General features: G+C 43.1%; 1 long non-coding RNA gene across 2 annotated transcripts; it reads right to left on the bottom strand.

The window, feature by feature from the left end:
• Positions 1–13,113: 13,113 nt before the first annotated feature.
• On the bottom strand, positions 13,114–55,714 carry LOC132386403 (uncharacterized). 2 transcript variants are annotated; one of them, XR_009509521.1, is made up of 6 exons: positions 55,620–55,714; positions 47,862–47,897; positions 33,668–33,737; positions 27,633–27,984; positions 14,660–14,724; positions 13,114–13,250 (listed from the first exon to the last, which is right to left on the bottom strand). It is a non-coding gene; the product is annotated as an uncharacterized LOC132386403 (long non-coding RNA). The 2 variants fall into 2 exon arrangements; XR_009509522.1 differs by lacking the exons at positions 47,862–47,897; positions 55,620–55,714 and adding an exon at positions 41,622–41,783.
• Positions 55,715–72,089: the final 16,375 nt, after the last annotated feature.

Genomic DNA, 72,089 nt, shown 5'->3' with positions numbered 1-72,089 from the left:
GTTCGGTTGCCACGCTGAGGTGTGTGTCGGTATGATGGATAAAACTTTGTCGGCGCCGTTGTGAATTTAGATGTCGGTATGACAGTAAGGGTTTTGTCTGTGTCAGGGTTAGGTGTGGGTATTTGCTTCGGGGTGAGGGGTGTTACAGTGACGTGTAAGTCTTTGTCACGGTGCGGAGCTGGACGGGTCAGGTTGAGGAGCCTGTAGGTGTCAGTGGAGTTTCAGTGTCACAGTGACGGGCGTGTCGGTGTTACTGTGAGGTGTGTTTCGGAGTCTCCTTGTGACAGGTTCTCTGGGGTCATACGGGTGGGAAATCTCACATATCTTACATTCAAAGGTTGAGTTTAACTCTTGGACTGGTATTCGACACTGGCGTTGGTTCCTGTTGATCTCTTGATTTTCTGCCCAAAGGAGTTTGTAGTTTCGTTCAGGAGAGATCTGAGATGGTGAAGGATGTTTGGCGTTTATAGTGTGTCAGTGTCACGGTGAGGGTGTAACAGTGAGGTGTGTGCTGTTGGCACAGTGAGGGGCGTCGGCGCCACAGTGCGATACGTGTCTGGGACATGCTGAGGGGTATATTATGTTACCAGCGAGGTTTTTGTTGGTGACACGATGGGAGCTGCGTCAGTATCGCGGTGATAGTTGGTTCCGTGTCACACCGAGTCGGTGTTTCAGTGAGAGACGTCTAGCTGTCATTGTGATAGGTGTTTCTGGTTCAATGTGAGAAATGCACCGGGTCATATCGCGGTGTTTCTCTATGTCACGGTGAGAGATATGTCGGAGGCACAGTGCGAGGTGTGACGGTGTTGCAAAGAGAGACTCGTCGGTGTCATAATGTCCGGTGTATTGGTGTGACAGTGGACAAAATGCCGATGTCACGGTGAGGGGCGTGTCTGTCTCACGAGGAAGGACCTGTTGTTGTCACGGTGGATGTGTCGGTGTCACGGTAAGTGTAGTGTTATTGACACGGTGCGGATTGAGTGGGTGACGCTCTGAGGGCTTGTCGGTGTCACGGTGAGGAAGGTGTCATTGTGACGGTGAGTGTTACGTCGGTGTTTCGGTGAAGTGGCAGTTACTGTCATAATAAGAGATAAGTCGGCTTAAAAGTGATGGACATGTCTGTGTCACAGTTAGGGATGTTTGTACGTCACAGTGCGGGACGTGTCAATGTTACAGTGACTCGGTATTACATTGGTATTACGTTGAGGGATATGTTGGTATCATGTTGAGGGATGTGTTGGTGGGGGTTGTGTCGGTGTGACGGTGAGGGGTGAGTCGTGGTCATGCTGAGAGACCCGTCAGTACCACAGTGAGGGGTGTGTTGATATCACCGTAAAGGGTTTTTCTGGGAAATGATGGGAATGTGTCGCTGTTACAGTGGCCATTTTTATTCTCTGCGGTTTTGTCGTTCCGACCGGTGTGAAACTCACCATGAATCCTCCAGCAGATACCCGTGATAATGAGGGTCGCTGTTAAAACGAAGATTATCCATCTGCTTGAGTCTGATCTGTCACTCCTTGTGGATCGATCACTGCCCATTCCGTCTGCTGAAAAATCATTCCTTGTTTTTGCCAGTCCATCGTCATAGTCCCTGATCCCTGCTGTTCCCACCCTCTGCGTTCAAATCACTCTGTTTCCTCATGCCGAGCAGTGACCAGAAATCACAGAACGGAGCAGACCCTTCGGCCCGAAACTCGGCTATAACAATTATACCTTCTATCTAAGCCAGTTTTACGACTTAGTTGCTCATCTCCATCCAATCCCTGCACATACACGTGCCTACCAAAGAGCCAATTTAACGCCTATGTTGATTTGCCTCCACCACCAACCCGGAAAGCACATTCCACTCATCGCACTCTCTGGGCAAACAAAACATTGCCGTTCACCTCTCCTGAAAAGATACTCCCTCTCCACTTCCACCGCGCTATTAGTCATTTCTCTCCGGGGATGGATGAGAAAGCTACCGGTTGCCTGGTCTATCTCTGTCTTGTTATCCGTCTGCTTGTTATATTATGCATCTGATAGTTATCTTCCTGTCTTGTACGTTACCTCTGTGCTTTGCGCCCTGCGTGACCGTAGGTTTTCTGTTTGGCATTCGGTGACATTTTCCCTCCCGAGTAATGTCACCCCACCTCCTTTAATTCCTTCCGTATGTAGACGTCTGAAACTAGGGATCCCAGAAATATTGGTCTGTCCGACTTGTTCCTCCTGCAAGGACTCAATAATGTCTACAATATCATCAAAATGTGTTAATTCATACCCTGAGCTCACCCGCCTTAAAAAAAAAAACTTACAGCATTGAAATATACACAGCTCAGAACACCAGTATCATCTTTGACAAAGTTCCGCACGGAAGGTTAGTGAGGAAGTTTCAATCGTTAGGTATTAATTTTGAAGTCGAAAAATGGATTCAACAGTGACTGGATGGGAGGTGCCAGAGAGTAGTGGTGGATAACTGTTTGTCAGGTTGGAGGCCAGTGACTAGTGGTGTGCCTCAGGGATCTATACTGAGTCCAATGTTGTTTGTCATATACATTGATGATCTGTATGATGGGGTGGTAAATTAGATTAGTAAATCCGAAGATGATACGAAGAATGGTGGCGTTGTAGATAATGAAGTAGTTTTTCAAAGCTTGCAGAGAGATTTAGGCCAGATAGAAGAGTGGGCTGAAAGATGGCAGATGGAGTTTAATGCTGATAAGTATGAGCTGCTACATTTTGGTAGGAATAATCAAAATAGGACATACATGGTAAATGGTAAGGCATTGAAGAATGCAGTAGAACAGAGTGATCGAGGGAGAATAGTACATTGTTCCCTGAAGGTGGAATCTCATGTGGATAGGGTGGTGATGAAAGCTTTTGGTATGCTTCCCTTGATAAATTCGAGTATTGTGTTTAGGAAACAGGAGGAAATCTACAGATGCTGCAAACTCAGGCAACAGACACAAAAGGCTGGTGGAACACAGCCGGCCTGGCAGAATCAATAGGAAGAAGCACTGTCGTCTTTTCGGGCCGAGACCCCTTGTCCGGACTAACTGAAAGAAAAGATAGTAAGAGATTTCAAAGTCGGAGGGGAGAGGGACGCGAAAACATAGGAGAAGTCCGGAAGGGGTTGCGTGAAGCAAGGAGTTGGAAAGGTGATTGGCTAAAAAAAGATACAGAACTGGGGAAGGGAAAGGAACAAGGCGCTGAAGTCCTAGGGAGAATGAAAAGGAGAGCGGAGCACCAGAGGGAGATGGAGAACAGGCAGTGATGGGCAGAGAGAGAACTAAAAGGGGAAGGGAGAAAATAAATAAATCAGGGGATGGGGTAAGAGAGGAGGAGGGGCATTAAAGGAAGTTAGAGAAGTTTGAACAAGTTAGGTCTTTATTCTTTAGAACGTAGAAGGTTGAGGGGGGACTTAATGGAGGTATTTCAAATTATGAGGGGGAAGATGGAGTTGACGTGGATTGGCTTTTTTCATTGAGATGACGGGCGATTCAAACAAGACAACACGAGTTGAGGGAGAGGGGGCAAAATTTCAGAGGTAACACAAAGGGGAATGTCTTTACTCAGAGAGTGCTGGCTGTGTGTAACGAGCTTCCAGTATAAGTGTTAGAGGCAGGCTCGATATTGTTATTAAAGTTAAACTTGGATAGGTATACGGACAGGAAAGGAATGAAGGGTTATGGGATGATCGCACTAGGTGAGAGTAAGCGTTAAGCACGGTCTACAAAGGCCGAGATGGCCTGTTTCTGTGCTGTAATTTTTAGATAGTTATATATAATACAAAACATTGCATTTCTTCCTTCCTGATGACATTGCCCAGGAATTTTAGTTTCCTCTCATTTAATGTTCTCACTAAAGATCTTGCTATATGGGGACGTTGGAGTATTGTCTCATTAGTACCCCATCTCTATGTGATATTTTCAGCATTCTTCTAAGAAACCACCTTCCTGTTGCTTCTAAGTTTCTTTTGAGTTCTGGTCTTACAGTCCATGTTTCGGAAGCACACAGCAAGATTGACCAGAAGCAGTATTTCAGTAGCCTAAGCCTTGTTGTCATAGAAATCTGTCCGTAGGTAAAATGGGTTTCATTTTTTGGAAGTTGGTTTTGGCAATGACAATTCTTATTTTTATTTCTACTCTACATCCAGCATCTTGTGACGTAAAGCTGCCAAGGTAATTAAAGCTCCAGAAAACATGTTGTCCAAATCCACACATTCCAGATCCTTTCTGTACCCAAGAAATATGGCCTTGCTCCATTTCCGAATCTCGACCCAACGACTGCCCTATACTTTTCTATAATCACCTGGAGACAAATGACTATATGATCACTCGATACAAAGTCTGCTCCTGCACAAAGCGCTGACACCTGCCGTCTCATTCCGCAGTAGATTATAAAGTAGTGTTTTCTCTCACTGGGACTGATCAAGGAATCATCCCTGAATATTTTTGTTAAACTCTATCCCACTGGTCCTTTAGCAGTAGGCGACTCAGTCAATACGTGGAAAGCCGAAATCACCTGCTATAACAATTTTATATATACTGCAACAGTCTGCGATCTTTCTGCAGGTTTCTTCCTCCTAATCCAGCAGACTGTTTGCTGGTCTATAATGTAGCCCCATAACATGACCACGCATTTCTTATTCCTCATTTCCACCGATAAAGTCTCACTTAGACGAGCTGCCTTGTATTTTCTGCCTGCGCTCTGCGGTGAGATTTTCTCAGTCCTGTAATGTCACCAATCTTTCTGAAATTCTTCCGCTTTCTCACGCCTAAAAATAGGGAACCCCGAAATATCGTGCTGTCCTGCTTGTTCCTCCTACAACCAATTCTCAATAATGGTCACAATATCATAATCGAATGTGTTCATCCATGCCCTCAGCTGGGACGGGTAGTTATCCTGTCCTTTAATTTAACAGATAAATCCCTGACTTCACTTTGCAAAACCACCTTCCCATGTCGCTGGTACCGATATGGACCAGGACATACTATTGTTCACTCACCCAGTTCAGAAACATATAGAAGGAATGGTGTTGGGAGAATAGAGGAAGGAAGGGGAGGAGATTGGAGGCTATAGAAAGGGTGTTCAGACTGCAGCCGTTGGAGCAGAACGTGTGAGTTGCCATTTTGTGGCACCCATCTCTATTTCGAGTCAGCTTGAACGCCGAAATCCACTGACCCGTGACTAGGAGTCACAGACAGAGCGAGAATCCCTCCATACAATCTCATCACACGCACCAGGAAACATGCACTGAGTAACGCTCCCTCAGCTACGATCCGTCACACACAGTCCGGGGCCAGGCACAGAGTGAAGTTCTGTCCACACCTCGCGATCACACACTTCCAGGGTCACACAACCAGCGAAGCTGCCGAAATATTAAACCATTACTCTCCCGGAGTCAGACATCTGAGGTACCTCCCGCACCATCGCAGCACACTCTACTAGAATCAGAAAATGTACCAAACCCTCTCCTTTCTCCGGTCACCACACTCACCAGTACCCAGCATTTCGGTTTCCCAGTAGTACGAATTGTGTGTGTCTCTCGGAGATTGTTTGTGTGTGAGAGTGGACTGTGTGCTGCCGAATGAGGAAGGAAGGGGAGGAGAGAGGAGGCCAGGGAAAGGGTGGTGAGATTGCAGTTCCTGATGCAAGTGATGTGGAACCACACGACCGGACTGTGTCTGCAGAGCTGTGGTGAAGCTCAGATCCTGGTGATAGATACCCAATTGAACGGGGGAGTAGAAATAACAGACGTCATCGCTCCCCCATACTCTCCACTATTGCCTGTGACACAGAGTGGAAGGAGAGTGGAGGGATGGCGTAGATGGGGAGCGTTTCGCGTGTGGAGTGTATCACGGAGACGGGGGAGGGGCACCTGGGTATGTACGGGATTATGGAGAAGCCGAAGTGCGCAGGATAGGTTGTGGGTCAGGGAGACGCGATAGTTTGAGTGCGAGGGATGGGTGACGGAAACGGGAGTGGTGTACTGGAGACGGAGTGACGGGGAATAGTGGAGGAGAGAGAGAGTTTGACGGATTCGGGAAGGGGCTTTGGAGAGGGAGGATGTTGTGCATGCGGAGAGGAATGTTTTCGAGTGTTTTCGAGTTACAGTGCAGGTTCAGTTATTCCCACTGTGTCCTCGCTATCACACCCTCGCCTTTCCGAATGACCCTGAGTTCATCCAGTTCATTTTCCCACTGCTTAACGCGGCGTGTTAGAAGCTGCAGCTGGATGCGTTTAAGACCGTATGGCAAAGGAGCCGAGGTCGGACATTAGGCCCATCGACTCATTTTATTTTCATGAGTTGATCCATTGTCCCATTTAGTTCCATTCCGCCGCCTTCTCACCATAAACGTTGATGCCCTTACTACACAGATACCTATCAATCTCTGAATTAATTACACCCAAGGACTTGGCCTCCACTGCCGCCTGTGGCAACAAATTCCACAGATCCACCACCTTCTGGCTAAAAAAAAATCTTTGCATCTCTGTGCTGAATGGGCGCCATTCAATTCTCAAGTCATGCCCGCTCGTACTAGACTCGCCCACCGTGAGAAACCACTTTTCCACATCCACTCTCTCCATGACTTTCAACTTTCAAATTCTTTCTATGAGGTTCCCCCCCCCCCCGGATTCTTCCAAACTCCAGTGAGCACACTCCAAGAGTGGTCAGACGTTTTCCATATGTTAACCCTCCCTTTCCGGGAATCATTCTAGTGCATCTCCTCTGAACCCTCTCCAACGTCAGCACATCCTTTCTTAAATATGGGCCCCAATGCTGCTCACAGCCTCAACGTCACATCCCTGCTCCTATATTGTTCTAGAAATGAATGCCAACATTGCATTCGCCTTCTTCACCACCGACTCAACCTCTTCTCTTTCTCAAATTTCACAGTGAACTCAGTCATGTTATGATGACTGCCTACGAACTGTGTGTGTCTCTCGGAGATGGTGTGTGTGTGTGTGTGTGTGTGTGTGTGTGTGTGTGTGTGTGAGAGAGAGAGAGAGCGGATTGTGTGTGTGTGTGTGTGTGTGTGTGTGTGTGTGTGTGTGTGTCTGTATGTGGGTGTGAGCGGATTGTGTGCTGCCAGAATTGGAAGGAAGGGGAGAAGAGAGGAGGCCAGGGCAAGGGTGTAGAGATTGCAATCACTGATGCATCTTGTGTGGAACTACTCGAACGGCATGTGCATACGGAGCCGTAGAGAGGATCAGATCATGTTTATGGATATCCAGTGGAATGAGGGAGGTGTAACTCTCCCTCATACACGCAACAATTGCCTGTGTCACAGAACGGGAGGAAAGACGACGACGTAGATGAGGAGCGTTTAGCGAGTGGAGTGTATCACGGAGACGGGGAGGGGCGTATGGCAACGTATGGGAGGATGAAGAAGGCGATGTGTGCAGGAGAGGGCATGGGTCACGGAGACGAAGCTGCCTATAGGCGAGGGATGAGTACCGGAGACGGGAGTGGTGCACCAGAGACTGAGTGACGTAGGCTCAACTTTTTGCTTCCTGACTTTGTCAGAGGTCTTAACAACATCTGTCCTAACAACCACTCAACTATCTGCAATTGCATTCTTATTTTCATAAAGTTTTAGAGAGTTCTTACAACATTCGTTCATACCAGCACTACCCTCTTTTAATGGTAAACCTCACCGATGGGGTAATAGTTCCAATCCAGTTGAGGTGTAAAAATGAGGGAGTTGTTCATGGGATACGGCATGAAGCAGCTGAGCAAGGTGGTGGCCGCTGCCTCAAAGCAGGAGCCTCTGCTGCCCCCCAGTGTTCACGTGGCAGAAAACAATCTCTGTGGTGAACAATTGTAGATTACCGTAGCATTCAAAGTGCCCAGTGGCCTCAAGTCGCATAACTCTGTGTGTGTGTGTGTGTGTGTGTGTGTGTACATAATGCGTGAAGGTGTTTTATTGATATCCTCCATATGCTTGCTACGTTTCTATTGTATACATTTTATGCGTGTGTTGTGCCATGTTGGACTGTTGGTAATGCAATTAACAGCCAGATCCTAGCTGTTTTCATGGGCATTCCCGTGTGGTGGAATTACAATTAAACTTAAATCGAATTTAATTGAAATGAAATGAAACCGTCTGGTCTGAGGAGTTCTCACCTTCCGTGGAAGAGAACCCAGGGATACACATACCTGAAGTTCTCATTCCAACCATAATGCTAAACTGAAATTTCTTTCTAAATTTGACCACAAATGAACGTACATAAATTTGCAGAACCTACTCCCCCTTTTTTTCCTATATATTGGCGTCTGAAGCGTAGACAACATAGAAACATAGAAAATCTACGGCACAACAGAGATCCTTTGGCCCACAAATTTTGCCGAACATGTCCTTGCCTTAGAACTATCTAGGCTTTATCATTAGACCTCTATTTTTCTAAGCTCTACTTAGTCATCCACGAGTCTCTCAAAAGACCCTATCATTTCCGCCTCCACCGCCGCCGCCGGCAGCCATTCCACGCCGTCACAACTCTCTGTGCAAATAAACTTACCCTGAAATCACCTCTGTTCCTACTTCCAAGCACCGTAAAACAGTACCCTTTTGTGCTAGCCATCACAGCCCAGGGGAAAAAGTATCCGACTATTGTTACGTACCCCGTACCTGGGTGTCTTACCAGCAAATATAGAAGTATCCGTTAAAGTCTGGTGGTACTATTTTCAGCAGTGTTTATTAGTAAAATATACAAGTCAATATCAAGGCAAATATACAGATAATACACGTTAGCAATACTAAACCTAAAATAACAATCAATGATAAACAAGCTCTATCGTTGTATAGGGGATAATGAATTATCATGAGAAAGTATAAAGTTCAGTTCAATTCATGTAGGCTCAGGTAGTTGCTGGTCGATGTGTTGTAATTGTTGGAGAGAGAGAGAGAGAGAGAGAGGACGATCAAACAGCGACAGCTATTGTCTTCCAAACCTTCCTTTACGATCTTGATTCGTCGATGTGTTGTTGTGGCCATTCAAGTATGACCCCTCTGTTCTTTAGCTAGACCGTTCTTCCGTGGTGGACTCGTCACTCCGGCAAAGGTGGACACACACACAAGCCCCCACCGGCCTTGCTATAACCGCTGTGTGTGAAATTGACCGATCCGTTCGGTCCCCGATGCCCCACACTTTCTCGTGGGTTTCTGATGCTCACTAGTGTGTCTCCTGCTGCGTCTGAGCGGGTGACACCCCAGACCTCACTTTTATCCCCACTCACGGGGTCTCAGGTGTCAAACAGTTTTGAATGGCTTAGCCCATCAAACCAGCCCACACCGGCTGCCCACTGAGGAATTTTAATGAACAGAATAGTACCAAGTAAACAGCCCACTCCGCAGCCATACGTCTTTCGGGAGTCATAATATGGTGGATAAACATAACTCTCTCTCAGGCTGTTATCGGTAACAGATGTCCTGGCATGTTTTCTTTTGTCTCTCCTACTCTCTCGTTAGCAGCGTGGTAACAACAACAGTTTGTGATTCTCCCAGGGGAGGGGGACATTGACAACCTTGCACCCTTCTGCCCACCAGAGTTATTCATCCTTCGTAACACTATCCACTGATAAATGCCTCTCATTATCGTATACACGTCGACCTATTCATCTCTCTTCCTCGGTCGCTGCAAGGAGAAAAGGTCGATTTCACTAAACCTCATAAGGCATTCTCCCCAATCGTAGCTATATCCTTGTACTTTGGGGACCACATACCATTGAAAAATCTCGTTCTCATCCACAGTATCTCTTTTCTGTTCCACTAACAAGGAACACTCTATCGATACAGCTCGCCACATCTCAACCCATTACCTGCTGAGCCACAGAACCACAGTCAGTACCAGAGACCTGACCGTTGAGACTTTCCCCAGCTTCAGCATTTGCACCTCTGTCCTCCCATCCAGAAGTATCCAAAGGGTCTACCTGCTATTGAGCGGGTTGGTCACAAGGGGTCTCTGCACGTCTCTGGATCTGCACTGTCTGTCACCCGGGTTCCTGTATCCTGCACTTTCGGTCTAAATACATCTCTATATATCTCTATCACCCCTATGCACACAGCGAGGAAGTTTCCTTGTTGCAGTACCGGGTCTATCAGTGTGTGGCTGTCACTATGAGGGACGTGTTCGTATTACGACGAGGGTTGTGTCTGTGATACAAAAGCATTGTAAGGGGTTTTTCAGTGTCCCTTTGAAGATGGTGTCTCTGTGCGTCTTTTTTTTTTGCCGTATGCCTTCTGTGAATTGGTCGTTCCCTCTTGTTATCGATAAATCGTCAAGTTCCTTTTCACAAACTAACTCCCTGCACTTTCCACCGGATGAGGTCAGATCACTCTGCTCTTTCTACAGAGCAGAGAAGGTAAATCACACAACAGAACAGACCCTTTGGTTCAAGAATTGAATTCTGAATTCTCAATTCTGAATTTGTTCTCCCGACATCTGTCTCCGTCCATTCCTTGCACACCCACGTACCTATAGAAGAGCCAGTTAAAAGTCTGTATGGATTTACCTCCACCACCAGAACTGCCAGACCTTTTCAATCGTTGGCTCCGACCCTGAGCTCATCTGCTCTTCGTATAATACTTATTGCTTTGAAATGGACGTAGCTCAGAACATGAGATCCAGCAAGTTCAACGTTTTGCTCGCTGACTTTATCTGAGGTCTTAACAACATCTGTCCCAACAATGACTCAACTTTCTGTTCAATCATTCTGGTTATCATCCCCCTGCAACTCTAGCTTAAGCAACACATCGACCCCTTTCTTAATGGCAAACCTTCCCGCTGGGATATTAGTTCCACTCCGGTTCAGGTGTAAACTGAGAGAGTTGCCAGATGGCGGAGAAAATGAAGGAGCTGCACAACGAGGGGCGTGTGGCGCGATCTCCAGGCAGGAGTCTGTGCTGTCTCCCAGTGTTCATTCGGCAGAACACAAGAGCAGTTGTTGTAGTTTCTAGATTTCGGTGGCTTTTACACTGCCTAGGACCTCAAGCTGATTATATATACATGTGCTCGTGCGCGCGCGTGCGTGTGTGCGCCTGTACATAAAGCGTGAATATATCTCACTGATACCCTACATATGCTTGCTAACTTGCTATTTTATACATATTACGTGAGCTTGGTGTATCGTGTGACAGTTGGTATTGCGTTTTGAAGCTTGGCCCTGGCGGTCATATGTGATGGAATTGCAAATAAACTTGAAAAGAATTGAATTGAAATGAAATAAACCGCTCCGTTTGCAGAGGTCGCAGCTTCCGAGCAGGAGCGCCCAGTGATACAGATATCTCAAGACTTCGTTCCAAATCCTAACATTTCAGTCACAGTTTAAACTGAATGTTCTTTCAAAGTTTGCAGAACCGGCTCCATTTTCCTGCCTATATACTGGTTAGTATATCGACCGCATACCATTGAGAAATCTCGTTCTCGTCCTCAGTACCTCTTTTCTGCTCACCTAACAAAGACTACCCTCAGGATAAACCTCGCCAAATTTCACTCCTTTCCTTTCTGAGCCACAGAGCCATAGTCTCTGTCAGAGACCTGACCGGTGAGACTTTCCCCTGCTTGGTAATTTGCACCCCTCTCCTCCCATCCAGAAGCATCCAAACTGGTCTACCTGTTATTGAGCGGGTTGGCCGCAAGGGGTGTCTGCACTGGCTCTGGTCTAAAGTGGTCTAACGCATCTCTTCCGCACATCTACCCTCACCCCATCCGCCCACCACCCCACTCGGGATGAAGTTTTGTCCAAACAAACGATCGGCCTGTTCACACAGAATAGAGCAAAGGCTCAGAAACGAGAGATCAATATCCGTTTGAAGGGAGCTGGTTGGTGTAACACTAGACGTCACCTCTCCCCCTTCCTCGCCATACTTCTATATAAACAGTGAGAGGGGGACGTGTAAAGGAGGAAGACGGTTAATGGAAGCGGGGTGGACCTGCAGGGGATCAAGCAGATCAGGGAGACGTGGAGGTGTTGGAGAAGGAGGAGATGACGAAGACGGCACGCAGCGCAGTGAACGGAGGGTTGCTAGAGTCAAGAAGTGTGGAAGAAGAATGCGGTGGCGGAAACGGAGAGGGCTGCAGAGGAAGTCTTGGCGGACGGTGACAAGGATGGTCGTCTGGGAAGGAGGGTTGACGAGGAACAGGAGGCCGAAATCTCAATGATCCAGAAACACCTTCTTCCCTTCCGCTAGCATTTTCTTGAACGTATGAGCACCACCTCCACATTTTTTGCGGCATTTATTAGCTTGTTGCATTTGACGGTAATTTTACATATTAGCGCCCCACTGATCCTTCAAAAGAACAAATCTCAGGTGGTCTGCGTCACAGATAATAAAACAGACCGTGAATCCGGTAGAGAAGATGCGATACTGGTGGACAGGATATTTGACACGCTGGCCTTCATCAGTCAGGACACTGAGTACGGGAGTCGGAGGTCACGTTGCAGTTGCAAATGACGTCGGTCGGGCCGCACATGGAGTATGGAGTTTAGTTCTGCTTGCCTTGCTCTGAGAAAAATCTCAACGAACTGGAAAGATTACAGAGGGAGAATTCCGAAGTTTCTGCCAGGATTTTAGGAGCTGAGTTATGGTGCAGTCGGAAATTTTCAGGCTTTATTTTGTGACCATGTAGAGCTGTACAAAACTACAAGGGGCACGGATAAGGCGAATACATGCACTCTTATTCCACAGGACTGGGGTATCGAGAACATTGACGCGCATGATTGAGGTGAGAGTAGCTGAAGACAGAAGCGGGAGAGCGAGTTGAGTTCGATAAAAGGGAAAGAGAGGGATTGGGAGAGTGTGTAGAGGGGGAATAGAGAATCGAGAAAGAGACAGGGATAGAAGAGGAAGAGTTCGGGGAAAGGGAGGCGAGATGCGGGAGGGAGAAAATGCGGATGAAATGGAAGAGGCGGGAGTGGAGAGGGATGAGAGAGAGTATTTAGAGGAACGAAGGTGAAGCGTGGGCGAGATGGTGGGTAAGATTGCGATAGAGGGAAAGATAATAAGGCAAGGGTGAGGGGCAGAGCTGATGATGTAATGTGAGTCGGTGAGATACAGACGGTTTTGCCACTTGTTTAAGTCGACTCTATTGACTGTTGACAGAGATCCTGGATCTTTTCAGAAAGATCTGAGCACAGAAGCGCCGACTTCTCGCAGATGAAGCAACGCTTATCCTCACTGCAATGTTCAAAGTGAGGGTACCATCCACATTCAATGCATTCGAAGACTCCAGCCTTCATTTGGAACACGATATTCGAGGCCACTCTCCTATCAAGAAGGGGTAAGCAATATCAGCGTACCTTCAGCAGGCAGCCGTGTGTTAGTCCCCAAAATCACTGACGCCCACTCTCGCCAACGACCTGCGGCACCCCAAAATTTCCCACAATCCCACTTTCCCAGCACAGCCCTGTGTCAGTATCCAGAATTTTCACAATGGTCCACTTTCTCCCTGCAGCCCTTTGTCAGTCCCCAAAATATTCCCACAGCGCCAGTCTCTCCCAAGGCCCCATATCAGTCCTCAAAATGCTGCCACATCTTCAATGTCTCCCCACAGGCCTGTGTTTTCTGCCTAAGTACTCAGACTCACCACTCCCACCACACAGATCAGTGTCAGTCCAAACTACACTGCCTGACTCTCTCCCCACAGCCCCGTGCCGGAACCCAAAATAATCCCACTGCTCAACCCTCTTCTTAGAGACCTGTGTCAATCACCAAAACACCTCCCGCTTCCCATGCTCTCCCCACGGACGTGTCTCAGTCCCCAGAGTACTCCCACTGAACTATTCTCTCCCCACAGATCTGTGTGTGTCCCCTATGTACAACCCTCCCTCATTCCCTCACCACAGACATGTGCTAGGCCCCAAAGTGTTCCCACTGCCTCACTCTCTCCCACAACCTGGGTCAGTTCCCAAAAGAGCTCTGCAGCTCCAGTCTCTCCCCACAGTCCCGTGTTAGTCCCCAAAATACGTGTACATCCCACTTTCACTCCAAGACCCCGCGCGATTCCCTACGATAAACCCAATACCTAGCCATCTCCCTAAAGATCTGTGTCAACCACCAAAACACTCCCACTTCGCACTCTCTTCCCACAGCCCATGACAGTTCCCACATTAATTCAACTGCACACACTCTACCAACAGACTTTGTCAATCCCCAAACAAAGCCAATTGCACACGCTCTCCATACAGCCCTTGTCAGTCCGCAAACTAATATCAATGCCCACTCCTTCTAGCAAACAGCGTCAGTCCCCAAACTAATCTCACTGCCCACTCCCCTCTCGCAGACTGTGTCAGTCCCCAAACTAATCTCACTGCCCACTCCCCTCTCGCAGACTGTGTCAGTCCCCAAACTAAACACATTGCCCACTCCCCTCTCGCAGTCTGTGTCAGTCCCCAAACTAATCTCACTGCCCACTCCCCTCTCGCAGACTGTGTCAGTCCCCAAACTAATCTCACTGCCCACTCCCCTCTCGCAGACTGTGTCAGTCCCCAAACTAAACTCACTGCCCACTCCCCTCTCGCAGACTGTGTCAGTCCCCAAACTAATCTCACTGCCCACTCCCCTCTCGCAGACTGTGTCAGTCCCCAAACTAAACACATTGCCCACTCCCTTCACTCAGCCTGCACCGATCCCCGACTCACTCTTTTCTCAGAAACTTGCAATACCCCAAATCTCACCCATAGTTGCATTTTCCAATCCAGTATGAACTGCCTTGGTCGCGGACAGATTTCTCAACAAAATTCTGTGAAAATAAATTACTATCATTAAAGTTTGAATTTAAGGAGCGTCACGTTACGTCTGACAAAGGGAGAGCGCGAAGGGGTGGTGTGGAAGGAACTCTGTATCTCACACCAGTAGAATGTGATGGCAAGATGCAGGGAGCCTCACTCTGTGTCGGAACCGGGGAGTGTGTAATGCGACGGTGTGGAGGGAGATTCACTCTGTGCCTGACCCCGGGAGTGTGTGATGGGACGGTGTGGTGGGAGATCACTCTGTATCTGACACCGGGAGTGTGTGATGAGACGGTATGGAAGGGAGATCACTCTGTGTCTGACCACGGGAGTGTGTGATGGGACGGTGTGTTGGGAGATCACTCTGTGTCTGACACCGGGAGTGTGTGATGAGATGGTATGGAAGGGAGACTCACTCTGTGTCTGAACCGGGGAGTGTGTGATGCGACGGTGTGGAGTGAGCTTCACTTTGTGTCTGATCAAGGGAGTGTGAGTTGGGACGGTGATGCTGGAGCCTAACTCTGACTCTGAGCCCCGGAGTGTGTGATGAGACCGTATGGAGGGAGCTCTGTCTCTCTCTCTCTCTCTCTCTCTCTCTCTCTCTCTCTCTCTCTCTCTCTCTCTCTCTCTCTCTCTCTCTCTCTCTCTCTCTCTCTCTCTCTCTCTCTCTCTCTCTCTCTCTCTCTCTCTCTATCTATCTATCTATCTATCTATCTATCTATTTATCTATCTAGCTATCTATCTATATATATATATATATACTGCTCTTCAGTTCATCTGACAAATACCTCTTCCTGGCTTGAACTGATTTCAAGTAGATTCCATTTAGAGTTGCAGCAATGCAGATCGGGCCTCAGTGTAGGATCTTTCAAACGTGGATATGTAATAAAGCCGGTCTTCATTTCTTTTTTTTAAAACTTTTTTTATTGCATTTTTAAATGGTTACAAAGTAAAGTATGAAAAAACAATGTATATAACCCTTACCCCCTCCACTTAACCCCTCCCCCCTAACTGCCCTATAGAAAAAAAAGAGAAAGAAAGAAAAAAAAAGAAAGAAAGAAAGAATGCCTTGTTGTTGGAAGATCTCCACATGCTCCATGGAATTCGTAATAACTTTAATATGTATATTTATTTCTTTCCCCTAATAAGCAATTGTTTCATCTTCAGAGCATCTATATATTTAATCATGTCTTTTGTAAATAAGGGCTCCAAATTTTCAGAAATGTTTCATATTGATCTCTTAAATTATAAGTATTTTTTTCTAATGGAATACAACCATAGATTTCTTTCTTCCAAGAGTCTATACTTAAATGTATATCCGATTTCCAAGTAACTGCAATAGCTTTTTTGGCTATTGCCAGTGCAATTTTTATAAATTCTTTCTGATACTTTTTTAGTTTGAGTTTCGGTTTTATCCCTTCAATATCACCTAGTAAAAATAATATTGGATTATGAGGAAATGGTGTTCCTGTAATTTGTTCCAGTAAAAGTCTTAAATTTGTCCAAAAAGGTTGAATTTTAGAGCAAGACCATGTCGAATGTAAAAAAGTACCAGTTTCCTGGTTACATCGGAAACACTGATCCGATAAATTTGGATTTATTTTTTTTTATTTTTTGTGGTGTAATATATAATTGATGTAGAAAATTATACTGCGCTAATCTTAACCGAACATTTATTGTATTTGTCATACTATCAAGACACAGTCTTGACCAATTTGTTTCTTCAATTTTAATATTCAAATCACTTTCCCATTTTGTCTTGACTTATGGACTCCTTGTTTAAATACCTGTCTTTGAATCAAATTATACATACTAGATATAATTTTTTTAATATTTCCTTTTTGAATTAAAATTTCTATTTCATTAGATTTCGGCAATAACATTGTTTGACCTAATTTTTCTCTTAAATAAGCCCTTAATTGAAAGTAACAAAATAAAGTGTTATTTGATATTTTATATTTATTCTTTAATTGATCAAATGACATTAATATACCTCCTTCAAAACAATTCCCTATATATCTAATCCCATTTTGAATCCAATTATATAAAAGTTGATTGTCCATTGTGAAAGGAATAAGTCTATTTTGAATTAAAGATCTCTTTGCTAATAAAGATTTTTTTGTCTCATCATCAACATTTATCTTATTCCATAAATCAATCAAATGTTTTAATATAGGAGATTCTTTCTTTTCCCGTATCCATTTAGATTCCCATTTGTATATAAAATCTCCTGGTACGTTTTCTCCTATTTTATCTAATTCTATTCTAATCCATGCCGGTTTATCTTTCTCGAAAAAAGATGCAATAAATCTAAGTTGATTTGCTTTATAATAATTCCTAAAATTTGGAAGTTGTAATCCTCCTGGATCAAATTTCCATGTCAATTTTTCCAACGATATTCTTGACATCTTACCTTTCCAGAGGAATTTCCTCACATATTTGTTTAACTCTTGAAAAAATTTCTGGGGTAATTGTATTGGTAATGATTGAAATAAATATTGTAATCTAGGGAATATATTCATTTTTATAGTATTTACTCTACCTACTAATGTTATTGGTAATGCCATCCATTTTTCAAGATCTTCCTGAATTTTTTTCAAAAGTGGTAAATAATTTAATTTGTATAAGTTTTTTATATCATTATCAACTCTTATACCTAAATATTTTATACCATTTGCTGGCTATCTAAATTGAGTTATTAATCGACATTGATTATAATCTCCTTTAGTCAGAGGTAAAATTTCACTTTTATCCCAATTTATTTTATAACCCGATATTTTCCCATATTCTTCTAGTCTATAAGATAATTTGCGTAGTGAATGTAATGGATCTGTTAAATAAAGTAGAACATCATCAGCAAATAAGTTAATCTTGTATTCTTCCTGATTAACTCTGAAACCCTTAATATCTGGGTCCATTCTGATTAATTCAGCTAGTGGTTCTATTGCCAACACAAATAAAGCAGGTGATAGTGGGCAACCTTGCCTAGTTGATCTTGTTAACTGAAATGATGTTGAAATTTGACCATTTGTCACTACTTTAGCTTTGGGATTAGTATTTAAGGTTTTAATCCATTTTATAAATGATGTTCCTAGTCCATATTTTTCCAATACCCTAAATAAAAAATCCCATTCCAATCTATCAAATGCTTTTTCTGCATCTAAAGCAACTGCCACACTCATTTCCTCCCTCTTTTGTGCTAGATGGATTATACTAAATAACCGAGTTACATTATCTGCCGATTGTCTGTTTTTGATAAATCCTGTTTGATCCATATGCACTAATTTTGGTAAGCATTTAGATAATCTATTAGATAAGATTTTTGCTGTTATTTTATAATCGGTTTAATAAATAAATAGGTCTATATGATGTTGGTTTTAAAAGGTCTCTATCTTTTTTTGGCAATACTATTAAAATAGCTGTTGTAAAAGATTCTGGAAGTTTATGCGTTCTTTCCGCTTGATATATTAACTCCATAAAAGGAGGAATTAATAAATCTTTAAACTTTTTATAAAATTCAGGTTGAAAACCATCTTCTCCTGGAGATTTATTACTTTGAAGTGATCCTAAAGCTTCTTCAACTTTCTTCAATGTAAAAGGCATACCTAATCGCTTCTGTTCTTCTGTATTTAATTTTGGAAGAGTTATTTGTGATAAAAATTCTTCTATCTTAACGTCATCATTCTTTGATTCTGATTTATACAACTCAGAATAAAAATTATTAAAAGCCTCATTAATTTCTAGAGGTTTATAAGTAATTTCATTCACTTTTGTTCGAATTGCATTTATTGTTTTAGAAATCTGATCTGTTTTTAACTGCCATGCAAGAAATTCACCTAGTTCATAATATCTCTGTTTAGTTCTCATAATTGCTTTTTCTGTTCGATATGTCTGGAGTGTATTATGTTTTAACTTCTTATTAATAAGTTGCCTTCGTTTTTCTTCTGTCATATTTCTTTGAGATTCTTTTTCTAATTTTATAATCTCTTTTTCCAATTGATCTATTTCTATCATATATTCCTTCTTAAATTTAGAAGTATAACTTATTATCTGGCCTCTCAAATATGCTATCATTGCTTCCCACAATATAAATTTATCATCAACTGAATGTAAATTTGTATCTAAAAAGAACTGAATCTGCTTTTTCATAAGATCACAAAAATCTTGACGTTTTAGTAGAATTGAATTGAATCTCCATCTATAAATTGATTCCTCTTTATCTATCATTATCATTGTCATTATTAAAGGAGAGTGATCAGACAATATTCTTGCTTTATATTCCACATTTTTCACTCTATCTTGAGTATTTGTTGATAATAGGAAAAAATCTATCCCTGAATATGTTTCATGTCTATTTGAATAAAATGAATAATCCCTTTCTTTTGGATTGATTCTTCTCCATATATCAATCAAATTTAAATCTTTCATCAATGATAGAGTTAATTTTGCTACTTTTGATTTTGTAATAGCCTTTGTTGATCTATCTAAAACTGGATCTAAACAAAATATTAAAATCTCCACCTATTAATATTTTATCATGTGCATTAGCCAAATTCAAAAAAGTCCTATATAACTTTTACATCATTTTCATTTGGTGCATAAATATTCATAAGAGTCCATAGTTCTGAAAAAATTGGCAATGTATAATTAAATATCTTCCTGCCGAATCAATTAATATATTTTGTATTTTAATTGGTAAATTTTTATTAACCAAAATTGCAACTCCTCTTGCCTTTGAGTTAAGTGAAGCTGCAATAACATTTCCAACCCAGTCTCTTTTTAATTTCTGATGTTCTATATCCGTTAAATGAGTTTCTTGTAAGAAAGCTATATCTATTTTCATTTTTTTATTATATGTTAAAATTCTTTTTCTTTTTATTGGTCCATTAAGCCCACTAACATTAAAACTAAAAAAAAAATCATTAAATTAGTCATTATTTTTATTTATGTCACTCCAATCTATAATAATACCTAATCTTTCAACTTTCGTTGCATCCTGGGAAATCTTTTTAGAAGTCACCATGTTGCTATGTGTGTCCCCACCAATCATCCAGGCAAAACAATAGAAGAAAAATAGAAAATAAAGAAAAATACAAAATACTCCCTTACTAATCTTGTGAAAGAAAAAAAAAACACAACATTACCCCCCTCTATTGTACGGGTCATGGCAATCGCCATGATTACACACGTGAATCCCGTAGTAACCGATTCAAAGCTCCGCAGCCCCCCGCAACATAAAAAGTATATATAAAAAAAACATACTATTCTCAATTAATATTTCTAAAATTTTACTTTTCTCCCTTATATCGTCCTTAAATGTCCATCAGTTCCATTTGCTGTCTCTGTCTTCGTCTTTAACCATTACATTTAGAAATCGCTACGTTTAATTAACGAAGAGATGGAAGTTTTTGTGCAAACACCTCCGCATCTTGATAATCAGAAAAAAATCTTTTTCCTTCCTCCAAAAAATTTATCAGTGTTGCTGGGTGACGCATTAAAAATTTATAACCTTTTTCACATGAAACATTTTTAGCTGGATTAAATTCTTTCTTTCTCTTCAAAAGGTTATAACTTATATCAGGATAAAAAAGAACTGGTTTCTCTGCTATCATCAACGGACCTTTTCTTCTTTTAGCACCCTGGGCAGCCGCCCTCAAAATCTTTTCTTTATCCTGGTATCTTAAACATCTTATCAAAATTGATCGCGGATTTTGATCATCATGAGATCTTGGTCTTAAGGCTCTGTGCACCCTTTCAATCTCAATTAAAGTTTCTGCTCCCATTTCCAATTTCTCAGGAATCCATTTTTGAAAAAAAATTATTGGGTCTTCTCCTTCGGTACCTTCTTTAAGTCCAACAATTTTAATATTGTTGCGTCTACTAAAATTTTCAAGCTTATCAATTTTTCCCACGAGTTGTTTTCTTTCTGATGTCCAGGCATCATTATCATCTTCCATCTTCTTCATTCTTCCATCCATTTCTTCCATTTTGACGTCCAAATCTGTAATTTTCTTTTCCATTTTTTCCTGTTTCTTTGTCATTTTATCAAACATAGCCTCCATATTTGTTATTGTTTTCTTTAATTACTTTTTGGTTACTTTTAATTACTTTTAATGCATTTACTTTATGCATTATTTGCCTCAAAATCTTTTTTGTATTTTCAGAGGAACTTTCATCTTCTTCTTCTTCTTCTCCATCTTCGTCTGATTTTTCCAGAGAGTCAGCCTCTCTCTCAGACTCGATTCACTGCCGGTTTCAGTCGTTGCTGGGTTTTGTAGTTCTGGTTGCTCTCTTTTCCGCATGCTCGTTCCTTTACGCTTGCGCAGTTCTCGTTGATCTTTTCCTTTAGAAATGGCCGATGCTGCCGCAGTCTCCTTTTCTGTTTCACCGGTGGTGTGTTGTACCTGAGTCCGCGGTTCTTCAGTAGAAGTAGGCCTTGATTCTGTTCCAACTTGAGCGGTCTTCGCGGTAGCAGTTTTCTTCGTCCTCTGTTTATGAGGCATAGCTTAAAACAATCCAAAGTAATTGATAAGTAACCTTAAAAAAGTATTAATTACCTTTTCTTCACTTAAACATTAATTTATTAACTTTTTTACGGGAGGGCTGGGTTCCACCGTCCCGATCCTACGTCATCACGTGATGTCCCGTCCCCGCCCCCCCTCCCCGGTCTTCATTTCTGATCCAGTCCTTGGAACAAGCATGCTCTGGAATTCAGGAACAAGGAACAGTGATTCTCCCTCTGCCCGTCTGGGAGTCAGTCATTGAATAATTAACCCCTCCACACCGTCCCATCACACACTCCCGGGGCCAGACACAGAGTGAATCTCGCTCCACACCGTCCCATCATACAATCCCGGTGTCAGACGCAGAGGGAATCTCACTCCACACCGTCCCATCACACACAACCTGTGTCAGACACAAAGTGAACTTCCCTCCACACCGTCCCATCACACAATCCCGGGGTCAGACACAAAGTGAATCTCCCTCCACACCGTCCCATCACACACTCCCGGTGTCAGACGCAGAGTGAATCTCCCTCCACACCGTTCCATCACACACTCCCGTGGTCAGACACAGAATGAATTTCCCTCCACCCCGTCCCATCACACACTACCGGTGTCAGACACAAAGTGAATTTCCCTCCACACCGTCCCATCACACACTCCCGGGGTCAGACACAGAGTGACTCTCCCTCCACACCGTCTCATTACACACTCCCGGGGTCAGACACAAAGTGAATCTCCCTCCACACCGTCCCATCACACACTCCAGGGGTCAGACACGGAGTGATTATTCCTCCACACCGTCCCATCACACACTCCCGGTGTCAGACGCTGAGTGAATCTCCCTCCACCCCGTTCCATCACACACTCTCGTGGTCAGTCACGGAATAAATCCCCCTCCACAACGTCCCATCACACACTACCGGTTTCAGACACAAAGTGAATTTCCCGCCACACCGTCCCATCACATACTCCCGGGGTCAGAAACAGACTGAATCTCCCTCCACACCGTCCCATCGCACACTCCCGGTGTGAGACACAGATTGAATCTCCCTCCACACCGTCCCATCACACAATCCCGAGGTCAGACACAGCGTGAATCTCGATCCATACCATCCCATCACACACTCCCGGGGCCAGACACAGAGTAAATCTCCCTCCACACCGTCCTATCACAATCTCCCGGTGTCAGACACAGAGTGAATCTCCCTCCACCCCGTTCCATCACACACTCCCGGGATCATACACAGAGTGAATCTCCCTCTACACCGTCCCATCACACCCTCCCGGTGTCAGACACAGAGTGAATCTCCCTCCACCCCGTCCCATCACACCCTCCCGGTGTCAGACACAGAGTGAATCTCCCTCCACCCCGTCCCATCACACACTCCCGGTGTCAGACACAGAGTGAATCTCCCTCCACACCGTCCCATCACACACTCCCGGGGTCAGACACAAAGTGAATCTCCCTCCACACCGTCCCATCACACACTCCCGGGGTCAGACACAGAGGGAATCACCCTCCGAACCACCATGAGAGGCCTTGTTGAAAGCTTTTCAAATTCGACTAATACAATATCCACCCCGGGCTTCATCAATCAACCATTTTTCATAAACGATGTGATCAAGTTTGTAAACTATAATCTCACCCACACAAAGCCATTTTGCAAACCTCAAAAAAATATGCCTTTAACGATGTGAGTTGAGTCTATGAGTAAGAATTAATGTAAAGACTGATGCACGAGTCAACCATTTACTGGACGTACAAAAAAGCTGGATGAGCTCAGCAGGGCCGGCAGCATCAGTTGAAAAAAGCAGTCAATGTTTCTGGTCGAGAACTTTCGTCAGGTCTAAAGAAGCAGGGGGCAGGGGCCCTATGAAGAAGATGGCGGAAAACCAATCAGAGGAAAGATCAAGTGTGGGGAGGGGAAGCAGGGCGGGGTTAGGCAGGAGAAGAGAAGAAGGAATCTAAGGGGAAAGCACAATGGGTTGCTGGCCCCACCAGACCACCACACCAGCCTCCGGAACCAGCATATTATCCTACGCAACTTCCGCCACCTTCAACAGGACCCCACCACTAAGGACATCGTTCCCTCTCTACCCCTCTCTGCTTTTCGCAGGGATCGTTCGCACGCATCTATCCGAACTTCTCTTAAATATTGAAATCAAACTTGCATGCAACACTCATTCTGGCAGCTCGTTCCAACACTCTCACAACCGTCTGAGTGAAGAATTTTCCTTTCCTGTTCTCCTTAAACTTTCACCCATCATCCTTAACTCATGCGCTCTGGTTGTAGTACCTCCCAACCCCCATGGAAAAAGCCGACTTGCATTCACCCAATCACTGGGACTTCACCTCTGCAGGGGTGATCGATACCAAAGGGATAGTTTGCATCTTCACTAGAAAGGGGTGGTGGTCAGTATCCTGAGGTTCTGCGCTGTTTTTTCACCACACGTTTTCTGACAAACGATCATCACAATTGGCAAACAAGAGGAAATCTACAGCTGCTGGAACTTCGAGCAACAAACTCAAAATGCTGGAGGAGCTTCGCAGGTCAGGCAGCATCTTTGAAAAAAAAAGTACTTCTTCTGTTAATGCTGTCTGGCCTGCTGAGTTCTTCAAGCAATTTGTGTGTGTAGACCATCGTACGTTATAGTCTGTAACTTCCTTTTGGAATTGAAGACAATTCGATGTGGCTGAACCGAGGCGAGATAGCCGATCCTTTGCTGAGAGCAAGGAAGACACAAGCTTCGATCGGTGTCAGCACCGTGCGAAAGCCAGTTGCAGGTGCTGAGGTTTGGGCAAGATTGAGTCTGTGTTTTACTTTAGTAGCAATGTTAGATCTGTGAAGGGAGCACTGGTCTGAACTGCCCAGAGAAATTACTCTTGCCAATGGAACTGTTTTGAACGCTGACATTAAATTTCTTATAATGGACTGCACGAATCCTAATCTCTGAAACAACTTCACGAGAATGAGTGTGAAGTCCGTTATTGCATCTACGGGGTAATGGGATCAGATTTAGCTAACTGTACGGACAATACCTATGTCACCAGTAATATCACAACTTCTGCTGATGGCAGTTACAGAGTCGGCTGGCAGGCTGAACAAACGCTGTCAAGGGGTTATTACAATTCGGCATATGTAGTACCAAATAGATACCATCTGCCAGCGTTGAAGGATGAAGGAGACTGAGCAACGTTACTGGATTGCAGTGTTCCTGTTCTGGGACCGTGGATAGACATGAAAAGCCAGAGAAAGCAGCACCTCCTAGTGGCCCCATATTTTAATTCCGCGTCCCATTCCCATTCTGATATGTCTATCCACGACTCCTCTACTGGCACGATGAAGCCACACTCAGGTTAGAGGAACAACACCGCATATTCCGTCTGGGTAGCCTCCAACCTGATGGAATGAACATAGATTTTTTCAAACCCGTTAATAAACTTCCTCCCTTTCTTAGCCCATCCCTGATCGATTTATTCCCCACCCTCCCTTTTTACGGAGACACTAATCTTACCTCCACTAATGCCCACCTTTAAGTACTCACCCTGGCATTTTAAAGCTGCACCTTGTCATATTTGATACTTGCACCCTGGGTAAGTGATTCTGCTTGTCTACGCCTCTCTTAGTTTTATAAAGTTCTACCATTTCACCTGTCAGCCTCCTTCACTTCGTGGAAAACAGTCCAAGTCAGTATGATCTTTCCTTGTAACTGAATCCCGCGGTCCATGTAACATTCCTGTGGGTGGTGACCAGAACTGCACAGGGTACTCCTGGTGTGGTTTCATTATTGATTTGTACAACTGTAATATGATATCCCAGCTCCTCTCAAAGCCTTTTGCCGATGAAGGCAAGCATGACGTGCACCTTCTTCACAACCTTGTTTACCTGTGTTGGCACCTTCATGAAATTATGTACCTGTACCCCAAATCTTTCTTTTCGTCAATAATCCTCAGGAACCTATTATTCTCTGTCTGTGTCATAACCTGCTTTAACTTTGCAAAATCCATCATTGTGCATTTGTCTGACACTGTAACAAAACCTCTCTATTTCTCTACAGCAATAAATATCAATGAACCATTCACCTCTGAACCTTGGTCATATATGATTTTATGAACCACTCACTACACCCATCTCTAATTCGTTGTGCAGGAGAACACATTGACGCCTCTCTATTTCTCTCATTGACAATTTATCTCTACATAAATAATTGTCTGACTTTTGTTTCCTCCTGCTTCTCTGCATGCCATCACACTTTACCACATTAAGCTTCATTTACCAAGTATTCTTCTCACCAGCTTCCCCATGTCTTGTTGGAGAGACCAGATGTTCAAACACAACACGTCCCCTCATCACGTTCCCCATCATTGACACCGTGGATTCCGCACATTCTGCCCTTTCATCGGGTCATTAATATCAATAAGTCATTGATGATCCCTGGAAAACTCCACCAATTATATCCTCCTTACACGTTATTCTGTCTCAGTATGATAACCTGACTTCAATCAATATTAACACACTTCCTTCCCAGCACAGAGCTCTTGTCTTGTGCACTTGCCTTACATGTGGTAAATGCCCCTGAAAGTACAAAGACACACTTCTCCAACTTCCCCTATAAAGTCTCAAAACTCTGGTATCACACAAAATGCTGGTGGAACGCAACAGGCGAGGCAGCATCTATAGGGAGAAGGGCTGTCGAAGTTTCGGGCCGAGACCCTTCGTCAGGACTAACTGAACGGAAAGATAGTAAGAGATTTGAAAGTGGGGGGGAATTCAAAATGTCAGGAGAAGACCGGAGGGGGTGGGGTGAAGCTGAGAGCCAGAGAGGTGATTGGTAAAAGGGTTACAGAGCTCGAGAAGGGAAAGGATCATGGGACGGGATGCCGAGTGAGAAGGAAAAGGGGAGGGGAGCACCAGAGGGAGATGGAGAACAGGCAGAGTGATGCGCAGAGAGAGAAAGAAAAAATAAAGGGAGAAAGGGGAAAAAAACTAAATATGTCAGGGATGGGGTAAGAAGGTGCATTAACGGAAGTTAGAGAAGTCAATGTTCATGCCATCAGGTTGGAGGCTAACCAGCTGGTATATAAGGTGTTATTCCTCCAACCTGAGTGTGGGGTGAAGGGTCTCGGCCCGAAACGTCGACAGTGCTTCTCCTAATAGATGCTGCCTGGCCTGCTGTGTTCCACCAGCATTTTCTGTGTGTTGTTTTAATATTCAGTAACCCAGGTTACAGGGTCCAAGACCAGGTTCCAGATGGACAGGGTGGTGAAGAGGGGTTTGGAACACTTTCCTTCAGTCAGGGCACCGAATATAGAAGCTGGGAAGAAATGGTGCAGATGCACACCACGTTGGTTTCGCCGCATTTTGCAAATAGTGTTTAGTTCAGGTCGCCCTGCTGTATGACAGACACCAATCACCTGGAAAGAGTGCAGAGGAGATTTACTGGGATGTGACTGGATCTCAAAGGACTGAATTGTGAAAGGTGTTTTGGACAATTTTCCCTGGAATGTCAGAGAATGAGTGCTGGTATTGCAGAGGTGTATTGCAGTGTGGGTCGAATAAAACAGTCTTTCTGCCAGTGTTGGGGAATCAGGAACCGGAAGGCATTGGTGTAAGAGGAGATCTAATAGGAACCTGAAGGGCAACATTTCCAAGCACAGGCTGGACAGCAAATGGAATGAGCTACTGGGGGAGTGGTTGAATGAGGTACATCGAAGCAGTACTCGGACAGGCTAATGGGAAGGAAAGGATTTGAAGGATATGGGTCAGAAGGTGGGAAATGGGACGGAGGATAACATTGTTCATAATATCGTTGTGAGGCGGTTACAGACCAGAAGCTCAGATGGGAATTTTGGTCAGTGTGGACCATTTGAGCTGAAGACTTGTTTCTGTGCTGTGTGAATCTGACTGTAAACCCTCTTGGTTTAGTTCAATGACATTAAACTTTTCTAAATGACTTGTCATTTCTTCACAGATTATAGACTCCAGTACAGTTACCTACTTTGTTTTCCTTTCTCTTCCACCCTTCAGCAATGGTTTTCAGCTCCACTGGGACCTTTCTGTAACAGTGATTTTTGACAGATTCCAATGTCTCTACTTTCTCTCCAGCCTTCCTGTGAAACCGTCTGGTGCAGGTCGTTGGGAACTGGATATTTTTGCTTTTAGTCCCATTAGTTTATCACCCCTGATGGTGATTGCTACACATTATGGCACAGCATTGAAATGTCACCGTTAGATATCTGTAGGATGTTTGCTGTGTCCCCACTGAAAACACTAATGGAAATTATTGAGTTAACTAATCTGTTTTTCCTTGATATTTTTATCTTTTGTCGCATCATGAGTTACTGGAAAAATCCCGACTGTTTTGTCCACCCTGTCTTTGCCTCTTTGTTTGTTCTCTGAGTTAATATTTACCTTGAACTCTTTTAACCACAGACTGTTGTTTGCTCCCTGTGATTCCTCTGTCTGATCGGGATAAATGTCGGCTCTAACGAACCTTCTCCTTAAACATCTGCCACTGCTCATATTCAGGATCCTTCACCGCAAGAACTCTCTGTAATACCACCTCTTTACACAGATTACAACTGAAATGGCATGTTCCTGGGTAAATAAACTACTGTATGAAACTGTCTCTGACCATTCCACAAATTCCTCTTCCACTGAACCAGTCTGATTATTTTAATCAATAAACAAACAGAAGCAAACACACAGAGAATGTTGGAGGAACTCAGCAACCAGTCGACAGCTCGGGCTGGGAACCTTCATTCTGATTAAAGAGAAAGAGACAAAAGCCAGAATTAGGTGATGGGGGAGGAGTAGAAGGACAAGTGAGTGCGGGAGGGGTCTGGTTTCTGGAGGAACGATTATGTGAAGAGCTGAGTGACAGGCAGAAAAGGCAAAGAGATGAAGAGAAAGGAATCTAACAGGAGAGACGCAGGACCACGGGATTACACAAAAGAGATGGAGAGCCAGACAGAATTGATGAGGAGGTCATGGCGGTGCGTGAGGGGAAGTGAAGGAGTAAAAAGCCACCAGAATGGGGCGGGGGGATCCGAAGGAACGCTGAGGTGGAGTGGGCGGAAGAAGCACAGGATATTCATTTCTTGAATTTGAAGAAATCAATGTTCATGCCGTCGAGATTGGAGGCTACACAATCGGAATATGAGTCGTTGCTCATTCAACATATACTTGGCCTCATCGCAGCAGGAGAGGGGGCCATAGTCAGACATGCTGTTGATGGCCCTCCGCTGGTCAGGTTCGACCATGGATATTGTACCTTCGCGGATGAAAGTCAATATGCAAGTCAGGGTAGTACGATACATAAAGCAAGCTGTTGCCCATGCAGGGGTGAATGCTCTCCACGCAGCTGATGAATCCAGAGCAATGGTCGAGACCGATGCAGTCAGGCACCAGAGGTGTCGCAGAATTAGCGGTGTGTCTCGAAGTAGGGATGACCGTCTCTAATGACATTTGAAATATTTCTGTCACAGCCCAAGCTGTATCTACACTAACTTCCCTCAAGGTCCAAGGGAAAATCCTGTCAGGACCCAAAGGCTTTTGCCATTTTATATTCGTTAAAAGCGCCTGTACTTCCTCTTTTTTACTCATCATAGTTTCCACAACTACCATACTTGTTTCCCTTATCTTACACGATACAATTTACTTCTCCTTATTGAATACCGAAGAAAATAAATTGTTCAAAATCGACCCCATCTCTTTTGGCTCCACATATAGCTGTCCACTCTGATTCTCTAAGGGACCAATTTTCTCCCTTACTATCCTTTTGCTATTGATATAACTGTAGAAACCTTTAGGATTTATTTTCACCATACTTGCCAAAGCAACCTCGTATCTTCTTTTAGCGTTTCTATTTTCTTCCTTAAGAAAATTTATTTATATTCTTTATATTCCTCAAACACGTCATTTACACCATGCTGCCTATATTTATTATAGATCTTTCTCTTTTTCGAAATAATCTTCCAATGTCCCTTGAAAACCATGGCTCTCTCAAACATCTCACACTCTCTCATACCCGGACTCCAGCACCATCAATACTGGTTCAAAAGACCATGTAATGGCCCCCCGTCGATCTCGGCTGCCACAGCAACCCAGGGCATATTCAAAATCCGGACTCCAGCACCATCAATGCTGGTTCCAAAGACCATGGAATGGCCCCGCCGTCGATCTCGGCTGCCACAGCAACCCAGGGCATATTCAAAACCCGGACTCCAGCATCATCAATGCCAGTTCCAACGACCATGGACACCTTCAACGCAATTGCGCAGACCCCAACTGCGACTCCAGCCTTGAACACCAGGCCGGGTCTTCACGTGCAGCGGTTGTGACTCCTGTCTGACCTTCCCCAAGCACCACTCTGCATTCTCCTCTCCCTCAATCCCATCGTCAGCTCCTGGACCCTCAGAGGCTCCACCTTCCTCTCACCCTAATCCTCCCCTCTCCACCGACTTCACCAGCCTCTCCCCTGTGATCTTATCTCTCACCCGTGCCGGGAATTTACCATCCCCTCCGACATTCAACTCCCTGAGGCAGAGTGCTCTGTCCTCAGTAAAGACCTCATCTTTGTGCTCCTTCGCCCACACCTCAGCGAGTTCGACGTACGCCATGATGCTGAACTTTTCTTCCGCCGGCTCCGTCTACGAGCCTAATTCTTCGGCAAGGACTCCCACCCCCACCGATGACCCGTCTTCAACCAAACTCCTCTTCATCAACACCCCGCTCTGGTCTTCTGCCTGCTCTGGATCTCTTTATTGCTAGCTGCTGACGGAACATCAACCATCTGGACTTCCACTTGTTCCACTTCCAACCTCACTTCTTCCGAAAGCTCTGCTCTCCGCTCCAACCCCAAACTCAGTATCAAACCCGCTGATAAGGGGGCGCTGTCGTGGCCTTGTGTACTGACTTCTACATGGCCGAGGCACAGCGACAACTCACTGATACCTCCTCTTACTTACACCTCGATCATGACCCTACTAAGGAGCACCAGGCCACTGTCTCCCACACCATCACCAACCTTGTCAGCTCAGGGGAGCTCCCATCCCCTGCCACCAATCTCATAGTTCCCACACCCTGTACTTCCCGTCTCAGCCTCCTGCACAAGATCCACAAATCCACATGCCTGTCCAGGTAGACCTATTGTCTCAGCTTGCTTCTGCCCCACCGGACTCATTTCTGCGTATCCTGACACTGTTTTATCCAACCTTGTTCAATCCCTTCCCACCTATGTTCGTGACACTTCTCATGTTCTGAATTTTTTCAGTGATTTTTAGTTCTATTGCCCCCCACTGCTATATTTTCGCCATAGACGTGCAGTCCCTATATACCTCCATCCCCCACCAAGAAGGTCTTAAAGCTCTCCGATTATTTTTGGATTCCAGACCAAACCAATTCCCGTCTATCACCACTCAACTCCGTCTAGAGGAATTCGTTCTCACTCTCAATAATTTGTCCTTTGGCTCCTGCCACTTCCTCCATACCAAAGGTGCAGCCAGGGGCACCCGCATGGGTCCCATCTACGTCAGCCTTTCTGTTGGCTTTGTGGAGCAGTCCATGTTCCAAGCCTATACGAGTATCTGCCCCCCTCTTTTCCTTCGCTACATCGACGACTGCATTGGTGCTGTTTTCTGCACGCATGCTGAACACGTTGATTTCATTAACTTTCCCTCCAACTTCCATCCTGTTCTCAAATTTACCTGGTCCATTTCCGACACCTCCCTCCCCTTTCTTGATCTACCTGTCTCCATCTCTGGAGACGGCTTATCTACAAATATCTTCTATAAGCCGACTGAATCTCACAGCTACCTGGACTATTTGTATTCCCACTATGTCTCTTGCAAAAATGTCATCCCCTCTTCGCAATTCCTGCGTCTCCGCCGCATCTGCTCTTGGGATGAGGCTTTTCATTCCAGGACGAAGGAGATGTCTTCCTTTTTCTATATACCGTCTGGGCAGCATCCAACTTGATGGCATGAACATTGACTTCTCTAACTTTCGTTAATGCCCCTCGCCTTCTTACCCTAGCCCTGATTTAGTTATTTCCCCGCCCCCGCCACTTTTTGTTCTCTCTCTGTCCATCACGCTGCCTGTTCTGCATCTCACTCTGGTGTTCCTCTCCACCTTTCTTTCTCCCTAGGCCTCCCGTCCCATGTTCCTTTCCCTTCTCCAGCCCTGTATCCCTTTTGCCAATCAGCTCTCTAGCTTTTTGCTTCAACCCACCCGCTCAGGTCTTTTCTTATATTTTTGCATTTCCCCCTCCACCTCCTATTTTCAAATCTCTATCTTTTCTTTCAGTTAATCCTGACGAATGGTCTCGGCCCGAAACATCGACAATGCTTCTTTCTATACATGCTGCCTGGCCTGCTGCGTTCCACCTTCATCTTGTGTGTGTTTCTCGAATTAGCAGCATCTGCAGATTTCCTTGTGTTTACATTGATTTCTTACAATTTTAAAAGTAAGGTTGCTATTAATTGATACCAAATTATTCAAAGGAAAATTTTCATTCTTATGAAAATTTATTTTATGTCCTGAAAACTGGCAAAAACAGGCGAATGAAGGAAGTACGAAAGGTAATGAAGTCTTAACATTAGAAATTTAAAGCAAAAGGTCATCGGCATAATGCAAAAGTTCTAAAGAAAGGACATATTTGACACAGCTTTGTGGACCAAGAAGCCTGTATTGTGCTGTTGCAATTCTACGTTCTGTATGTTCCTATTCTACCTGTTTCCTCAACACTACATGCCCTTCCACGAATCTTTCTAACATCTGAAACTTGGCAACACAGCCATCTATTCTATCATATAAGTCATTATATACAGCAAAAAAAAAGAAGTGATCCCAACACCGACCACTGTGGAACACCACTGGCCACTGGCAGGTAACCGGAAAAGGAGCATTTTATTCCCAATTGCTGCCTCTTACCAATCAGCCAATGACCTGACCATGTTAATAACATTCTAGTAATATCATGGGCTCTTACTTTTGTAATCAGCCATCTGTGTGGTAACTTGTCAAAGGCCTTCCTGACGTCCAGATAAACAAAATCCGCTGCATCCCATTTATCTATCCTACTTGTATTCTCCTCAAAGAATTCCAACAGGAAGACGTGAATTATTCAACGAGTAAATAAATAGACTAAGCTCAGAGATAGTGCTTAGCCGATGACGAATTATTTTGACACAACTAAAGCATCCATTTATCACTGACTGAAGAGTCGTGGAAGATTGAAGATTGTCACCATCCAGACTTTAGGTGATCCTAACCCTCTGTGCAATTCCCAATCTACAATACAAGGTCAGCAATATTCATTTGTTACTGAAAGCTTGGAGCCATAAAAATGTTATAAAATAAACATTTAACATTGAATCGGATAGAAAACCTGATTCATAAAGGTTTGGATACAGGAGGAAGTGGTTTATGATGAATGTTAAATTGTGTCAATGCTTAAAATAAGGGATAGCAAAAAATAAAGGCCTGAAAGAGGACCACAAGCTTTAGGTTTGGAGGCCATTGTGCCTCAATGACCCTGAGTTCTATGTTGTCTGGAGACAGGGGCTTCCGCTTTGGCTCTCGGCAGTATCAGCCGTACCAAATAGGTCAATAAGTAGAGGCCAGGCTAAGAGAGGTCCACGGGTCTGGGCGTTCAGCCAAGGAATAACAACTCTGACTAGTAAGACCAAACTGCTCCAGAAACAGCAATGAAGAATTATTCTAGATCTGAGTGTAAGGCTTCTCCTCAGTCTCCACGTGGGATGTGTACTGGACTGCACTGAAACCCAAGAGGAAGCTAGTGACATGGTGAAGAAAGCCCTGACCACGGCCAGAGAAGGAAGACATTTATTTCTGCCCTAACTGTCAGTAGTGTAATTGGCAGAAAATATAAATATAATAGTTGCACTTGGACTTTTAGCATTTTTCATTCTCAAATTATAACAGCTCAGAAGTGGTAGTCGGATGCAGCAAATTGAAGTACTTTATTACACAGAAGGAAACAACTCCAATGTCATGATGAACATCCTCTTATCATTAGTCGTGTGCTCTGAATCATTCACCAGGAAATGCTGATGGATATTTGCCATACACACACATACTCATTGCAGAAATCAAAATCATATTTCTGGAGGTGTATTTCCTTAGCATCAGCTTGGCTTACAATTGAGACTGGATACAATTGGAAAGGAAGCTGAAATGTTTTCTCTGGAACACCAGAGACTGAGGCGGGATCAGATAAAAGTTTATAAGATTAAAAGAGGCACAGATAGATTAGACAGGGAGTATCTGTTTCCCGTGGTTGAAATGTCAAATACCAAAGGGCAGGCATCTAGAGTGAGAAGGCATGGGTTCAAGGGGCACATGAGAGGTAGGCTTTTGACTCAGAGAGTTGTGGATGACTGGAATGCATTGTTCTTACGAGCTCTTAACAGATCTTTACTTACCAAACGGTTACCTGCTGTGTTCTGGACAGCTATGTGGGAATATGCATCTCAGACTTTCGCACATATTTTCCTGTGAATTGACAAGAAACAAAGAACAGTGAATTCAGCTTGCAGCTCCGTTATCTCAGACCATTGACTTTGTTGCCCATGGAAGAATTCCACAGCATGCTTTCTGGAGTGCTGTTGCACTGAAAAGGGTTCAGGTATGAGGACAGGTGACAGAAAATAGTTGAGAGAATAACACACGCCAATCCTCATGGAGGGATCAGAAATTAAATGAGGGAGCTAAGTTCCTGGGTGTGAAAATATCCGAGGACCTAACCTGGACCCAACATATTTATGCTGTGGTAAAGAAGGTATTTCGGCGGCTATATTTCAATAGAAATTTGAGTAGATTTTGAATGTCACCAAAAACGCTATACTTTCTTGGAAGCTTGACAAAATTTGACATGTTAGCTGAAACATTTACAAATTTCCACAGTTGTTTGTTAGAGAGTATATTGACTGGTTTTCTCGTGGCCTGATATGGAAGCATCAATGCCATTGTACGGAAAAGCCTGTCAGTAGTAGTAAATATGGCCCAGTCCGTCATTGGTAAACCAAACCCACTAATCCCTCCTACCTACACCATGTCCAAATCCCTCCATCTTTCTGCATCAGATCACCTCTCAGTCTCTGGAGTTGCAGTGAAAACAACTATTTTATTGCCCCTCTTGTGATAGTACACACCCTTTAACTGAGGCAGCATCCTGGTAAACATACTCTGCACCCTCTACTGAGCCTCCACATCCTTCCAAGTGTGGGGCCACCAGAACTTTATGCAGTGATCCTGACGTGGCCCAACGAGAGTTTTACCAAGTTGGAACATGAATTTTGAACTCAGTACCTGGACAAATAAATGAAAGCATTCTGTAAGCTTCTCTGAAGCAACATATCAACCTGTGTAGCTACATTCAACTAGCAATGAATGGGGATGCCATGATCTCTGCTCAGCAACACTCTAAAAGACCTTGTCCATAACAGAGTTCTGTCTCTTTGCATTTGCCCTGCAGAGTTGCAGTTCCTCACATTTCTCTGGGTCAAATTCCATCTGCCATTTCTCAGCCTATATCTGCAACTGATCTATATTTTGTTGTATTTATTGCCACTCCCTTGTACTATCCACAGCTCCGTCAGTCCTGGTATCATCTGCTAATTTACTAACGAATCCATCTACATTTTCATCCAGGACATCTAGAGACATTACAAGCAGCAGAGGTCCCATAATAGATCGCTGTGAAACTCCACTAATCGAAGACCTCCAGCTCCAATGTTTTCCTTTAACCACTCCTCCTGTCTCTTATGCGAAAGCCAATACTGACTCCAAACAGCCAATTCCTTGCCAACCACATGCATCTGAATTTTCCGGATTACCATCCAAAAAGACTTTGCCCAGCGCCTGAGTAAAATCAATGTAGATACACGCACTGCCTACCCTTATCAAGCTCTATGTAAATAGCTTCTATTTGGATAAACAAGTTTGCCAAGAATAATCAATTGAAGGTGACCATGAACAAACAGGTCCTGACTCAGTGTCGTCAGTTGGGGGTCGTATGTCCGCACTGTCCCTGGGATCAAATCCACATATTTAGACATCAAAGTTAACACTATTGCTGCCAGAAGAAGTGAGAAACAAGATACACTTAAACATCATCCATAACATTTCCAATCTGTTGAACCCATTTCCCTGCAATTTAGTGAAAGACTGTCTATAGCCGTAGTTATGTGACTTGTCAGGACCTCAGTCCGAGCATGATTCAGCTGTACCCTGTCCAATCAAATCATCTCCATTCCTCCCCAAAAGTGGGACCAATGTATCATGAATATCAACAATCTTCCTCCAGTCTTTGAGGCACACTTTTAACTCCCTAATCTAATTGATCCTGTAACAAGCGCACGCACTTTACATAACAATGCAGAGTATATTAACCTTTTGATTCTGATTCCTATATTTATTTCTTAGCTGCTTAGCAGTCACTTTTCAGTGGTTATCCTATTTGCTGGACTCACCTGGACCAGGACCACTGATCATTTTTTTTCTCCCACCCCAAATTCCTCCGCAGTTCAGATGTGATGCCCCAAATCTATTATTTACTTATTTATTGAGATGCAAGATGGAACAAGGACTTCCATCCCCTCAAGCTGCGCCACCTAGTAAACCAAGGTACAAGCTGTGTAATCACAGGACAATTTGTAATGATCAATTCCCAAGCCTATCGGTCTTTGAACCGTGAAAAGAAACTCGATCAGTCGGGAATATCCCAAGCTTTCCACTCAGTGGATGTAAAGAGACTCCGAGCATGATGGGACTGGAATTGTTCTCCAAACTCCGGAACGTCCCAGTCGCCCCACTCTTTGAGAAATGTGAAAGGCAGAAGATAGGAAAGAAGGGGCCAGATAATCAGACTTTAGTGGTAGGGACGATGTTGGAGTTGATTGTAAAGGATGTGGTTTAGGGATTCTGGGAGGCACGAATAGCTTGTCGGTTTCCTTGAGAAAACCATGCCTGACTAATCTGTTGGAATTCTTTGAAGAAAGAAAAAAATAAGATAGACAAATATGTTGATGTTGTGTCGATGTAGATACGTTGATGTTGTGGACATAGATTTTCAGAAGGCTTTTCACAAGCTGCCACACATAAGGCTGTTTAACAAACTATAAACCCATGGTATTATTGAAAAGATACCAGCACGGATTCAAGAAGTGCTGCTTAGCAGGAGGAAAAGAGCGGGGAGAATGGGATCCTTTTCTGATTCATTACCTTGACTATTGGTGTTCCTCATGGCTTTGTGTTGTGACCAATTTTTTTTTATTATATGAGAATGATTTGAATGATGGGATTGATGGACCTGATGGAATTGATGGCCTTGTTGCAAAGTTTGCAGACGATACAAAGAGAAGTGAATCGGCAGGTAGATTTGAAAGAATAGGGAAGATACAGAAGAATTCGACACATTAAGGGAATGGTCAAATAAGTGGCAGATGAATCCAATGTTGAGAGGTTTATGGTTGTAAACTTTGTTAGAAGAAATGAAAGTTTTACTGCTTTCTAAATGGAAATAAAACATAAAAATCTGAAGTGCAAAAGCATTTGGGATTCCTGTGCAGCATTTGAAAACTTAATTTGTTGGTTGATTCTGTGGTCAGGAAGGTAAATGCCGTGTAAAATTTTATTTCAAGAGAATCAGAATATAAAACCGAGGATTGAATGTCTTGTAATATGAAGAGCATTTAGAACATAGAACATGGAAAACTTCCAGCACAATGCAGGTCCTTTGGCCCACAATGGTTTACCGAACATTTTTTTGAATTTCGAATTTATCCCGGATTACACATAGCCCTCTATTTTTTTCTAAACTCCATGTTCCATCCCAGGAGTCTCTTCAAATACCCTATTGTATCCTCCTGCACCATTCCACAAACTCATCACTCACTGCTTAAAATACTTACCCCTGACATCTCCTCTGTATCTACTTCCAAACACCTTCAAAATGTGCCCTCACTCATTAGCCTTTTCAGCCCTGGGATAAGACCTCTGACTATCTGCACAAACAAAGCCCCTGATCATCTTATACACCTCTATTATGTCACCACTCATCCTTCGTTGCTCTGAGAAGAAAAGGACAAGATCATTCAATCTATTCTCAATGGGCATGCTCCTCACTACCGGGACCATCCTCGTAAATCTCCTCTGCACCCTCTCTGTAGTCTCCACATTCTTCCTTATGTACAGCGACCAGAACTGGACACAGTATTCCAAGTGGGGTCTGACAGGGGTACTATATAGCTGCAATATTATCCTCTCGGCTCTTGATCTCAATCCCACAGTTGGTGAAGGCCAATGCACCGTATGTCTCATCAACCACAGTCAACCTGAACAGCAGCTTTGAGTGTCTTATGGACTTGGACCCCAAGATCCCTCTGTTCCTCCACACTGCCAAGAATTTTACTATTAATACTATATTCTGACATCATAATTCACCTACCAAAATGAACCACCTCACATTATCTTTGTTGAACTCCATCTGCCAACTCTCAGTCCAGTTTTGCACCATATCAATGTTCTGCTGTGAAATCTGACAGCTTTCCACACTATCCACAACACGCCCAACCTCTGTGACATCAGCAAATTTACTAAATCCTCTTCCACTTCCTCATGTAGACCATTTATAAAAATCAGAATGAGAAAGGCGTCCAGAACAGGTCCCTGAGGCACACCTCTGGTCGCCGACCTCTATGCAGAATATGACCCGTTTAAAATCACACTTTTCCATCTGTGGGCAAGCTAGTTCTGGATGCTCAAAGCAATTTCCCTTGGATCCCATGCCTGCTTAGTTTCTCCATAAGCTTTCCATGGGATATCATATGAATTGCATTACTAAAGTCCATATACACTACGTTTTCCGCTCTACCTTCATCAATATATTTAGTTACATCCTCAAAAAATTCAATCAGACTCGTAAGGCACAACCTTCTTTGACAAAGCCATGCTTTTAATTTATAATCATATTATACCTCTCCATATGTTTATAAATTCGACCTCATGGGATCTCTCCACCAAAGTACTAACCATCAACTGAAGTAAGACTCACTGGTCTTCAATTTCCCGGGCTAACTCTGCTTCCTTTGTTGAATAATGGAAAAAGATCTGCAACACTCCAATCCTCCGGAACTACTTCTGTCCCCATTCATGAAGCAAATATCATTGCCATGGGCTCCACCCCTCGCCTTCCACAGTCGCCTGTGTTCCATTCACACGTATCCCCCGGCACTCTTTATTGGTCCTATTCTCTCACGTCTTATCCCCTTGCTATTCCTGTCATTGTATAATGCCTTGGGGTTTTCCTTTATCCTGCTCATCAATCCTTCACCTGGCCGCTTCTGGCCTCAATCTTCCAGATCTCAATCATTATCTAGTCTTTCGCACCTTTCATGAGCTTTTGCTCTCCTCTTGATTAGATTTACAACAGCATTTGTACCCCATGGTTCCTGTCCCGTACCATCCTCTCCCTGTCTCATTAGAACACATCTCTTCAGGAATCCACACAAACATCCACTGAACTTTTCCCACATTTCTGCCATACATTTCCTGATAACATCTGCTCCCAATTCAAGCTTCCACGTTCCTACCGGATAGCATGATATTTCCCCCTACTCTTATGAAACGTTTTCCTAACTTATCTGTTCCTATCCCTCTCCAATGTTATGGTAAAGGAGATAGAATTGTGATTTCTATCTCCAAAATGCTCTACCACTGAGAGACCTGACACCTGACTAGGTTCATTTCCCAATACTCGATCAAGTACAGCCTCTCCTCATGTAGGCTTATCATCATATTTTGGCAAGAAACTTTCCTGAACCCACCTAACAATGCCACTCCATCTAAACCCCTTGCTCGATGGAGATGCTAATTAATATTTGGGAAATTAAAATCGCCCACTAAGTCAACCCTGCTATTATTGCATCTTTGATGTCCCTGTCATCTGAGTCACAGGGGCAGACTCTGTGTCAGAAGTGCCACCATAGTTGCTTCCCCCATAGACTGTCTCCCCCCAACAGTACTCTGCATTGTTTTCAAAGCATTTTCATAGCACCAGACATGTTAGACTGCCACCAACATAATAGTACCCTCACCCCATAACCAACATTTCTACTTCATATCCAAGATCCACAAACCCGCCTGTTTCAATGAATTTCTCCCAGAGCCATGAACAGTGAGATCTCTTCCTAAAGGTAAATGCCTTTTCAAAATACACTTGGCCTCTGTTTGTTAACCCTGAGTTTTCCAGAGCCCAACGTATACTCAAAAGTATCAGAAGCAAAGTGGATCTACCTCAGTCTGCACAGGTGAATTTGACTTTCCTCCACTTCTGTAATTTGTGCATTGTTAACCTGCACCGACAAATACACTAGCTCAACAGGTTCAGTAACTCAAGTTCAAGTACAGACAACCAAATAAAGAAATGTTCCTCCAACCCATGGTGCACTCAGAAAACATATACCCACAAAGCACAGCACATAAAACACACCATTGTCACAAATAAATGGCTAAAATAAAATTCAAATACATGCAGTGGGCAGCACGGGTGAATTGTAAAGAGTAAACAGTAAACAATAAACAGCTCACATTGCTCGTGATGAGACCTTGGTGGTGCGAGTATATTTATTAGGTTCTCAGCCTGAGGGAAGAAGCTGTTACCCAGTCTGGCAGTCGTAGATCTGATGCTCCAGCATTTAATTCCTAAAGATTGTGGGTGTCAAAGAGATTGGCGGATGTGTGGTACGAGACCTGAACAAATTCAACTTCGTTATTTCACGAATGCTGCCCTCAAACGTTGTTAACATTCATTCTGTCTTTGTTCCTTGAGCGTGTCCTGACAACCAGCCAGTCCAGAATTCTTGTTGTCATGGAGAATGGCTGAGAACAGAAGCAGTTCTTGCAGTCTCCATTTCTCTAAGTTCATCTTTCTCCCTCTATGATACGTCAGTCTTCCATCAGCTGAATAACAGAACTGAGCAGCAACAAGATAAGCAAGGCCACATGGTCGACAGGCACCAGTAGAACACACAAAGGGTGAAATATACATTGATCAATTTGTACTTTTTATGACTGCACATAAAATATATTGGAATACGATGCACTCTTTCGATGTAAGTGAACAATTGGTGAGGTGTAGAAGAGGATATTTTAGGTCCGAATGTAAATGTCTGGGTCAATACGAGTGGCATTCAGATCTGTCACTGAAAGGGTAGCGATGAGCGTACTGGAAATATAGGTGCAGCAGATAAACACCAGTAACATTTTTAAACCTGATGTGGATGTAAGGCAAAGAGCACCATGAATCTATCAAGTTCAGACAGTGACCAGCCTCTGATCTCTGCTGGACAGTGGAACAGGTTTAGTAGTCCCACAGGAAACACTGAGATTCTAAAGTGTTTGAGATTATCACTCATCATTCACTCAAAATCTACATTATGCAAGCTGTCCTCTTACTACAATTGTTCTCTGGAGAACCTGCTCAGCATGGCCTAGGACAATTCATCTGGGTATGTTCCCATCTTGGCCCACAGACACTTCATAACGCCAGTCCATGCCAGCCCGAAAGCTGAGTGCTGCTTACTATATATAAAGTCACACTCGATAACGGAGTCAGCTCACAGGGGAGCTGGAAGCACCAGTGACAGTAGATCAGTTTGACAATTGATCCTCTGCACTGGTTTGCCAGCTGACTGCACATCAGCTGGACTCGAAGAGCACAGGGCCAGTTCCAGAGCAAACAGCTGCTCTGCTGACATCGGCAATCAGTGAGGAGCTTTTTCCACAAACTCAGTGTTAAAGATTCATCGGCTGAAAACACATGTCCACTATTACAAAAAGACAATAATCTGAACTACTTAATAAAATAGATTTGGAGAAATATACTGCACAGAAAACAGGCACTTCATCCAAACACATCCACTCTGAGCAAGTTACCTGAATGAGCTTCTTATTTGCCCTCAATGACCCTCTAAACCTTTCTAATCAATGCACATGTCCAAATGTCTTCTAAATGGTAAAAACATGTCTATTAACTTAGTTTGTACTTAGTAAATCTGAGATGAATTGAGCCAGGGGATTTCCCAGCTTGTGAACTGGGAAGATCTGTGGAATGTCACTCTCTCTTTTTGGACTCTATGGAAAGTCTATGGTGGAGCACAGGGGCCGTCGGCTGAGTCCAATGCAGGATTTACAGTTGTCCAGTTATGGGGATTTCCCTCCACAGATACGTATTAGTCGCAATTAGAGATCAGACTTGACATCTATTGCACAAAGACCAGCTCGTTCAATTCATACAAAGTCTGCAGGGTAACATAGTATTCCTCAGCTGACGAGAAATAAATCTCAATAATTTATTCACGATGCCTGATGACCTACCTTTTTCCCTTCAGGAGCTGGGGTTTGGATTCAAAGATATTAAGTGGTGTAAAGTGCTGACCACTGATTTGCTACGTGGAAGTGGGTGAGATGCTTCTGCATTGACAGAAAAGCTGACGTCATCCTGTTACATATTCCGGCAACAATGAATATATGAGTTCGGCAAGGGGTTCTGTATAACAAATAACACGTTTATTAAACACAGAAAACAAACCCCCCAAAAGTAACCAAACACTAACCTAACCGGAAAGAGCTGTTGTGCGGCAGCTCAAACAGTCCTTAAAGCGATATTGCAAAAAGAGTTCTTTAAAGTAGTATTGCCAAAAGTTCGATATGCTCACAGTTCAGCTAAAAGGAGAGACTTTATAAGACTATTTAAATTTTTTTTCACGTCGCTTCACTTCGATACCCGATGTCGAACTTCTCCCACGACGAATTTACAAAACGGAACGGCTTAAAGGCACTGACCTTTCCTTTATCGCACTGTCCTCAATCTCCTGCTTTCCCGCAGAGATTAACACGTGAACAGTCCACGAAATCCTTTCGAATAAGGATTAAATAAGGTCGAACCCGTTTCACCGTCGAAGTAGATCCTCCTCGATCTTCGATCTTCACTCTCCACTGATTTCGGTACTAGCAGTATTTCAAGAACCTGCTGGCAATGATCTTTTAAACTTTTGGCATTTGATAAAACTTCACCCTTCAGCTAAACTGCGTCATCCCATTAAATCACGCAGTGGCATGAAATCAACTTGACAAATCCAGCCACGAGCTGTCCCTCCTCACAGGGTGGAGTCTTCCTTTTATAACCAGTTAAAAAAAAACTGTCACATGATCTCTACTGGTGGGAAACTGACGTTATTTCACCATCACAAGACCATTACCTCAAGTCCAGTACAGCTTCAACCCCTGTCAAGTGACAAGGGCACCACTGTCATGTCACGAGTACGTAACCATCCATTCATGGAATATACTGTTTTTAACTTTCCATTTGTTTTACAGTACCCAGTGAAAAGCATCCACTTCATGTGACAGAAGCCATAACAGATCATAAGTCTGTTGGTTATTCAAACTCTATCTGGAGACCTAATAGAGAAATCCCATCCTTACCCATTCTGGTTTTTCTTCACTCTCATCCCTACATCTAGACTCCTGACTCTTATCTGCCTCCTGACAAGCCTTTTGATAGTATCAAGTCTCCAGGAGCTTGTCAGGACGGGGACAGGATTGGACCCAAATGCAGAACGCAGGCACTGAAGTACTAGGGGTAGGACAGGATGGGGATGCCATGGCATGCAGGGGCTTATACAGGCGGGGCTGGATCCCCGATTTCGTGATAGGGCAGGAGGATCCCAGAGCTCGTGGCGGGCCGCATGGATCCCGGGCAGGGCCACCTCCCAGGCTAAAAACACGGAGGCATCTGCAAGGAGCGGACACCTGGGCAGGTGCGGGGCACAACCCTTAGTGAGTAATGGGTGGAAAGGGCAGAATCCCCACCGGGCAGCGGCAGTCCAACCAGGCCTGCCCGAGGAAGGCAAGGAATCAGAAGAAAGTTGGGTCCAGGGAGAGCAGTAGGGCTACCATGATACACCGGTTTATTGGGAAGGGCAACCGACAGCGTGACAGCGCAGGCAAGGCGACTAAGGCGGAACAGCGGGACCAGCGCACAGGAGAGAAGCAGTGGAACAAGACCAACCGGACAGAACAGATGCAGAAGAGGCCGGCAACCAGGGCAAAACAGGATTCCGAGCAGGCCGGCAACCAGGGAAAGAGCAGAATTCAGAGCCGGCAGCCCAGGTACAGATCGGGTAAAACCGGCTTCGGAGTAGGACAACCCACACCCAGGCTCAGTCCGCGAGTCCCTTATAAACACCTGCCCCCTATTAGGCGACAGCTGTCCTTAAGTCAAGACGATCCAATGGCTCCGGGTGACAGGAGGGCTGGCTGGAGGAAGAGAAGAGTGCTTAGATTCATGGTACTTTGCTTCCACTATTGGGGAAGGATGGAGATGATTTGATTGGACAGGTTCCAGCTGAAACATGCTAGGTCTGAAGCCCTGACAAATCACATAACTAGGGCTGTGGACTGTATTTCACTAAATAGCAGGGAAGTCGGTTCAACAGATTGGAATTGGAATGTTTTTATTATTGCCATAGGTACCGCAATAGTGAATGTTTTGCATGTGTACCCTTGAGACAAATCAAATCATATCGTTACACAGTGTAATGAGGTAGGATAAGGTAAAACATTAATAATGCAGAAGGTGTAGAATAATGTGCTGAATAATTACAATAGAATTAAGGAAAAGTATGGATGAAATAATAGCATCCATGACATCACTGACGAGCGCTGCCTCAAAAAGGCAGCATCCATCATGAGGGACCGCCACCACCCAGGACATGCCTTCTTCCCATTTCTACCATCATGGAGGAGGTACAGGAGCCTGAAGGCACACACTCAATGGTTCAGCGACAGCCTCTTCCCATCTGACATCGGATTTCTTACTTATTTAACTTTTTTATACTATTTTTATAGAAATCTAACTGTGATTTACTGGTTTTATTATAATGTATTACGATGTACTTCTCGAGCATAACAAATTTCAAGACATATAGCAGTGATATTAAACCTAATTCTTTTTGTGAATATTAAAGAGGATACAAAGAGTACTTTTACAGATGTATAAACAGTAAAAGAGAGTGTAGAATGGATATTGGACCTCTGGGAAATGACACTGGAGAAGTTGTCAGATACACTGAAACGGCAGAGAACTGTACACGTACTTTGTGTCAGTCTGCAATGTTTTCCGTCATGAAGAGATGCCAGAAATTGAAGCCTGGGCGGCATTGAGTATCATCACTTTTAATAAGGAGATATTGCTTGGAGAGTTGTAAATCCTGACGGTGGATGGACAAGACACCACGGATTCGCAAAAAGAGGCTGAAGCGATTGTGAAGGCATTCATAGTGCAAGAATAATTAGTCAGGAATTGCTCCCCGTGACCGGGAAATCACAAATGTCACTCTACTCCTGAGGAACACAGGAAGGAAAAAGATAGGAAATTATTGGTTGCTGACCAAGATTGCAGTGGACGGTGCAATTTGAGAGTCCATGCTACGGATGAGGTATAAGTGCATCTTGGTTCTTACTTCTCCTAACAGTAAGAGTGTTCACTTTGATTTTGTAAATATGTGGATTTCATCTCCAGGCACAGTGAGTATATAAGATCCCCATTTGAATACACTAAGATATGAACTGTTTGTTCATAGTCACAGTGCATTGATTAATCTTCACAAACATGTCTATCCAAATAGAAACTATTTGCGCCATTGCAAAATACTCCATTTGAGGTTGTTCCCCTCCCTGAATCACAATATATAGGGGACAACCACCGAAATCTGATACAGCAGGTCAACGAAAGCAACTTCGATTTCTTCGTTACAGGTAAATCTGATTTGTCTGAGTCTTTCTGAAATAATTATTGACAAGCATTAAATGGAGATGGCTTCATTGGTAAATTGGCAGATGATGAAACAATTGATGGAGCTGTGGATAGTGTGGAGAACTGGCAATAAATTTAGCAAAATGTAGATCAATTGCAGATATAGGCTGGGAAATGGCAAATGGAAATTGACCCAGATAAATGTGACGAATTGCACCTCAGTAAGGCAAACGCAAGACAGAACACTGTTATGGGCAAGGTCCTTTGGTGTTGCTGAGCAGAGAGATCATGGCATCCTAGTTCATTGCTAGTTCTAAGTAGCTACACAAGTTGGTATGTTGTTTAGAAATAGGCTTACAACATGCTTGCATTTATTATTCAAATAATTTAGCTCAATAGTCATGTTCCTACTTTGTAAGACTCTCGTTGGGCCACATCTGGATGACTGCATACAGTTCTGGTTGCCCCACACTTGGAAGGATGCGGAGGCTTTGGAGAGGGTGAAGAATATGTTTACCAGGATGCTGCTTCATTTAGAGGGTGTGTGCTATCACAGGAGGCGTAATAAAATGTTGTTTCCACTGGAGCTCCAAAGGCTGAGGGGTAATCTGATAGAGGATTGCAGGAAGATGGAGGGTATGGACATGGTATAGGCAGGAAGGATTAGTGTTTGGGTGTTTTTGATTTGCTTTATAGCTAGTTCATCACATCATTGTGGCCCAAATGGCCTGGTGCTGTGCTGTACTCGTCATTGTTCTATGTTCTCAAAGCATTTTCATAGCAAACTGACATGTTTGACTGTTACTTTGTAGCTGTTGGTTAAATCCTTTGCAATTTACAACTTGCTATTTCTAAACTCAAGGTAAAGATTCCAATTAGAATTTTAAATCTCTCACAATATCATTAAACATGTTGGCTCCTAAACTACACAAGCAGCAATGACGTTAAATTAGTTTCGACATTCCATGTTCATGAGATGTAGATGTTCTTCTGCACACCATTGATTTAACATGTCGTAATTTGAGTTAATAGCACCTTTCTGTCACCTTAAACAGTCTGACATATCACAGAAACAAATATTTTCACCCATAGAACTGCCAAAGATCAGATGACTTATCTTTAAACGCTGGAATCTCTTGTACATGAAAGTCGCTGAAGGTTCTGAGATTCTCAAACCACCCTGCCTGGCACATGTGATCAATCCATGGTCAAGGTCACTAAGATCTCATTTCTCTTCTCTGCTGATGTTTGGTCTCAACAGCAAATGAATCTCTTGACCATTCCAGAATGCTTTTATGCATTAAGTTACATCGAAAATTTTGGATGATGAGATATCGGCACTAACAAGTGTAGTGGGATGTACGGGTGTCCATAATAAAGTGGCCATTGAATGTATTATGCTCTGATTGGGCTGTCCTGAACCATTTCTCTGTCATTGAGGTATTTTAGAAGTAGAGTTTCTGATAAATTGAAAAAACAGCATCCAATCTCACTCATGCAGCAACGTTACGACAATGTGTTTGATAATGACACTGATAGAAAGGACAAGGACTGAACACCAGGGAGAACTTGCCCATCTTTTCCAAGGTACATGGAAATCACTCAAGAGGCTTTAACATCTCTGTCTGGATTGCTTCAGAGCTGCATTGAAATAGCATCCTAGAATTTGAACTGTTCACAAGATTGGACCTTGAACCCATTCTATAGCCTCAAGGGAAGAATCACACCACCTGGTCACACTTGACACTGATACGAACTCAGCATAAAAACAACTTTAGGGAAATGGAAAACAATCAGCTCAGCAAAGGCAGCAGTACAGGAACTTGCAGCTCATACAGAATGGAATCTACATTCATACTCTCTGTGATTAAAGAAGAGAATAGTAATTTTAATGTTATTCTATGTACAATTGAAGGGTCTTCTAAAGTAGTCTTCAAGGCTACTAGAGTCTGTACTTCTGCAGATAATCTATTACCTTCAGTGACAGGTATCTGATTGTACAAGACAATATGTGGGAACTGAATTCAGCACAGATATACTATAGCCTATTGTTGAACACACACAACTTAAACTACAAAAATACAGTATTGCCTTTAAAACTGATCTGATTTACTGTCCCAGCTATCCAACGATAAGTCATTCTTGTCATATAGAAGTATGTCTGTATTCACTTTACCTGTATTCTCAGTTTTCTGAAATATTCTACCTCTCAATTTGTAGTTTCCAAAAGTCATAGGAGCAGAATTAGGCCATTTAAACCCAAAGGGTTTGCCCCACCATTCCATTTTGGCTGATTTATTATCCCTCTCAACCCCATTTGCTTCCCCTGGTCAGGAACCTTTCACAAACATACTAATGAATAATCTATCAATCTCCACTTTACACATCCCCAATCACTTAGCTTCACAGCTGTCTGTGGCAAGCAATTCCACAGATTCACCACCTTCTGGCTCGAGAAATCCCTCCTCATCCCTGTTGTAAAGGGACATACTTCTGCTCCAAGGCTGTACCGTCTGGTCCCAAACTCCACCACCACAAAATACATCCTCTCTACTTCAACTCTATCTAGGTCTTTCAATATCCATAAGCTTTCAATGTCCTTCTTTTCTCTTTACCAGAGCTATCAAAAGTGAGATACCTTCCTCCAGATAATGGCCTTCCAAAAAACACTTGTCGTCCTGGTGTTTCTCCTGCTGCTTGTTAACACTGAGTTTTCCAAAGCTCAAATGACCGGACATTTTGAACACAGATTAAACAGTAATGCAGAGGGAATTTCTTCACAGGTAGGATTGTCTTACCTCCACTTCTTTAACAGTGTTCATTGTTGAAATTGCCTGCAATCCCAAAAATTGAACAGGTTCAGGAACTCAAGTTCAAATTCAATTTTCTTCACAGATATACAACCAAACGAAACAACATTCCTCTACAACGTGCTCCAACCACAGAACATTGATCGCACAAAGCACATAAAACTAAATATTGTCAAAAATAAGTGAATAAAATATAATTCACAATGCATGCAGTGTGCAGCACATTAAAAAAACAACTAACAGTAAAGAGCTCATTGTCTTGTGATGAGAGGTCGGGAGTGGCAGGGCATTCATTGGTTTTGTAACCTAATGAAAGAAGCTATTACCCAGTCTAGCAGTCATAGTCCTCAAGCTCCAGTACCTCCTTCCCGATGATTATAGGTCAAAGAGATTGGGAGATACGTGCAAGGGATCCTCAATGATGCTTTGGGCTTTGACTAAATCAAATGTGTCAGATCATTAATATTCCAAACAACATTTTATTTAAAGTCAAACATCTATTTTTTGATATAATGAACATACTGAAATGCAATAAAAAAACATTAATTTTTCCAAGTCAAATTGAGTTTATTCTTATTATCATAAATTCAGTGAGGTGCGGATTCAGTACCAAGGAAAATTTGCATGCAGCAACATCACAAAGATGAAGGGACAGACAGCACACAGAATATAGATTATGCATTAGCTCTTCCTTAAGTCATGCCATATGCAATAAAGTCGATTTGCCATCATGAGTATATATTTTCAGAAGTTAATTGGCTGGAATAGTAATGAATGGGAGATTGGTTTGACTAGACAAAATAGATGAATGTTACTTGAGGCAGGCATCCCCAACAGGGCTGAAAACAACGTCAATTACAATTTCCCACGAGAAGTTACTCACGGACAGTTATAGAAAATCGTGTTGGTCTTGCAATGAAAATGTTCCCATGATACTTCAGGGTTTATTCATCGAGAAGATACTTTGATTGATGCACAAGTGGGGTGGGAGGTGGACGGAAATTTTGGAAATATTTTCTGAGGAGCTGTCTGGTCAAATTAAATAGTGAGAACTGGTGCCGAATACTTTCCTGTGTTCAATGGTGGATGATGTTCACCAATGACGGGCTGGGCCATATTTAGTATATATTACAGGCTTTTTCATACAATGGCATTGATGCTTCCTTATCAGGCCAAGATGAAACCAGTCAATATACTCTCTAACAGACATCTGTAGAAATTTGTCAATGTTTCAGATAATAATTCAAGTTTTGTCAAGCTTCCAAGAAAGCATAGCATTTTTGGTGACATTCCAAATCTCCACAAATTCCTATTGAAATATAGCCGCCGTCACACCTTCCTAACAGCTGTATCAATATGTTGGGTCCAGGTTAGCTCCTCGGACACACTGGCCCCCAGGAACTTTAAATGGCTCCCTCACTGCATTTCTGATCCCTCCATGAGGATTGGTGTGTGTCATTCACTCAACTATAATGTGTCATCTGTCCTCATACCCGAACTCTATATTCTCAAACCCGACCTCCGGAAAACACGGTGAGGAATTCTTCCATGGGCAAGAAAGTCAATGGTCTGAGATAACTGAGCTGCAAGTTGAATTCACAATTCTTTGTTTCTTGTCAATTCACAGGAAAATATGGGCGAAAGTCTGAGAAGCAGATTCCCACCACTGAACAGGTGACTTTGTGGTTTGTTAGAAGTAAAGATCTGTTAAGATCTATTAAGAACTGTGCATTCCAGTGATCCACCACTCTCTGAATAAAAAAAAAACCCTACGCCTCACATGCCCTTTGAACACACGCCTTCTCACGTTAAATGCCTGCCCTTTGGTATTTGACATTTCAACCCCGGGAATCAGATACTCCCTGTCTACTCTATCTATGCCTCTTTTAAACTTATAAACCTTCATCGGAATTCCACACAGGCTCTGGTGCTCCAGAGGAAACAACTCACCGTCCTTTCCAATTGTATCCAGTCTCAATTGTAAGCTAAGCTTTCGTTGAGGAAATACAGCTCCAGTAATATGATTTTTATTTCTGCAAGGAGCATGTGTGTGTGTGGCAAATATCCATCGACATTTCCTGGTACATGCTTCAGAGCATCGACTGATGATAAGAGGATGTTCACCATGACACTGGAGTAAACTCTAGATGTCTCATTCTCCTGTGTAGTAAAGGACTTCAATTTGCTGCATCCTACTACAAGTTCTGAGTTATCATAATTCAAAAATGAGCAATGCTAAAAGTTCATGTGCAACGGTTGTATTTATATTTTCTGCCCATTACACTACTGGTGTTTTTGGCAGCAATAAAGGTCTTCCTTCTCTGGCTGTGTTCAGTGCTTCCTTCATCATGTCAGTGTTACGCCTGTGACAAGAGACAATAGGTGCAGTAGACCATTCGGCCCTACAAGCCTGCACCGCCATTTTGAAATCATGGCTGATCAATTACTATCAATACCCTGTTCCTGCTTTGTCCCCATATCTCTTGATTCCCTTATCCATGATACCTATCTAGCTCCTTCTTGAAAGCATCCAGAGAATTGGCCTCCACTATCTTCCAAGGCAGTGCATTCCAGACCCCCACAACTCTCTGGGAGAAGAAGCTTTTCCTTAACTCTGTCCTAAATGACCTACCCCTTATTCTCAAACCATGCCCTCTGGTACTGGACTCTCCCAGCATCTGGAACATATTTCCTGCCTCTATCTAGTCCAATCTCTTAATAATCTTACATGCTTCAATCAGATCCCCTCTCAATCTCCTTAATTCCAGCGTTTACAAGCCCAGTCTCTCTAACCTCTCTGCGTAAGACAATCCAGACTCCCCAGGAATTAACCTCGTGAATCTACGCTGCACTTCCTCTACAGCCAGGATGTCCTTCCTTAACCCTGAAGACCAAAACTGTACACAATACTCCAGGTGAGGTCTCATCAGGGCTCTGTACAAATGCAGGAGGATTTCCTTGCTCTTGTACTCAATACCCTTTGCAATAAAGGCCAACAGTCCATTAGCCTTCTTCACTGCCTGCTGTACTTGCTTATTCACCTTCAGTGACTGATGAACAAGGACTCCGAGATCTCTTTGTATTGCTCCCTTACCCAACTCCAAACCATTCAGATAATAATCTGCCTTCCTGTTCTTACTCCCAAAGTGGATAACCTCACACTTATTCACTTTAAACGCCATCTGCCTAGTATCTGCCCACTCACCCAGCCTATCTAAGTCTCCCTGAATTCTCCCTGCATCCTCATCACATGTCGTACTGCCATCCAGCTTAGTATCATCAGCAAATTTGCTGATGTTATTTTTTATGCCTTCATCCAAATCATTAACGTAAGTGGTAAACAGCTGTGGTCCCAATACCGAGCCCTGTGGCACCCCACTAGTCACCACCTGCCATTCCGAGAAACACCCATTCACTGTTACCCTTTGCTTTCTATCTGCCAACCAGTGTTCTATCCATGTCAATGCCTTCCCCCCGATGCCATGAGCTTTGATTTTACCCACCAATCTTCTATGTGGGACCTTATCAAATGCCTTCTGAAAATCAAGGTACACTACATCCACTGGATCTCCCCCGTCTAACTTCCTGGTTACTTCCTCGAAAAACTCCAACAGATTAGTCAAGCATGATTCACCCTTGGTAAATCCATGCTGGCTTGGCCCAGTCCTGTCACTGCTATCTAGATATGCCACAATTTCATCCTTAATAATGGACTCCAGCATCTTTCCCACCACCGATGTCAGGCTGACAGGCCGATAGTTCTCTGTTTTCTCCCTCTTCCTTTTTGAGAATTGCAAGATCGCTATTAAGTCAGGGTAGGAGACCCAGGAAATGAGAGAGAGAAGTTTGGAATGTCCTGGCCCCCAGCGATACAAAGCCACGGAAAAGGTAATTGTTTCTTGGCGGCGGAATTGTGTATTGAATACTAAGCTTCGTGGATGCCCTCAGGCAACGTGGGCAGGTTAGGGGATGGCATCATTCCACCCTGAGTGACATCTGAGACCCTATGAGTGGGGATAAAAGAGGGTCTGGGGAACAGCTCCTTGAGACGCACCAGAAGAAAGGCTAGAACTCCTGTAACAGCGTAATAGTGAAAGCCGGCGGAAAAGCCCACGTAGAAATATAGAAATATAAAACCATAAATAATTAAATAATAATAAATTATGCCGTGGAAATAATCAGTGATTCATAGTCATTTTATTCGTGACAACATTAATTCGTTATCAGCTAAACACTGTTTCTGAGTTTAGTCTATTCATTTACTATATTAATAATTCACATGTCAAGACAAGACAAGGTAAAGGAGCAGAAGTAGGCCATTCGGCCCCTTGAGTCTGCTCCGCCACTTCACCATGAGCTTAAGTATTCTCCCATCTCCAATTTCCGACTTTTTCCCCATATTCCTTGATACCCTGACTAATTAGATTCCCATCAATCTCCTCCTTAAACACCCTCAATTATTGGGCCTCCACACTGCATGTGGCAACGAATTCCATAATTCCACGACCATGATGCCTCAAACAGAATTACAGGACAATGAGTTCCAATCAATTTGCAATCAATGCGTACATTACACAATAATCCGTTTTGCTTTGGTATCATACTACAAACTTTCTCAATGTTTCTGTTGACATGTCACTCATTAAGTGAATACCAAATCGTTAGTCCTGTTGAAGTGATTTGAAGTGCTTTGTAATTTAATTAAATTTGTCATTTGATAACGTATATTGATAACTTTCAACAAAAGTAATCAGTCTATAATATTAGCTAAGCAGAGTCTGCTGTGTCACATATCGGGGAATGTTTCTGTTCTCTTGATAAAACTAGATCTATGTAAAGGCAACAAAGGAGCACATTATGAACTTTAATTAATATTGTATAATACAATAGTTGTATCTAGTCTCAATTGTAAGCCAAGCTGACACTGAGGAAATACAGCTCCAGAAATAAGATTTTTATTTCTGCAAGGAGTATGTGTGTGTGGCAAATATCAAGCAGCATTTCCTGGTGCATGATTCAGAGCACACGACTGATGATAAGAGGATGTTCACCACGACATTGGAGTAAACTCCAGATGTCTCTTTCTTCTGTGCAGTAAAGGAATTAAATTTTCTGCATCCTACTACAAGTTCTGAGTTATCATAATTCGAAAACGAACAATGCTGAAAGTCAAATGCAACTGTTCTATTTATATTTTCTGCCCATTACACTACCGGTGTTTTTGGCAGCAATAAAGGTCTTCCTCTCTGGTTGTGTCCAGGGCTTCCTTCATCATGTCAGTACTTCCACTTAGTTTTCTCTACTGTCTAGTATGCATTTCATGTGGAGACTCAGGAATACAGTTACACTCAGATGTAGAATTATTCTTTATTGCTTTTCCAGACCAGTTTTTATTTACCAGTCTGAATTTTTATTGCTGAACTGAAACCCTGAACGGGCAGGACCCATGGACATCTCTTCACCTGGCCTCTACTTATTGACCTGTTAGGTATGGCTGATACTACCAAGAGCTAAAGCAGAAGGCCCTGACTCCAGACAACATAGAACTCAGTGTCATTGAGGCACATGGTCCTTCAAACCTGATGACATGTCTGTGGTCTTCTTGCAGCCCTTTATTTATTGCCATCCCTTATTTCAAGCATTGGCACAATTTAACATTCATCATAATCCACTTCCTCTTGGTCCAAACCTTTATGTGTCAGGTTTTTTTTATCCTATTCAATATTAATCATGTGTTGTATTCCAGGTTTTAAGGTACTATGCTTTCAGTAACAAATGAATATTTCTGAACTTGTGTTGTAGATGGCGAGCTGCCCAAAAGGAACGAGCACTCCCAGCAATGATCCATCGGAAGGAATTCAGTCTGCCAGAAACTTCAGTCAGACAGACAGACTGAACGACATACTTTATTGATCCCGAAGGAAATTGGCTCTCGTTACATTCACACTAAGCAGGAATTGTGTAGAAATATAGCAATATTTAACCAGAAGTACTGTCTCTGTTATAGTCTATTCGTTTACTCTATTAATAATTCATATTACATTTCAAGCAAGGTAAAGGTGCAGAAGGAGGCCATTCGACCCATTGAGTCTGCTCTGCCACTCCACCATGAGCTGAACTATTCTCCCATCTAGATCCAATTTCCGACTTTTTCCCCATATCCCTTGATACACTGACTAAATAGATACCTATCAATCTCCTCCTTAAGCACCTTCAATGATTGGGCCTCCACACTGTATGTGGCAACAAATTCCATAATTCCACCACCATCTGGCTAAAATATGTACCTTTTGCAATAATTTGATGAGAATGCCAGTAGGATAGATAAAGGGGATGCAGTGTATTTTGTATATCTGGGCGTTAAGAAGTCCTTTGACACAAGTGCCACACAGAAGGCTGCGCATTTAATTAAGAGCCCATGGTATTACAAGATTGTTACTAACATGGGTAGTACATTGGCTGATTGGTAGGAGGCAGCGAATGGGAATAAATGGATCCTGTTCTGGTTGGCTGCCAGTGGCTAGTGGTGATCCGCAGGGTTCCTATGGGGCCACTTATTTTTATGCTGTATATAATGACTTAGATGAAGGAATAGATGGCTTTCCTGCCAGGTTTGCAGATATTAGGAATATTGGTGGAGGGACATGAAATGTTGAGGAAACAGATATGATAGAAACATAGAAACACGGAACTACTGCACAATACAGGCCCTCCAGCCTACAAAGCTGTGCCGAACATGTCCTTACCTTAGAAATTTTACATTATGCCGATGACCTTTTGCTTTATATTCCTAATGTTGAGACTTTATTAGCTATCGTACATTCTTTTGTCTCCTGTTTTAGTCAGTATTCAGGATAAGAGTGAACTTTTTCTATTGAATCATTTAGTATCAATTAATACTAACCTTCCTTTTAAAATTGTAAGAAATAAACTTACTTATTTGGATGGAACAATTACTAAGAACCATAAATAGTTATTTAAAGAAAATTTGGGCCTGGGACCCCAAGATCCCTCTGATCCTCCTCACTGCCAAGAGTCTAGGCATTAAGTCTACATTCTGCCATCATATTTGACCTACCAAAATGAACCAGGCCACACTTATCTGGGTTGAACTTCATCTACCATTTCTCAGCCCAGTTTTGCATCTTATTAATGCCTCATCTCATTAAATTACCTCGTCTCAGTCATTTATAAAAATCACGAAGAGTTGGAGTCTCAGAATAGATCCCTGAGGCACAACACTGGACTCTGGCCTCCATGCAGAATATGACCCGCCTCCAAGCACATTTTGCCTTCTTGGGGTAAGTCAGTTCAGGATCCACAAAGCAATGTCTCCTTGGATCCCATGTATCCTTACTTTCTCATGGGGTTGAGGAGGAGACAAAACAAAGGATCATCAGTGATTGAATGGCAGAGCTGATTCAATGGGCCAGATTATCTCATTCTGCTCTTATGTCATATGGTCTTAAATAAGTATGTCTAAAATTAATTATTTATAATAATTTTGTGTTTAATGGGGACAATCTCAAGAGCACAGATATTAGGTATGGTGAATAAATGTTGCCAATATCAGTAGTAACCACTTCCAGTCTTACAATAAATGCTACTGAAGAACACATTGTTTGTATGTTTCATTGATTGTTAATTATTATTACAAGTGTTGCACTATTTCACATTTCTTTAACACACATTATACAGTGTTGAACTATTAGCTGGAACTTTTGATAGTGACACTAAGTTTCTGACCTTGTGCTGTTGATCAGATTTATCCCAGATGCTCACTGTAACTTGCGGAGAAGATATTCCTGATGTCACTTTCAGGGTCTATGGTGCAGCTGTCTGAAAAAAAATGAACAGCAGAAATGTCATTATTGTAATCGACATACGGCAACATACATCATCTCCAATAACTATATGATTTTCACTCCAATGGAAGAACTGCAGGAACGAGACTGCAGGATTTTCTGGGATTTGAAATCAGATGGTGTCATTCTCGTAAATGCTTATGTAGTGTTCTCGCACAGCTGTAAGATAACTCTGAACTAAACACCAAGCATAAACCAATCAATGAGGCGGTACCAGTAAGATTAACCATTTACTGTTCACTCTTCCACATTAAGGTATGGTGAAAACTGTTGATAAAACAACACAAAAAATATACTGTATTTGTTTCCTTCTTGACATCACATTTACATCATAAACACTTGCAAAAGTAAAACTACAACAACAATCTTACTTAAAGTGCAACATACAGTCAGAATCTACCCACGCCATCGACTGGCTTTAAATACACTTCAACACAAACTATCCGCAACTCTTTAAATAACAAAAAACATAAACTTTATCAATCATCATTACTTTTAACAGAATCAGCGTTAACATTTTTAATTCAACATATCGATTATCTCATGAACTTAGGGCGTTGATTCACTAATGTTTCTCGTGCGTAGAAAGAAAACTTTTCTCGCGCTGATACTGTACACATAAGCCCCCTCCTTCCTGTTTCTCCAAACCGGTATTCTCCCACAACACACGGCGAAACCGGGAGTGACGTCATCGCATGCCGCTATATATCACAGAAAACGAATTTACTTTAAACAACCTTAACTTTAACTAGAAAATGATAACAAACAAATTACTAAAGCAAAAGTATAATAATCTAAACAAATGCCTTAAAGGCAACACAGCTTAAGATCTCAAATGACTGCTCCGAAGATAAAATAATTGGTTATTTGGGGAAAGAAATAAGTATATATAATAAAGTTATTACGAACTCCGTGGAGCATGTGGGGATCTTCAGATATACAGGCACTCTCGCTTTCTTTCTTTTTTTTCATTTTCTTTTTTTCTGTAGGGTTGTTAGAGGGGAAGGGCTAAGGGTATATTTGTTTTTCTATCTGTAATTATTTGAAAACGCAATAAAAAACGTTTTAAAAAGAGGATCATTAAAAAAGGTCATTTAGTACAGAGTTATGGAAAAATTTCTTCTCCAAGAGAGTTGTGGGGGTCTGGAATGCACTGCCTCGGAAGGTAGTGGAGGCTTTCAAGGAGCTAAATAGGTATCTTATGGATAGGGGAATCAAGGGATTAGGGGACAAGGCAGGAACAGGGTATTGATAGTAATTGATCAGGCATGATCTCAAAATGGCGGTGCAGGCTCGAAGGGCTGAATGATCTACTTCTGCACCTATTGTCTATTGTCACAGGCGTAACACTGACGTGATGAAGGAAGCCCTGAACACAGCCAAAGAAGGAAGACCTTTATTGCTGCCAAAACACCAGTAGTGTAATGGGCAGAAAATTTAAATAGAACAGTTGCACCTGAACTTTTAGCATTGCTCATTTTCGAATTATGATAACTCAGAACCTGTAGTAGGATGCAGCAAATTGAAGTCCTTTACTACACAGGAGAAGGAGACATCTGGAGTTTACTCCAGTGTCATGGTGAGCATCCTCTTATCATCAGTCGATGCTCTGAAGCATGTACCAGGAAATGTCGACGGATATTTGCCACACACACACACATGCTCCTTGCAGAAATAAAAATCATATTTCTGGAGCTGTATTTCCACAGCGTCAGTCTGGCTTAGAATTGAGACTGGATACAATTGGAAAGGACGGTGAGTTGTTTCCTCTGGAGCACCATAGCCTGAGGGGAATTCCGATGAAGGTTTATAAGTTTAAAAGAGGCATAGATAGAGTAGACAGGGAGTACCTGATTCCCGGGGTTGAAATGTCAAATACCAAAGGGCAGGCATTTAAAGTGAGAAGGCGTGTGTTCAAAGGGCATGTGATGGGTAGGGTTTTATTTATTCAGAGAGTAGTGGATCACTGGAATGCACTGTTCTTAATAGATCTTAACAGACCTTTACTTCTAACAAACCACAAAGTCACCTATTGTGTCGTGGGAATCTGATTCTCAGACTTTCGCTCATATTTGAATTGACAATTAACAAAGAATTGTGAAGTCAACTTGCTGCTCAGTTATCTCAGACCATTGACTTTGTTGCCCATGGAAGAATTCCTCAACGTGTTTTCCGGAGTTCGGGTATGAGGACAGATGACACATAATAGTTGAGTGAATGACACACACTAATCCTCATGGAGGGATCAGAAATGCAGTGAGGGTGCTATTTTAAGATCCTGGGTGCCAGTATGTCCGAGGAGCTAACCTGGACCCAAAATATTGATACAGCTGTAAAGAAGGTGTGACGGCGGCTATATTTCAATAGGAATTTGAGGAGATTTGGAATGTCACCAAAAACGCTATGCTTTCTTGGAAGCTTGACAAAATTTGAATTATTATCTGAAACGTTGACAAATTTCTACAGATGTCTGTTAGAGAGTTTATTGACTAGTTTCATCTTGGCCTGATATGGAAGCATCAATGCCATTGTACGGAAAAGCCTGTAATAAGTACTAAATATGGCCCAGTCCGTCATTGGTGAACTTCACCCACCATTGAACACAGGAAAGTATTCGGCACCAGTTCTCACTGTTTAGTTTGACCAGTCAGCTCCTCAGAAAATATTACCAAAATATTACCCCGTCCACCTCCCACTCAACTGGTGCATCAATCAAAGTATCTTCTCGATGAATAAACCCTGAACTATCATGGGAACATTTCCATTACAAGACCTACACGATTTTGTATAACTGTCCGTGAGTAACGTCTCGTGGGAAATTGTAATTGACAATGTTTTCAGCACTCTTGGGGATGCCTGCCTCAAGAAACATTCATCTATTTTGTCTAGTCAAACCAATCTCCCATTCATTACTATTCCAGCCAATTAACTTCTGAAAATATATACACATGATGGCAAATCGACTTTATTGCATATGGCATTACTTAAGGTAGACCTAATGCATAATCTATATTCTGTGTGCTGTCTGTCCCTTCATCTTTGTGATGTTGCTGCATGCAAATTTTCCTTGGTACTGAACCCGTACCTCACTGAACTTATGATAATAAGAATAAACTCAATTTGACTTGGAAAAATTAATGTTTTATATTGCATTTCAGTATGTTCATTATATCAAAAAATAGATGTTTGACTTTAAATAAAATGTTGTTTGGAATATTAATGATCTGACACATTTGATTTAGTCAAAGCCCAAAGCATCATTGAGGATCCCTGGCACATATCTCCCAATCTCTTTGACCTATAATCATCGAGAAGGAGGCATTGCAGCTTGAGGACTACGACTGCTAGACTGGGTAATAGGCTTCTTCCATTAGGTTACAAAACCAATGAATGCCCTGCCACAACCGACCTCTCATCACAGGACAGTGAGCTCTCTACTGTTAGTTGTTTTTTAATGTGCTGCACACTGCATGTATTGTGAGTTATATTTTATGCACTTATTTTTGACAATATTTAGTTTTATGTGCTTTGTGCGATCAATGATCTGTGGTTGGAGCAAGTTGCAGAGGAATGTTGTTTCGTTTGGTTAAAGAAGTGGAGATAAGACAATCCTACCTGTGAAGAAATTCCCTCTGCATTACTGTTTAATCTGATATCAAGTCGTCTGACCCCTCGGGCAATGGAAAACTCAGTGTTAACTATCAGCAGGAGAAACACCAGGACGACAAGAGTTTTTTGGAAGGCAATTATCTGGAGGAAGAAATCTCACTTTTTATAGCTCTGGTAAAGAGAAAAGAAGGACATTGAAAGCTTATGGATATTGGAAGACCTAAATAGAGCCGAAGTAGAGAGGATGTATTTTGTGGTGGGGGAGTTTGGGACCAGACGGTACAGCCTTGGAGTAGAAGTATGTCCCTTTACAACAGGAATGAGGAGGAATTTCTCGAGCCAGAAGGTGGTGAATCTGTGGAATTGCTTGCCACAGACAGCTGTGAAGCTATGTAATTGGGGATGGGTAAAGCAGAGGTTGATAGATTATTCATTAATATGTTTGTGATAGGTTCCGCAGCAGGGGAAGCAAATGGGGTTGAGAGGGATAATAAATCATCCAAAATGGAATGATGGGCAGACCCGTTGGTTCTAAATGGCCTAATTCTGCTCCTATGACTTTTGGAAACTACAAATTGAGAGGGAGGATATTTCAGAAAACTGAGAATACAGGTAAAATGAATACAGACATACTACTATATGACAAGAATGACTTATCTTTGGATAGCTGGGACAGTAAATCAGATCAGTTTTAAAGGCAATACTGTATTTTTCTAGTTTAAGTTGTGTGTGTTCAACAATGGGCTATAGTATATCTGTGCTGAATTCGGTTCCCACATATTGTCTTGTACAATCAGACACTGTCACTGAAGGTAATAGATTATCTGCAGAAGTACAGACTCTGGTAGCCTTGAAGACAACTTCAGGACACCTTTCAATTGTAGATAGAATAACATTAAATTTACTATTCTCTTCTTTAATCACAGAGAGTATGAATTTAGATTCCATTCAGTATGAGCTGCAAGTTCCTGTACTGCTGCCTTTGCTGAGCTGATTGTTTTCCATTTCCCTAAAGTTGTTTCTATGCTGAGTTCTTAACAGTGTCAAGAGTGACAAGGTGGTGTGATTATTTCCTTGAGGCTATAGCGTGGGTTTGAGGTCCAATCGAGTGAACAGTTCAAATTCTAGGATGCTATTTCAATGCCATCCTGAATGAATCCAGGCAGATATGTTAAAGCCTCTTGAGTGATTTCCATATACCTTGGAAAAGATGGGCAAGTTCTCCCTGGTTTTGAGTCATTTTCCTTTCTATCAGGGCATAACATTGCTGCATGTGAGGTTGGTTGCTGTGTTTCCAATTTATCAGAAACTCTACTTCTAAAATACCTCAATGACAGAGAAATGGTTCAGGACAGCCCAAGCAGAGCATAGTACATTCAGTGGCCACTTTATTAGGAACACCCGTACATCCCATTACTCTTGTTAGTGCCGATATCTCATCATCCAATATTGTCGATGAAACTTAATGCATAAAAGCATGCAAGAATGGTCAAGAGATTCATTTGTTGTTGAGACCAAACAACAACATAGGAGAGAAATGAGATCTTAGTGACTTTGACCATGGATTGATCATTTGTACCAGGCATGGTGGATTGAGAATATCAGAGCCTTCAGCGACTTTCATGTACAAGAGTTTAAAGCGTTTAAAGATAAGTCATTTGATCATTGGCAGTTCTATCAGTGAAAACGTTTGTTTCTGTGATATGTCAGACTGTTTAAGCTGACAGAAAGGTGCTATTAAATTACCACATGTTAAATCAATGGTGTGCAGAAGAACATCTCATGAACATGGAAAGACGAAACTAATTTAACGTCATTGCTGCTTGTGTGGTTTAAGATCCAAAATGTCTAATGATATTGTGAGAGATTTAAAATACTAAATGGAATCTTTACCTTGAGTTTAGAAATAGCAAATTGTAAATCGCAAAGGATTTAACCAACAGCTACAAGGTAACTGTCAAATGGGTCAGTTTGCTCTGAAAATGCTTTGAGAACTAAGGAGAACATAGAACAATGAAGAGTACAGCACAACAGCAGGCCATTAGGGCCACAATGTTGTGATGAACTAGCTATAAAGCAAATCAAAAACACCCGAACACTAATCCTTCCTGCCTATACCATGTCCATACCCTCCATCTTCCTGCAATCCTCTATCAGATCACCCCTCAGCCTTTGGAGCTCCAGTGGAAACAACATTTTATTACGCCTCCTGTGATAGCACACACCCTCTAAATGAAGCAGCATCCTGGTAAACATATTCTTCACCCTCTCCAAAGCCTCCACATCCTTCCAAGTGTGGGGCGACCAGTACTGTATGCAGTCATCCAGATGTGGCCCAACGAGAGTCTTACAAAGTAGGAACATGACTATTGAGCTAAATGCTTCGAATAATAAATGCAAGCATGTTGTAAGCCTATTTCTAAACAACATACCAACTTGTGTAGCTACTTACAACTAGCAATGAACTAGGATGCCATGATCTCTCTGCTCAGCAACACCAAAGGACCTTGCCCATAACAGTGTTCTGTCTTGCGTTTGCCTGACTGAGGTGCAATTCGTCACATTTATCTGGGTAAAATTCCATTTGCCATTTCCCAGCCTATATCTGCAATTGATCTACATTTTGCTAAATTTATTGCCAGTTCTCCACACTATCCACAGCTCCATCAATTGTTTCATCATCTGCCAATTTACCAATGAAGCCATCTACATTTAATGCTTGACAATAATTATTTCAGAAAGACTCAGAAAAATCAGATGTACCTGTAACAAAGAAATGGAAGTTGCTTTCTTTGAGCTGCTGTATCAGATTTAGGTGGTTGTCCCCTATATATTGAGATTCAGGGAGGGGAGGAACCTCAAGTGGAGTATTTTGCAATGGCGCAAATAGTTTCTATTTGGATAGACATGTTTGTGAAGAGTAATCAATGCACTGTGACTATGAACAATCAGTTCATATCTGAGTGTATTCAAATGGGGATTTTATATCCTCACTGTGCCTGGAGATGAAATCCACATATTTACAGATCAAAGTGAACACTCTTACTGTCAGGAGAAGTAAGAAGTAAGAAGTAATGTTTTCTTTTCTTCTTGACCAGCCTTTGTACACCAGAGTTCCTGCACACTACCATCACTTCCGTGTCTCATTGGAACGTAACTATTGCAGAACTTCACTCAAGTATTCCCTGAACATTTGCCATACTTCCGTACTTTTCCTTGAGAGCATTTGTTTCCAAATTCCTGCCTGATAGCCTCATAATTCCCCTTATTCCAATTAAATTCTTTTCTAACTTGTCTGCTCCGAATATCTCTCCAATGATATTGTAAAGGAGATAGGATTATATTCACTATCTCCAAAATGCTCTCCCACTGAGAGATCTGACACCTGACCAAGTTCATTTCCCAATACCAAATCAAGTGCAGCCTCTCCTCTTGTAGGCTTAACTACGTATTGTGTCAAGAAGCCTTCCAGAACACACCTAACAAACTCCACCTCATAAAAACCCTTGCTCTAGAGAGATGCTAATCTATATTTGGCAAATTAAAATTTCCCATCATGACAACTCTGTTATTCTTACACCTTTCCGGAATCTGTTTCCCTATCTGCTCCTCGATATTGCTGGTAATATAGGCTCTCCCCTTCTCTGTTCACTGTTTTGGGTGATTTTCACTGATTTTGAAGGGCCGTGCCTCACACAGCCAGACTGTTGCAATACAATGCTCTCCTCTAAGGTATGAGCAGAATGGTGGGTAAATATTCGATGGAGCAGAAACAAGTGGGGTCAGCAAAAAGGAGGCTCTAGATGTGATGGAGGCTCGAGTTGATGGGGAGTAGAAAGAGGGAACCAGAGCAGGAGGATGAGGCTACAAATGAAAGTTCAGCAACATCTGGAAACTGATTGACTGAAAAAAAAGAGGGTTATGTTTGCAAAATGCTGGCGGGTCTCAGTAGCCCCAGCAGCATCTAAGCAGAGGAATAAACCGTGAATATTATGAGCCCAAACACTTCATCCTACATAAACTGTTTATTTCTCTGCTGAGATGCTGCCCGACTTGCTGAGCTCCTGCAGTACTTTGTGTGTTACTTTGCAGTTTATTCTCAGCATCTGCCGAACCTCGAGTTTCATATCTGCAGTGGGACTTTGACAGTTGTCATACAGAATGCCTGTTGACATTGAGTAATAAAGAGGAGAAAATCTGCAGTTATTGAAATCCAAGGAGAACACACAAAATGCTAGGGAAACTCTGCAGGACAGACAGCATCTGTGGATAAAGTACAGTTTACATTTTGGGCCAAGATTCTTCAGTAGGACTGGGGAACAAACAATGAGGAGTAAATTTAAAGGTGGGGGAGGGGGGAGAGAAACACAAAGTGATAACTGGAACTGGGAGAGGGAGAGATGAAGTAAGGAGCTGGGAAGTTCATTGGTGAAAGAGCTACAGGGCAGGAGAAGGGCAAGTCTGATAGGAGAGAACAGAAGGTCGTGGAAGAAAGAAAGGGGGGGGGAGAAACACCCGAGGGAGGTGATAGGCAGGCAACAAGAGGGAAAAGTGGATGGGGAATGATGAGGGAGGGGAGGCATGACCGGAAGATCAAGAAATCGATGTTCATGCCATCAGATTGGAGGCTGACCTGATAGAATACAAGGTGTTGTTCCTCCTACCTGAGTGTGGCCTCATCGCGACAGTATAGGAGGCGATGGATTGACATTTCCACTGACTATATTGTTACTGGAAGCTTGCTGTGTTGAAGTAGATGCTGAGATTTCTGCATAAAAACATTGACTGCTTTTGGGACATGTTGAACCAGCACTTGTCCCCTCAAACTAATCCAGTATATTAACAACAACATGTCCCCTCCCTTTTCCAAAATATAATTCAACCACTCTAATACCATATATCCCATATGTTTACACAAATGGGACTTCAGGAATATTGGTCTATAACTAGGAGGATCCAACAGGGGTTTACCAGGATCCTGAATAGACACTACAATTGCAATTTTCCATGAGGAGGGAAGATGGCCTGAATGCCAATTAGGATTCAAAAATGTAATATTATCTCCAAAGAGCTGTGGCCATACGTTTAAACATGCAATAACATATATCATCCTTTCCTGGAGCCGTCAGCCCTGAATTAATTATAGTTTTCCTAAATTCACACAAAGAAAACTCTACATCACTGTCATTGCTACAGCAGGTTTCCAACACGTCTGGGTATTCACTTAACAGCTTATCCCTACATTGTTTAGTCTCTTCATTATTTTGATTATGAGTTACAGCAAATGACCAAGCCAGTAACTAAACCCTCTCTGTTTCAGTCACAATTGTATCACCTTCTTTAATCAATACTGGGAACCCTATGAATCCCTCATCCCCACTTTCTTAATCATTCCCCTAACACCTCCAAGTTTAATAGTCCTTCGAATTCTAGCACAATATGACCTCTAGTAAATATTTTTCACAACCTTCATTACTTTCCTCACCACGGCCTGTGACCTATTACACTTAATAAGATCACGCGGACAGTGATACTTCTTAACTTTCCAAAATGCCACATTTTTTCTCAATAATTGCCTCTGCACACTCCTCTGTCCACCATGGTACAGCTTTTCTCCTATTAATGCACTTTTTAATATGAGTCTCTTCCAGCAAATTTGAGGAATAACATGACAACCTTTCTTTGCAGAAATCGACATCATCCTCTCCATTCCATCCACACAGATGTTCCATTCATCACATAAATCATTAAAACTTCTCCAATTTGCTTTACCGAAATTCCACCTCCTCAAAGTGGCATCTTGGTCTAAACCCAGGCTTATAAATAGAGGAAAATGATCACTCCCCAATGTTTCATCTCCCATGACATACCACTCACTCACTGCAGCATGAATGTTTGAAACCAAAGTTAAATTTACAGCAATTTCAGAACTATTATGAACATTAAATCTCATAACTCTCCCACCAGTTAGACCAGTGAAATATCTAAAACTCTTCTGCATTTCAAACCAGCACCATCATTCTGAGAACAAGCCCACAGTGAAGTCTATGCATTAAAATCCCCAACCATACAACCCTTAGTGAGCTGGAGCTACATATACTCTAACACATCAATCGAAAGCTTTCCACCATGGTTATAATAATATACCTCTTTAATGTCGCTCCCTGTTGAATCAAATACTTCTACAAGTGCCTCATACATTTCATTCACATCCACAACTGTATGCCTTCTCCCTTTCTGTATAAAATTTGCAATAGCACCTTCTCTACCAAATAATCTATCACGCCTAATTACAATATAATCCTGGAAGGTAAAATTTAAATGTGGGAAACCAGGTTTCCTGAATACATACAACGTCAGATAGATTTGATAAATCAGAAATAAACTTGGAGTCTTGACCGTGAAAAATTCTGGCTTCCGGAAATATGCGTGTTCTCCCTTCATATACAGTCTGGAGAAATGTAGCAGGACGTTTATGATTGGTGAAACAGATTTAAACTAAGTGTAGTTAATATTGCCACGGTGTCTGGAGATTTAGTTCACCGATTTCTTTCAATTGATAAATGTTCGCGGACGGTCATTGTGTAAACTCAAGTCAGTTTACCAGCGGATGGCCCTTCAGAAAGTGGAGCTTTAACAAATACAGTCTGAACAAACCGTGAGTGTTCTGCTCTCGTGTTGGAATGGGGTTAAGAGAAGTAACCAAAATGGGACAAAACTCAAAGAACCGCATTCTCCACGGTAATTAAACCAGAAGCAACAATTAGTGTCTTCTTCAGAGAAACCTGATGACCGAGAGGAAATGACAGGGAAGGGGTGCGTCACGATTCCGTGCCTGTGCAGTACGCAGGAATGTAACAGAGAAATCTGGATTCTGCTGAATAGTGGACAGCAATTTCTGAGTAACGGAGATAAGATTCTGAATGAGCGCATCAAAAAGCAATTTTCAAACTTACCTCAAGTCCATGGCTCAATATTTTGTAACTCTTTTAATGAAAGCGTGAGTGGCTCTTAAATGATCTTTTGATTTTCCCGTTTGTTTTGTCAGTAAACGTCTTCAGTTGGGGCTGGTGTACTTGGTCACCGCCATTGTTCCTTCGGACACGGCGTGCTTGGCCAGGTCCCCGGGCAGCAGCAGGCGCACGGCGGTCTGGATCTCCCGGGAGCTGATGGTGGACCGCTTGTTGTAGACGGCCAGGCGGTAAGCCTCACCCGCGATGCGCTCGAAGATATCGTTCACGAATGAATTCATGATGCTCATGGCCTTGGAGGAGATGCCGGTGTCGGGGTGAACCTGCTTCAGCACTTTGTAACTCTCCTTCCTCGACCTCTTGCGCTTCTTGCCAGACTTGCTCGCCGGTTTGGACGGAGCTTTCTTGGCGCCCTTCTTGGGAGCGGGTTTCGGTGGATCAGGCAGTTCCCCGTCGGTTTCAAACACAATAATAATCAGAAACTGTTCGGAGCTCGGACTAAATAGGCAGCGCACAAAATGGTATGTTAATTAGAATGGTGACGCTGAGCATTCCGATTGGCTGCTTGGAGAAAGGAATCACCAAGCGGAACGCTGGGGGATGGGAAGCGGCACCAATGTGTGACGGTTCGCGCTGCGTTTAATACAGGAGGAAGGACAGAGGGCAGAAACAGGCGGGGGTGCGGGCTGCAATTGAAAAGGGAAACGCAAATTTCAAAAGCAGTACGAAAATAAAATTAGATGAAATATTGTAAAATTAAACACGAAGACGTTCAGTTCATGACACAGGGCAGCAGGAGAGCGAAGGAGAGATTTGGACATTTCAAAGTAAAGTTCAAATCGAGTTTATTTATGCACACAGGAGAAAGGAACAACAGATTTGTAGCAGCATCACAGACACATTTCATCAGACACAACATTGACAAGAAACACTGGAATTAAATATGAATTATACCAACATATTCAAATAGTCAGAGGACTATCAGAACAAAATCAAAATAACAAAGAGATTATGCGGGCAGTCGGAGAATCACCCCTCTTGTGCTTCTTCATCTCGTCACTCTCGATTCAGTGTCACGCAACGCTGCCACATTGATCCGGCCCATGCCTTCATCCACCAGGTCCAACACTTGCCTTTGTTGGATCTTACTCCTCCGTACACTCGGCTTCGGGTTTGTGGGTGTGTGGCCAGGGTTAGAATGGGTGGGTGCCCCTTCTTAGGATTGGGTTTGAGGGTAGGGCTGGTGGATGTATATGTGAGGCTGGAAGAGATAAAGCTGTGGAGTTTAGTATGGTGAGATATGTGGGACTATGGTGGATAGGGTAGTGTAGTGGAGCCACTTTAATCTAGCCGATGCCTTTCATTAACGTGGCCTGACTCCCACTTGGCTTAAAGAACCGGGTGTGCAAAGGGACACGTCATCAGTACTGCAACCTGGGGTCATTGGGGGTTTCAGATCGTTAATCATGAGACTCTCTTGCCCAGGTGACCGAGCCAGGGTTGATCAGACCCAGCTTGTGTTTATCCCATGGACCAGGATAATCAGAGGCACTGTAATACTGCAAGTTGTGGGTATTTTCGAACATGTTACTTGGCTGAATTTTGACCATTTGGAGAGTACAATGTTCTGAGGCCTTGATATCAGGCTTCACCTCCTCGTAAGGTTCAACTTTCCTGCTTTAAATTTATATCTGTCTTTATTTTGCATCTGTGTGCCTGGGATAGCATGGGTTAATGATTGAGGTTTGCAGATTTGTCCATAATTCCAAAATACAAAAATCTCTGAAATCCAGAACTTTTTCTGCTGACATGACGTCACAAATGGAGAATTTTACCAGGATTAAATGGCTTGTCATATGAAAAGCGTTTCATAGCTCTGGGCCTCTCTTCCCCGTGACATTGAAGAAAGAAGGGTTACCGAATTGAAACCTATCAAATAGTGGAAGGGCTTCAATGAGTGGATGTGGAGAGGATTTTTCCTGTGGTGGGAGTGTCTAAAGCCAGACCACACAGCTTCAAAATAGAATATTCTTCCAGAATGGAGAGGAGGAGGAATTCCTTCAGCCAGAGAGTGGTGAATCGGTGGAATTTTTTGCCACAGGCAGCAGGAGAGGTCAAATCACTGGGTAAAGGCAGAGATTCATAGATTCTTTAGTGGTCAGGGCATAAAGGGATACAAGGGAAGATAAGAGGTAAGAGGATAAATTGATCAGTGATGATGAAATGGCAGAGCAGGCTCGATGGGCGAAATGGCTGAATTCTGCTCCTATATCTTATGGCCTTATGGACTGAGTGACGAAAACTCTCCCAGAGACTGGTGATCTCAGCTTTGACACAACCCAGCACCTGAGGCTCCAGATAACTTATACAGCAAATACAGAAGTTCTTCATTTTCTGATTAAAGAGATATCATTCCATTTCCATCCTGAATGCATGTCACCTCATTCTGATGTAAATGAGTAATGATGCTTTGGGCTGAGAACCTTCACCCTGAGATCTGATGGAAGGGTCTTGGCCCGAAGTGTTAACTGTTTACTCTTTGTCATACAGGCTGCCTGTACTGATGAGTTCCACCAGCATCTTGTGTTGCTTTGGATTTTCAGCATCAGCAGATTCTCTCGTGTTTGCGATTTACACCTCATTCTGAGGGTATTTTCCTCAGTTTTGGAACTATCATTCAGGGGAAAGATACTCCTTGCCTACTGTCTGTCACATCCTGAAAGAATCTAACTGATTTCCTCGTTTTCTCATTGACTGCAAGAAATACAGACCCGGTCCACTCACTGTCGTCTCACATAACCAAACCTCCATCCCTGGAACCAGCCCAGTCAGTGTGGGGAACAGTCACTGCACTCCCACTATGGCGGGGATATCCTTCCTGAGGAAGTGTGACCAAACACGGACACTACATTCAAGGTGTGCTCTCACCAGGACCCTACAGAACCCACCGAGATATCTGTACCCCTCTTCTCCACTCCTCCTGGATCACAGGACAAAATATTGTTTGCCCCTCTCATTACTTGTTATGTCTGTATGTTAACTCAAGTGATTTGTTTACAATGACACCCAGGTCCCTTTGAACATCCCCATGTGGAAATGACTCTTACAGTTTGGTCCTGGGAATAGGTGATCTCACTTTTCCCCACATTCTTTTCCACCCGCCCTATCCTCAACCATTCACTCTCCTCTCTACATCCCCCAAACCTTCTCACTACTGACACTGTCCGTCCCGCTCTGCCAGAGCAACATACTTTGTCACTGAGTTGTGCAGCACAGAAACAGGCCCTTCAGCCCAACACATCCATGCTGACAAAGTGGACAAACAAAACCATTCTCAGTTACCTCTATTTGGCCCATGTCCCTGTGAAACTTCCCTCTCCACAGTGCAAGAGATATTGCAATGGTCCCGACCTATGCCATCACTGTAGGTAGTTTGTTCCATGTAAATAGCGCCTTCTGTGTACAAAACCTGCTCCTCATGGTCCCATTTAAATCTTCCCTCTCTCACTTTATACCTGGAATCTCTAGCGTCCAACTCCATGACCCTGGAGATAACAGATTCACTACTGACCATATCAATGTCTGCCATTATTTTATCAACCTCTCTAATGTCACATACACTCTGATGAGGAATTTCCAGCCTATCTAGCCTGCTGTTAAATCCTTTTTGCACCCTCTCCAGTTTAATGTCACCCTCTGCTCACAGGGCAACTATAAATGTACGTCATGCTCCAAGAGTCGTTTCCCCAAGGCTGGTAGAGCTGTAATGTGACGTCACTGCTCAGTGTCCAATACTCTCCCGATGAATGCTGGTGTGGCAAACACCTTCTTCACCGTCCTGCCTACCTGTGTTTACACTTTGAAGGAATTCGATATCTGCACCCCGATATCTCTGTTTTACAGCACTCCCAGGGACCGACCATTCCCCACGGCAGTTCTGCCCTGGTTCGTGAATGACAATGGAACATCTCTTGTTCTTGTTTGCAGGCTCGAAGGGCAGAATGGACTACTCCTGCACCTATTTTCCATGTTTCTATCTCACATTCCTCAAATCACTGAGCTCATTGATCACCGTCCTGTTGTATTGCTAGTTACATTTTTTCACACTTTAAAGGGATCTGCATATTTGCTGAGACGGGCATTGACATTGTCAGCCGAGTCTTTAATGATTGAACTGCAGCAGCAGACCTGACTCAGCTTCCAGGCTTTTCCTTCCAGCGATTCACGCACAGTGCTGGGGGAACTCAGCAGGCCAGGCAGCATCTGTGAGAAACAGTAAACAGCCGACGTTTCAGGCCGAGACCCTCCAGAGTCTGAAGAATGTTTGGTTTTCCTTCGATCCTTTCCCAAGTTACTGGATAACATAACCCATCCTCCAATCCTCTGCCACTACTCCTGCCCAAGAAACACACAGAGAGACAGAGCGGGGAGGTGAGGGGACAGAGTCAGAGTGACGGACAGAGCCGAGAGCGGCCTCTCATCGTCCAGCTCCGCCTTCACTTTACTAGGCCCGGCAATTTCCAATGGTTTATCCGAAACACAGAGCTCCAGAGAGGGGAAAGAAAACTCCCTCACACACCACGTACATACTGAAAAATTCCTAGGAATTTTCTGGCTGTCGGACTTCATGCAATCAGAATACAGTGTGATTGGTGCAGGATTAATTTCAAATCGCCCGCCAATTTCAGAGCACCCAGCAACGGTGCTTGATTACTTTTTCATGTTATGTACCATTAATTGTATCATGGATTAATCTGCTTCAAAAGTAACTCAGCCAAATATATCGATAAAAATAATTAAAAGGTTGTGGACACGGCTCCCTCTGTGAGGTGTTGGGTGGCTCTTAGAAGAGTCTTTGTGTTGTTCTCCGCCTTCACTTTACTAGGCCCGGCAATTTCCTATCCGCAGCACAGCGCTCGAGCGGAAAAAAAAAACCTCCCTCACACAACACGGACACACTGAAGGTTTTCTGGAAATTTGCTGATTCTCATGCTTTAAATTATAGGAAGTGCTTTTCCATTCCGGAAATACCCGAGAAACTCGGTCTGTCGCTCCCCGGCCCCGTGACCATTGCGAGCGCCCTCACACACAGCAGTTGGTGGGCGAGGGTGCCGTCACTTCCAGTGATAAGAGCGTTAATTCATCAGAACAATTGTTCCTCTGGGTCGCGAGGGAAATGAAAGTCCGGTCACATGAAGGAACAGGATAAGACTGATATTAGGATATATAGACCACGCATCTGGCGGCTTCTAAACCCCAGGTAAAGTGGTGGCTGAGGAGCTGGTGTGAGGTGGTTGATGCACCATCAATAACTCACTCTGAGACGTAAGGCGAGATATCGGCTTTAATTGACTGAAGAAGGAACCAGCAGCGAGTGACCATCATACTACATCCTGGAGAATGAGGGAGAGGATCAGACCTCGATCGCCTTTATACAGGGGCCTGTGGGAGGAGCGTGTCCAGACAGGCACATAGTTCACCACATTCACTTTGTTTAAACGTGTCCCCATGTGGCGAAGTTTCTTACAGGTCAAGTCTATCAGGTGGTCGAATCTGTCGCTGCCATCTCCGTAGCACCGGCTGTGATTGCACCGATGCCGGCGATATTGGTGATTGCACAGGAGACGGAGGTTGTGCTGGTTCCAGCTCATGCATGTGCGAGGCACCTGGTATATAGGTGTCATGAGGAGTCTATGTAGGGCATGGTGAGCGCGGTGTCACCTCGGGTACAGGGTTCATAGTTACCGGAGAGTGTTCAGGGTAGTGGTCTG

This window comes from Hypanus sabinus, unplaced genomic scaffold (genome assembly GCF_030144855.1).
Source record: "Hypanus sabinus isolate sHypSab1 unplaced genomic scaffold, sHypSab1.hap1 scaffold_1145, whole genome shotgun sequence".
Taxonomy (NCBI): domain Eukaryota; kingdom Metazoa; phylum Chordata; class Chondrichthyes; order Myliobatiformes; family Dasyatidae; genus Hypanus; species Hypanus sabinus.
The sequence above is the reverse complement of the archived record's forward strand: the minus strand, read 5'-3'. Positions and strand labels throughout refer to the sequence as shown.